The sequence below is a fragment of the Natrix helvetica genome (assembly GCF_964273705.1).
Source record: "Natrix helvetica genome assembly, chromosome: 12".
In the NCBI taxonomy this organism is placed as follows: Eukaryota; Metazoa; Chordata; class Lepidosauria; order Squamata; family Natricidae; genus Natrix; species Natrix helvetica.
The window spans coordinates 11,845,426-11,917,514 of record NC_138556.1 but is presented as its reverse complement, the minus strand read 5'-3'; the positions used below and the strand labels follow the sequence as shown (position 1 = coordinate 11,917,514).

Below are 72,089 nucleotides of genomic sequence, written 5' to 3'. Positions count from 1 at the left end.
TGCTATAGCCTATTGCAGCCTCTGCAAGCCCCCCATTTGCTGAAAGGAGGTAAATTGCTGGGAGGCAGAGGCCAAAGGATTGGGGTCGGTGGGTGGGTGAGGCTACATTCAGTGTATAAGACGCACCCACATTTTCACTCTCTTTTAGGGGGGGGGAAAGGTGCGTCTTATACTCCTACGGTAAGTGTTGAAATTTGTAAGTAGAGACCTAAAAGACTCACTTTCATTAGGACACATTTGGCCCACCGGTCTTCTGATTGGGGTCCCAGAGATGATGACAGAAGAAGCACGTCCATGGTATCCGACTGGCAGGTGCAACCTAGGAAAACATGAACTCATGCGTTAAAAGCACATCTCAGTTCTAATCTCTGGAGGGATACAGGCAGTCCTCCACTTACAACACTTCATTTAGTGACCGTCCGAAGTTGCATCGGCCCTGAAAAAAATGACTTAGGGCCATTTTTCACACTTACGACCCTTGCGGCATCCCCGTGGCCAAAATTTGGGCGCAATCGACTCGCATTTATGACAGTTGCAGAATACCAGGGTCATGCAATCCCCTTTTATGATGTTCAGACAAGGAAAGTCAATGGAAGAAGCCAGATTCACTTAACAACTGTGTTACTAACTTAATAACAGCAGTGGTTCGCTTAACAACTGTGGCAAGAAAAGTTGTACGCAAAATCAATTCTTGCCTTTGTTGTAGAACAATCTCTTGCCCAGATGATAATGGACTTCTCTTTGTTGCCCTTTCAAATTCAGTGGGGAGGGACTGCAGTTTAAAGGAAATATCCAAATTATAGAATGGAATAACAGAATTGGAAGGGACCTTGGAGGTCTTCTAGTCCAACCCCCTGCTTATGGAACAGCAGTGAAGATTTTAGAGGCTCTGTTGCTTTCAATGTTTTCTTCTTAAAGGATTTTGCTTCTTAAAGGATTTTGTTGCGAGTCACTCCATAATCATGAAGGAGGCAACATGCAAACTAACTACCCAGACTGATAACTATTGGATCCTGCAATAGATAACTAGATCAAGCTGCCCAATTTGCGGACCACAAAACCCTAAAATTTATTTATGTATTCATTCCTGGATTTATTTTTATGATCCACAAATTGGACAGCAAATTGCCACCCAGCTGACATTTTCAGAACAATAATTCAGCCTCCTATTCAATGAAGTCTGAATTATAATTGCATCAAGCTTGTTCCAATTTTTATTCTGGCCCCCAACCAAACGCCAACCCCCTCAAAAATTGCAGCACCTTGAATGCAGACAATAAATCACTGCAGATATTCACCCCAATCAAGCCAATAAATTAGGTCCCCCGTATCTTCTTGTTCAGCGAAAGAAGGACAGTTACTGACCAGTTGGGCATCAGCGCATTCTCCTTCCCTCTAAACATCATTCCAACGTTTGTCGCATGTTGGCGAGAAGAGTAGAAATCTGTGTAATCTCCTAGAAGGGAAAGAAATAATGAATGAATGATGGAATGAATGAATGAAGATGGATAGATACCCTGTTTCCCGGAAAATAAGCCCTCCCCGGATAAGAAGCCCAATCGAGATTTTGAGTGCATGTGCTAAAATAAGCCCTCCCCCGAAAATAAGCCCTCCATGGCAGCAGCCATGAGGTGACCACGCTTGCTGCCTCCTGCACCTCAAAAATAATAAGACCTACATGAAAATAAGGCCAAGCACTTATTTTGGGGGGAGGGTCAAAAGAAAATAAGACCCTGTTTTATTTTGGGGGAAACATGATAGATAGATAGATAGATAGATAGATAGATAGATAGATAGATAGATAGATAGATAGGTAGGTAGGTAGGTAGGTAGGTAGGTAGGTAGGTAGGTAGGTAGGTAGGTAGGTAGGTAGGCAGGCAGGCAGGCAGGCAGGCAGATACATGAGAGGTAGGTAGGTAGGTAGACAGGCAGGCAGGCAGACAGGCAGGCAGGCAGACAGATAGATAGTAGAGGTAGGTAAGTGGGTAGGTAAATAGGTAGGTAGGCAGGCAGGCAGAGATAAATACATGAGATAGGTAGGTAGATAGGCATACAGATAGAAAGATAGATGGATGGATGAATAGATAGATAGATAGATAGATAGATAGATAGATAGATAGATAGATAGATAGATAGATAGATAGATAGATAGATAGATGATAGATAGATAGTAGAGATAGGTAGGTAGGCAGACTGACAGATAAATACATGAGATAGGTAGATAGACAGGCAGACAGATAAATAGATGATAGATAGATAGATAGATAGATAGATAGATAGATAGATAGATAGATAGATACATACATACATACATACATACATACATCGATGATAGAGATAGGCAGGAAGGCAAAGGTTTGTGGAAAATAAGAAAGCTAGGATCCTATGGGACTTCCAGATACAGACAGACAGCAGGGAGATTTGGCCAATCAATCACTCAATTAATCCATGTCTTAAAATAAATATGAATCCCCCCCCCTTCTCCAATTACCGACATGTATTGGTAGTCCTTGACTTGCAAGAGTTTAGTGACTGTTCAAAGTTACAATAGCACTGAAAATAGTGACTTATGGCTGTTTTTCCGTTACAACCTTTGCAGCCTCCCCAGGGTCACGGGATCAAAATTCAGATGCTTGGCAAGTGGTTCATACTTATGACCGTTGCTGTGTCCCAAGGTCACGTGATCCCCTCGGGCGACCTTCTGACAAGCAAAGTCCATGGGGGACCCAGATCCCCTTAACAACCAGGTTACTTACTTATCAATCTCAGTGACTGACTTAACAAAGGCGGCAAGAAAAGTTATAAAATGGGGGCAAAACTCCCGGAAAAGATGTCTCACTTAATAGAAATTTTGGACTCAATTGTGTTTGTAAGTTGAGGATTACCTGTGTTTGCTTTTAAAGGAACTTTTGATAAAGACAATTCTTCTACTGCCCTCTGCTGTTCTTCAGTGGAACTTCTTGCTTATTCTTATATTTGTGTTTATGTTTGCATCTATGTCCAGCCCCACTTCCATTCCCCGCTCAGCCCAATTCTCTTCTGTTTGATTGATATTAAAGGTAAAGGTTCCCCTCGTACATATGTGCTAGTCGTTCCCGACTCTAGGGGGCAGTGCTCATCTCCAATACAAAGCCGAAGAGCCAGCGCTGTCCGAAGACGTCTCCATGGTCATGTGGCCGACATGACTAAATGGCGAAGGCGCACGGAACGCTGTGACCTTCCCACCAAAGGTGGTTTCTATTTCTCTACTTGCATTTTTACGTGCTTTCGAACTGCTAGGTTGGCAGAAGCTGGGACAAGTCACGGGAGCTCACTCTGTTATGCAGTGCTAGGGATTCGAACCGCCTTTTCTGATCGACAAGCTCAGCATCTTAGCCACTGAGCCACCGCATCCCTTTTTTAATTGATATTACTGACTTTAAAAGCTATGCAGGAAGACCCATCATTTTTGCCACCTTCAAATCTGGTCTTATTAACTCAGATCTGAGTAGTAGGTCTCTGGTACTGGACACAACACTCCAAGAGTTTTCCTGCAAGCCAAACGTTAACCCTGCAAGAATAAGACTAGGTTCAAGTCTTATTTTATGCCCAGGGAAGTAGTTTTTACCCTTTCTTTTATTAAAGGAGTTTGAATGGCAGATTTCAGAATCTGATCACTTTGCTCCTATGGCGTTACAAACTATCGAGAGGCTCTCTCTTCCAAGAACTTACCAATTTCAGCTGGGAGATGCATTATTGCAGATGCTTGAGATATAAATGCTCTGGGGAAGAAAGGAAAGGAAACAGGACAAATATTTTATTCTCAAGAAACAGCTCTTCTGAAATGTCCTTCACTCTCTACCACTAATGCAAGAATTTAGGCCAAGGGTGTCAAATTCACGGCCTGCAGGCTGGACGTGTTATCAGAGTCCATTGCAAAAATCAGATCCAGAAAGCACACACAGCTAACTGATTCAGCAGGATTCATTAACTTCTTTATGTAAATAATAACACATGAATAAATGTACAGTACCAACAGCAGATTCTTCCAACGTGGTAGAAAAGACAGACCAGTTTTCAGTTTCAATTCAGAGAGCAGACTAGATTAGTTCTCTTGCACAGACTTAGAGCTACATAGGTAAGCCACGCCCAGGCTCTGAGCTTCTCTGGCATGGCTCTCAGTCACCAAATAATTCCCATTGGCTGACCTGTTGCTATGTCCTATTACAGCTCATGAATATTCTGACAATGTGTCACGGGCTGGCCCCGTCCCCACCCAGTTTAGCGAAGGGGGGGGGGGGAAGTCTCGATATGTCACCCCCTGATTTGGAGCCACCAGGCTGAATGTCCTCAACGTTTCCTTGGCTTTTAAAGCATAAATATCTTCTTCCAAGAGAAGACAATGTTTGCAGCTCAGGGTTGAATTGTGGAGTCCTGGGTGCCCTCTGAGCTTGGTGGTTTTCTTGTAGTTAGTTACCAAACTAAGTAACAGCACGAATGCTAAAAGGCAAACCTCACTCCCTCTAGCATTGATAATGTTACCTAGTTGGGTAAGAAAACATCTGCAAAAAAACCAATCAAGCTCAGAGGGCACCCAGGACTCCACAGATCAATAGTTAATGTTCACATTTCCAAATCTCTCATTTATTGCTTAAATTATATTGCTCTTGTTGTTGTTAGTTGCGAAGTCATGTTCGACCCATCGCAGTCCCATGGACTTCAGGCCTTCCTGTCCTCTACCATCCTCTGGAGTCCATTTAAGTTCATGCCTATTGCTTCGGTGACTCCATCCAGCCACCTCCTTCTCTGTCGTCCCCTTCTTCTTTTGCCCTCAATCTTTCCCAGCATCAGGCTCTTCTCCAGTGAGTCCTTCCTTCTCATTAGGTGGCCAAAGGATTTGAGTTTCATCTTCAGGATCTGGCCTTCTATAGAGCGGTCAGGGTTAATCTCCTCTAGGACTGACTGGTTTGATCGCCTTGCAGTCCAAGGGACTCACGGGAGTCTTCCCCAGCACCAGAGTTCAAAGGCCTCATTCCTTGATGCTCAGCCTTCCTTATGGTCCAATTTTCACAGCCATGCATTGCAACTGGGAAAACCATAGCCTTGACTAGACCCACTTTTGTTGGCAGGGTGATTTCTCTGCTTTTTAGTATGCTGTCTAGATTTGCCATAGCTTTCCTCCCCAGGATCAAACGTCTTTAATTTCTGCTGTCCCCATCTGCGGTGATCTTGGAGCCCAGGAAAATAAAATCTGTCCCTACCTCCATTTCCTCCCCATCTACTTGCCATGAATTATATAGTGATGGGTAATACTTAATACATGTATAATTTATTGTGTTTTTTTCCTGACCTTATCAGATCTTTTTGCTTTTATATTTTTTTGCTTTTTATACTACAGTCCAGAAGAACTATGAGATAACACCAAGAAGTGACTTAGGCAGCTGCTTCCCTAATTCAGTGGAGTATAAGAAGGGGAAGGCAAAATAAAATCAAATTTGCAAGATTCTGTTATAATGATCAATCTCAATAAAAGCAGTTTAAGCCCTCCCACGGGGTTGATATCCTGGTCTACTTAGTAGGGCTGACATCATCATTGCAAATTTACTAATATTGTGCTAAGTAATAGAAGCTGCATATCTCCATCAAGGTAATCTTACTTACTCTTTACACACAGTCAGAAATCAAGTGGGTTGGTTAATGGCAAAAGTCAATAGTCAATAAGTCAATTGAACAGTGGATCAGATGGTTATCCTTGTCCAGTGAATTGCACACTCCAACTCCAATTGCACACTCCAACTAACTAACAAGCTATCTTTTTGATTCAAACATTTTGGAAACAATTGTCACTGCACTCCCACTAAATTGCACATCACTCATACGTTCACCAAATGGACACTCTAGTTCTCTATTGAAGTACCTTTTGCGCAACTCTGCGTTATCTCTGAGTGTTGGCTCTTTGTCAGAGAGAATCTTTTGCAGCCATGATCTGGCCTCGGTCCAAGCTTCCCAGCCCAATGCCATGAAAGCATTGAGAGTTGACTGCAACAAAGGTAAAAGGAGAGAAATCATGTCTTCCCAGGGCTCTGATATAGGATATGGACAGCAAGCCACTAAGAGGTCCCAGGTCCAGCCTGATGTGCAACCTGGAAGCCATTTGTCCACCCCAACACTAATGGAAAACCATGGTGGGCCACCTTGCTAGCCATGCATGCAGAATGTAGCTTAGGGACTCTTTGGGGAAGGCACACATTCCGTGGGCCCTGAGTCTTCATCTGAGTCAGTTCTCTCAAGAGCTTGATACTACATCAAACAGTCTTTAGAACAAAAGATAGGTGCCAGCGTTCTCTCCCACTCAAAAGAGAGTGACTCGGAGCTCTTTACCTGCATGGGCAGGAGAAAAGGATACCAAAATTTAATGTTTGGTTTCACTATAAAGAGCAGTCACTGGAATTCTTTTGTAAAGTCTTCATTAGCTTTTCTACAATGAACCCATGGATTGAAGCTTGTGTTTCTTAGAATACAGTCTTCCATTCTACCTTGTTCTCTTCTGTCAATAATTTACTAAGACTGCATTAATATTAGTCTTCTCTTCCTTCCTAGTATCTATCTCTTCCCACTTATGACTATAACCATGTTGCTTGTATCTCTCAATTTATATTGTTTTATTTGTTTCCTAGTACAATTTGATAGCTTATTAGTAACCTTGACTATCACTAAGTGTTGTATCTTTTTATATTTGATGAATTCTCCTTATGTACACTGAGAGCATAGGCACCAAGGAGAAATTCCTTGTGTGTCCAATCACACTTGGCCTATAAATAATTCTATTCTTCTATTCTATTCTATTCTATTCTATTCTATTATTCTACTCTATTATTCTACTCTACTCTACTCTACTCTACTCTACTCTACTCTACTCTACTCTACTCTACTCTACTCCACTCCACTCCACTCCACTCCACTCCACTCCACTCTACCCTACCTTACCCTACCCTATTCTATTTGTATCCTATCCTATCCTATCCTATCCTATTTTATTGTTGAGAAAAAACTGAAATTATCCCAATCACCGTTGCTCTCATCTTCCTTGGAGTCAAACATGGACTTGGTGACCATTTCACTGGCTTAACTCATAAGTACTTTGTTTTTTAAAGGGTGTCACCTAAGATTGCTAAATTGAGAATCTAAATATACAGAAGTGCACCATTGCCTACTAATGTTCTACTTAACTCTCTCCAATGCAATCATCTTTCAGATTATGAACATTAACTTCCAGATTCCTGGACAGCACCTTGACCTGGAGGCTTAGCATAAACGTTGAACTTACTCACGGAATCAAAGGATTGTAGAATTAAAAGGAATGGCAAGCATCTTGTCTGATCTTCTGCAATATGAAGGAAGACCCATCAATCCATCCTTAAGAGGTCCCCAGCCTCTTTGTTAAAACCTCTAGAAGGTGAATAGCCCACAACCTCGACAGGTGGACTCTTCTATGGATCTTCAAAATTAACCCTGGTACCAAAAATTTAAATTGCTTAATAGCTAACCACTGTGTTTCAACTACTATGGTTTTCAGAAGAAGCAATATGCCAGCGAGCCCGTAAAAATCTAAGAAACCCACTGTTAGTTAAATTTGAATGAAGATGACATTCTGTAAGATAGTTCTCCTTAAAAAAATTAAACCTCAATACCTGCTCAAAGACATGGTGTTGCTTGGAAAGGACAGGTCCATCAAACAGATGTTTAACAGCACTGAGGTCCAGCACCTGATCACCAATGGCTACTCCAACCCTGTGTTTGGGCTACAAGAGAAAGAGAAATATACACGAGAAGCAGAAGTTTCTCAGCTGCTATTCCGGCTGACCAAAGTAATCTTGATTATCCATAGCTCGTTGTTACATCCTCAAACCTTCACAGCTTCCACCTTAAACTGTCTACCGTGGACCTCCCCCCCATTCCTAAGAGGTCCGTAAAGAGGGTGGGCATAAGCGCACCAATGTGCCTACCAGGGGTGGATCCCAGCTGCTGCTGCTGCCGGTTTGCTGAGAGATGCCCCCCCCCCAAGTACTAAAAATATGCTTCTGCATATGCTCAGAAGCGAAAAACAAGATAGCAGCACCTATGGCACCACCGAGAGAATTGGTTTGGGGGTGTGGCAGGGCTGGGTCACTGCTGGTTCCAGCGACCCAGGCCGCCAAGTTACTACCTATTCGTTCGAACCGGTCTGAATTGGTAGAACCCACTTCTGGTGCCTACTGTCCCTGTCCTACTGTCCCCATTTATTTGTATTCATTTCCTTTGTCCATGTTTATAATATCTACTATTATGTACATGTTTGACAACTAATAAATAAGTAAGTAAGTAAGTAAAAAAGTAAATTGGGGGAGAAGGAGAGGGGGGCATTGAAAATCTCATTCTGTTTCTCTGCAGATGATTCCCATCAAAAATAAATACAGAGAAATACATGATTGGCTAGAGAAAGCAAACTGGAAAAGAAAGTAAGAAGAAGATACAGAACCCAGGCGATGCACTGTTACGGAAAAGGTGGGGGGGAAGAAGGGGAAAACAGAAAAGATTAAATACATAAGTATATATATAATAGAGAGATACAAAGAGGGGGGAAAATATAATTAGGATAGATTAGCGAAGGTAAGGGAACAAGAAAAGATATCAATTATATTTGGGTTTTGCCGAAACACCATCCCAAGGAAACATAAACTGAGACCTGAAAGAGACACCTATAATAATAGAAAAAAAAGAGAGAGAGGAGGAGAGAATGAAAGGAAGATGGGGCAAAGAAGAAAGAGGTAAGGAGATGAGGATGGTAGGGAGAGGAAGAGTAGGAGTAGAAGAAAGGGAAGGGAAGAAGGAAGGGAAAGGAGAGGAGGAAGGAGGAAAGGAGGGAAGGGAGGGAGGGAGAAAAGAAAGGGAAAAGAAGGTGGGGTTACAACAGGAGGAAGGGACGGTAAACAAAGCAACCCAAACTGTATACCTATATTATAACCTATAAAATGGAATAACAAATGTATAAGAGTGATAAATATAAAGAAGAAAAATAATTCTGTGAATGTATACTTAAAATGGTATGCAAGAGAATAAAAAAATAATAATGCTCTGGCAAAAATAAGAGAGAGAGAGAGAGAGAGAGAGAGAGAGAGAGAGAGAGAGAGAGAGAGAGAGAGAGAGAGAGAGAGAGAGAGAGAATAGATAGATAGAACTGGGGTCAGAGAGCATAAAACGTTTTTTTAAAAAATTGAAACATCTCATCCCTCGGATGCTTGTCCCTCTGTAGCTTCAGCAAACAGGAAAGTTAATGTATAACTTGGGGTGTAGAATTCAGTGGCTCTGGCCCTACTGATTTTGGTGGCCCTCCAAGAAGCTAAAATTCCCCCCATGTTAGCCCCTCACTGTAAGACTTTATGGCTGGCCAGTTGTTATCGTCAGAGAGGAATCGTAGATTTAATATTTACACAAATTAGGGTTCTCCTGGATTGGGGTCGGGTTCTCTGTTAAATGAGTCACATAGTTGTTAAGTGAATCTGGCTTCCCCATGGATTTCGCTTGCCGGAAGGTCGCAAAAGGGGATCGCATTGACCTCGGGACACTGCAACGGTCATAAATAGGAACCAGTTGCCAAGCATCCAAATGTAAATCCTGCAATCATGCAATGATCCCAAGGGTGGAAAATGGTCATAAGTCACTTTTTTCAGGGCTGTTGTAACATTGAACGGTCACGAAGCGGACTGTTGTAAGTCAAGGACTACCTGCATTTTATGAGCAAATTGGCCAAGCTTAGAAAGCAGTTAAGAGGAGGTGGAAAAGAGAGGTCAACCCTCTGCAGAAAAATTACGGCTGGAAACTATGAATTAACACTTTGAATGCAGGGGAAGGGGGAGAGACTGCAAGGAGGAGAGACTGAAGCATACCTTTCTGAAAAGCTCTCCATGACTCATAGTCATAGAATCATAGGGCTGGAAGAGACCCTCAGAGGTCTTCTAGTCCAACCCCCTGCTCAATATACCATCCCAGCCAAATGGTTGCCCAGTCTCTTTTTGAAAACCTCCAGTGATGGAGTGTTTTTTCTGGTGACACCAGTCAATCAAGGCAACCTGGTCTACCCAAATATGGGACGGAGCATAGTGCTTCCGTAAGTAGCCCAGGTTCGAATCCCAGAAGGGTATGGCTAGCTGACAAAAGCTAAATAGCTTCAAATAGATCCATACTAGTCTCCCTTCATTTCTTTGTTGGTAAATATAAATTCAGCACAAAAATTAGTATCTGTTGGGTGGATTTTTAAAGGTTATTTTCACAAGCGTTTTTCCCTTAAAATCAACAGCAGGGTTGATGAGCGTCTCCCCCCGATTGTTAAGACTTAGCAGTGTTGCAATTTCCGACAGCAAAGTGCCTGAATTGGATCCCTAGGACCCATCGGGATCAAGAGACACGAAAGGAAAACACGAGAGATGAACTCAAAAGCTTAAAAAAAAAGTAATTTGTTTGCTTACCTTGTCTCGTGTGGAAAAGATTCCATAGGGCAGGTTTTGAATGGGGAAATGGGAATTCTCGTCCACTTTAATAAAAGACATGCTGCTTTGATCTTTCAGGCACCACGGAGAGAAAGAGAGTTTTCCAGATGTTGCTTGGGTTGCTAAACCCCTGGTGGGCCCCTCCTTTTCTTCCATACGAAACAGCCAATCAGTCTCATTTCTTCTATCCCACCCTAACTGAATTTGCAGTCTACAAAACCAGGAAGTTAAACAGTGCCAGATTTGCACATGACGTAACAGCAGCTCCAGCTGTAGCCTCCCTCCCTCCCTCTTTCACTCAAATTCTTCCTAAATCCTTCCCCAGCAGATTCAGCCTAGAGAAATCAAAAAATGAGGATTTGTAACGGCTGAGAGATACATCCTACCTGTCAACGATTCCTTCAGCTTCAACCTCAATAATACACGGGCAAACAATCGATACAAACTCAAGGTAAACTGCTCCAAACTCAATTGCAGAAAATACGACTTCAGCAACAGAGAGGTCAATGCCTGGAATGCTCTACCAGACTCTGTTGTTACAGCCTCAAACCTTCACAGCTTCAAACTCAAAACTGTCTACTGTGGTCCTCACCCCATTCCTAAAAGGTCCGAAAAGAGGGTGTGCATAAGCACACCAGTGTGCCTACCGTCCCTGTCCTACTGTCCCCATTTTTTTGTACTCATTTCCTTTGTCCATGTTCATCTTTATACTTGCACATATTATCTTGTACACGTTTGACCAACTAAATAAAACAAATAAATAAAAAATAAGATAAAATAATCCAGCCCAGAGCTGCTAAGATTAGTGAGATGGGCAGCATAGGACTTCTAACAATAAATCCTTCCCTCCCTTTCAAACTGTCAATAAACTTTGTTGAAGGATCTTAACTTTTTGTAATGCTACAGTACAAAAAGTTTGAAACAGGCATGGCGCCTTTCAGATTTTTCTGATAGAAAAAAAAAATTCCTTTGAAGGTAAAATGTCGTCAGAGTTCTTGCAATCCATGTACTGACACCACATTCCTTTGAAACTATGGATGTTTTTTTAATGTCAATTAAGGCAAGCTCATTAACGTTTAATTGAGGGTTGAACGAAACACAAGCTGGACCTAGAGGATAAAAACTCCTGTAGATCAGGAACATTATTCTTTTTCTAGGCAAGACATCTGAGCCAGGAGTAGCCAATCAACTCCAGTTTTCTTGGGATGAAACTAATTTTCTAGATCAATTAACATTTGTATTCAGGAAAAAAAATGCAGAACAGAAAAAGTTTGGACATTCTAAGGACGACCTGGGCCAGCAAAAGCGAGAGAGTGACCCTGTTGCTTCTCTTGAACTTCTCAGTGGATTTCAACTTTAACCACAAGAGCCTTCTAAGTAGGTTCCAGGATTAGTAATGTGCTATATTCTACTAAGAGTAGAATGGAATAGAATGGAATGGAATGGAATGCGAACAGGAGAATAAAATAGAACAGAGAAGAACAGAGCCTGGAAGGGACCTTGGAGGTCTTCTAGTCCAGCCCTCTCAAGCAGGAAAATCCTATACCAGTGATGGCTAACCTTTTCGGCACCGAGTGCATATATGTGCCGGTAACCCAAAGACCAGCCGGTGTACATGTGCGCATTGGCCAACTGGTCTTTGAGTTACCAGCACATATATGCACACCGGCCAGCTGATCTTAGCATGCACCAGAGCACTGAAAACTCAAAGACCAGCTGGCTGGAGCATGCATGTCTGTTTTTTGGCTCTTTTGGGCCAGTTTGGGGGGTGTTTTTCAGGCTGTTTTTTTTCTGCGAGAGCGCCTAAAAGGGCCTGGAAACTGGCCCACAAAACAGTCTGTTTTGGGGGCATTTGTGGCTGTTTTCAGGCGGTGCACGCCGAAAACCAGAAGAGCAGCTGTCGACGGCATGCATGCCCAGAGGGTTTTGTGTGCCACCTCTGACACCCATGCCATAGATTCACCATCATGGCCCTATACCACTTCAGACAAATGGCTGCCCAGTCTTTTCTTAAAAACTTCCAGTGATGAAGCAGCCACCATTTCCGAAGGCAAGACATTCCACTGGTTAATTGTCCTCACTGTTAGGAAGTTTCTCCTTAAAGGTTCTTCTTCTACTTGGATACTCGTTCCCGGAAAGTGGGATACAACTATTATGCTTCCTGGTGATTGGGCTGGGTGTGTGTGTCCCCCTCAAGGCTCCATGTTGTTCTCAATGCTTGTATCGCTTTTTCGTCTAATGCAGGTGAAGTGGTTGACCTTCAGGGACAGTGCTTGGCAAAATATAGAATAGCAGAGGTGGAAGGGACCTTGGAGGTCTTCTAGTCCAACCCCCTGCCTAGGCAGAAAACCCTACACCACTTCAAATGGTTATCCAACATCTTCTTAAAAGACTTCCAGTGTTGGGGCATTCACAACTTCTGGAGGCAAGTTGTTCCACTGATTGTTCTGTCAGGCAATTTCTCCTTAGTTCTAAGTTGCTTCTCTTCTTGATTAGTTTCCACCTATTGCTTCTTGTTCTACCCTCGGGTGCTTTGGAGAATAGCTTGACTCCCTCTTCTTTGTGGCAACCTCTGAGATATTGGAACACGGCTATCATGTCCTTCTTTTCATTAAACTAGACATACCCAGTTCCAGCAACCGTTCTTCATGTTTTAGCCTCCTGTCCCTTAATCATCTTTGTTGCTCTTCTCTGCCCTCTTTCTAGAGTCTCCACATCTTTTTGACATTGTGGCGACCAAAACTGAATGTGGTGTAATGGACTGAATGATGGCTAGTAAAACAAGACTCAACCCACTCTTTCTAGAGGCTGCATCATTCCAGCTGAGTGATACAATACAATAGTAGAGTTGGAAGGGACCTTGGAAGTCTTCCAGTCCAACCCCGTCCAGGCAGGAAACCCTATACCGTTTCAGACAAATGGCTATCCAACATCTTCTTAAAAACTTCCAGTGCTGTGGCATTCACAACTTCTGGAGGCAACTTCTGTTCCACTGATTAATTGTTCTGTCAGGAAATTTATCTATCATCCTGGAGGGATGTTCTAAAAGCTTGAGTTTGTTCTTTGCTCCATCATTGTTACCAAAGGCCAGGTGACCTCGGGGGACATAGAATGAGCTTTGCCCGATTGTGTTTTCTAATCTCAAGAGCTCTTCAGCTATTGGACGGTTTAATATTTTAAACAAACAGTGCAAAGCCATTAATAAAACTTTTACAAACAAGACATGATTCAGCTCACCCAGCCTAACCTAAGCTAGAAACAAACCCACTATATGAAGACTTGCTGTGAGATGCAACTTTTTTTTTTGTACATGCAGATTCCTTTCTTTGTGGCATATTATACAGGATCCTCTCCGATTGGGCTGCTTAGAAATGTCGTCGATGAAAAGACAGCATTTTTACAACATATAACTGAATACACACAGAGAGACATACAGAGTCAATCCTACATCATTCTTGAATCCCTGTTAGTCAAAGGACTATAATTTCCTTACAAATATGCATTTCTAAAAATAGAACAAAACAGAAGTCCTTATGCAATTTGATTCCCTTTATTACAAACAAGTTCAAATTCAACAAAGCATTTATGGCCTGGGTCGATCATTACAGAATACAGGTAGTCCTCGACTTACGACAACTGAGCCACCAATTTCTGTTGTTAAGTGAGTTTGACCCCATTGTATGACCTTTCTTCACACAATTGAGTCGCTGCAGTTGATTAGAAGCACAGTTGTTAAGTGAACCTGGCTTCTTCCTTGTCTTGTTAGGTTGCAAAAGGGAAACATGATCTTGGGAAACAGCAACGGTCATAAACATGAATCAGTTGCCAAGCGGCTGAATTTTGATTACGAGACCCTGGAGATGCTGCAAAGGTCATAACTATGAAAAATAGCCATCCAATCACATTTCTCCGTGCTGTTGTAACGTTGAAGAGTCACTAAACAAACAGTTGCAAATTGAGGACTTCCTGTATAAAGAAAGCAGCACGCCTGATATTGCAGATCTATTCAAAAGGTTGTCAATAGAATATTGGAGCAAACTTGTTTTCATTCCAGAAGACACGCCTGGATTAAAATCACTAGATCAGGGTTCACCAATCTTTTGGACTTCAGGGACCACCAAATTCATAATTTTAAATCCAGCAGACCACTAATATGATTTAAAAAAAAAAAGATAAATAGCATTTAGCGTAATAATTTTTCTGTGGACCACCAAACTTTTCTCGCAGACCACCAGTTGGTGACTGCTGCACTACATGGCAAACTCTTCGGGGGAGAAAAGCTTGGAGAATATTCTCAAGTGCATCAGCTGTTCCACGGGGACTTTTCTTCACCAGAAATAAAATGCGCTGGAACTTCGGAACTTTCTCCCTCCGATGATGGCATTCAATGACTTCCAAACTCCAAAAACGGAGAATTCTGTCTTTGTATTTCATGCTTAAGACAGGGAAACCAAGAGGGATCCCTCTCCAGAGGTGGGACGTCTACAAAACCAGGGAAAGAGACTGAAGTCGGAATAAATCAAATCCGCACCTATCCCACGTGCTCTTTCAGTGCAGAAATGCAACTGTGGGGGGGAAAATGAATAAGGATACTACTGGGTAATCCTAAAGGAAGGGTTTTCCTCTGGTTAGTATTTCAACTCCTGCACCAACGTTGTAAAAGCAGGTTAAAGACAAACTCTGTCCAATGTCCTTCCTATTAACCACATTGTTTCAACCTATAGGTAGTTCTTGACTTACCACAACCAAGCCCCACATTTTTGTGGCTAAGAGAGATGACTGACTTTTGTCCCATTTTACCATCTTGCTTGCCACAGTTGTAAAGTGAGTCACCGCAGTTGCTAGCAACACGGTTAAGGGCATTGGACTTCCTCGTTGACTTTGTTTAGAAGGTCGCAAAAAGTTATCGTACGATTCTGGGACAAAGCCACCGTCATAAAGACGAATCAGTTGCCATGTGTCCGAATTCTGATCATGTGATCACGGGGATGTTACTACGGTCATAAGAGTAAAAAAAAAAGGATCACAAGTCACTTCTTTCCATGCCATTGTAACTCTGGTCACTAAACAAATAGCTATAAGTCGAGGACCACCTGTGTAAGTTTTTAATATGGTGAGAGTCTATTGGTTTCCAAGGGGAGGGCAGGTTATCATATCCATTCTAAATTCCTCTTCTTCTGTTCTTCTCTTGATAAAAAAGAAGTCAACTCATCTTGTTAAAAGGCTGAAGACCATTGCAGGTTAACTGGGGTCTTTCTGTCATCTGAACCCAGACTCACCTGTTTCAGTCCAATATTTCAATAGGCTCTCTTCAATCAATACCGACATTATCAATCAAATCGAAATCGCTTTTTCTAGAGTGCGATGACCTGCATCCAATTTCTCCTTCACACCCTTTTTCCAAATAGATAACATGCGCCTCTAACTTCTTACAAACAAACAAACAAACAAACAAACAACTCCCAAAAAGCACCAACTGCCTTCTCCTCCGTCCCAAATTTTTAAAAATTTTATTTTAATCAAAGTTAAAGACGTGGGTGAACATAAATACAATACATTTAAAAAGTTCTTCATTCTTTGTATTGGTGCACGTAAAAGAACCCAATAGCACAATTCCCGAGAAGATCTGCGAGCAGGCAAACTCTCAACATGCACGCTGGAGAAAAACGAAGAAAAATAAAATAATAAAATAAAAACAGAGAAGGGGAAAGGGAAAAAAAAACACCCAACAACTTAGAAAAGAATCTCGAAGAGCAAAAAAGTCACACACGCATTTAAAACCTCAGCACTCTCTTGACACGCTCCGAAAACGAACGATGCATACATAAATAGATAGCGGGTGCAAACAAGCTATTATGATAACGTGTGTATAAATTTTTGTTAAAGGAGGAGGGGAAACCAAGCAGCCTTAATGATTAAATACATTCAGTTATTGATTGCTAGTTGTGCCATACAAGGCATTACCAGAGAGGGGGGAAATAGAAGAGGGAAATTGTGCTGCAGAGAGACAGAGAGAGAGAAAGAGAGAGAGAAAGAGAGAGAGAGAGAGAGAGAGAGAAAGAGAGAGAGAGAGAAAGGAAAGCTATATACAAAATGAAAATGAAGTGTCTCGGGTTAATGCATGCACGTTTAATATGAGAAGTGGGGAAAGCACAGATGCCCTCCAACGTAACTTTGAAAAAAACCCTCTGCACTCAATTTTTTTTTTAAAAAAATGATGATAATACTTTTATAGCCGTAGTATCCATCAGTTTTCAAAGGCCCACCTTCCTAGTGGATCGGTTGTGTAGAGTTTATTGTCTTCATCTGTAGGAGCGAAAAACAAAGGGCCATAAAAGAAAGGATCGTTGTGTGCTAAAAGAAGTGTCTGTGTGTGTGTGTGTGTGTGTGGTGGGGGGATCCTATGATTCTGCATGACATGAATGATTTGGGACACTTGTCCTCTTGAAGTCTACAAGGGGTGGGCCAGAAAAATGAAAGGCTTATGTGTGTCGGGGCTTGTGAAAGGGGAAGGAAAAGGCTCAAGTCAATTTTCATCTGCAGATGGTCAAACATTTTAATATTCCAGCTACAGGAGCAGTTCAAATCTTCTGAATCTTTTCCCCAACAACTACGGGATTCTCTTTTCTGATCTTCTCAGCTGCATCAGCTTTGTAATTGTAAGAGCAACTGTGGACATCTGAGTAACGGTGTACAGCGCAGTAAACGTTTCCACACCGGCATTCAAACCCTGGAAAGGAAGAACAAAAAGTGAAATAGCAATAGCCCTTAGACTTACCGTATAAACTGCTTCACAGTGAGTGCTTTACAGCCCTCTCTAAGCGGTTTACAGAGTCAGCATCTTTCCCCCAACAATCCGGCTCCTCATTTTACCCACCTCAGAAGGATGGAAGGATGAGTCAACCTTGAGCTGTTCAGAATCGAACCCCTAGCTGTGGGCAGAATTAGCCTGCAATATTACATTCTAACCATTGCGCCACCATGGCTTCCTTCTTCTTGTTTCCCTTGCTTGCTTCTCTCCTTCCTTCCTTCCTTCCTTCCTTCCTTCCTTCCTTCCTTCCTTCCTTCCTTCCTTCCTTCCTTCCCAATTGCACTTAGACTTATATACCGCTTCACAGGGCTTTACAGCCCTCTCCAAGCGGTTTACAGAGTCAGCTTATTGCCCCCAACAATCGGGCTCCTCATTTTACCCACCTTGGAAAGATGGAAGGCTGAGTCAAACCTTGATTCAAACTGCCAAATTGCAGGCAGCTGGCAGTCAGCAGAAGTACTCTGCAGTACTGCACTCTAACCACTCCGCCGATTTTTTTGCGCGCCAAACGGGCAGTGATGCCGGGAGCAACCCACCCCTGGTTGCAAGTCGAGGTCTACCTGTAGTTTGCCACTGCCTCCTTCCTAGGCCTTGAGAAAGTAACTGGCCCAACCTAGATTACCCAGCTGGCTTTGCGCTTAAGGTAGTCTTGTGCCCTTAAGGATGAAATGTTAGCCAGAAGTCTCTGTCATTTAACATGGACCCTTTGGTGTTATACTAAGTGGAGGGGGGGGTTATATGGAGTATGTGGGGGTATAGTCAAAATAACATTCCTTTCTCAGAGAATCAAGGGCATCTTGCCCTGCACCTGGGAGTGGTGTGACTGGGAGGCCTCTCCAGTTGGGACGGTGCCTGATTGGGCCATGGGATGGACATGTGGGCGCTGGGCAGGGACTTGAACTTTCTTCTGGGTGGGGAAAACCTGGTACTTTCAGATTCGGGTTTTCCCAGATGTGCCAGTAGGACATTTCTAATAAAATGGAACTTTGAGGAAGCTCAAGCCTCGGAATCTTCTTTCGTTAGGGGTGTTGCTTCTCCCAAAAACTACATATTTAAAATATGCCTTCTCTTACTCCAGGGAACTCCGAAGCTACAAGTGGCAGATTGTATGTGGACACAATTGTGCTGGACACAATGGATAGTATTTAATGGATAATATTTAACCAAGGCCCTTACGATGGGCATGATTGTATTTCTGGAGTTCCAGAGATAAGAGGACCTAAAACAATGCATTATTGAAATGTTACTGTATAAGAAAGAGAGATCAATATCTCGGTCACAGATTAGACATATGGTCTAATGGGAGCCTTTACATTAAAACATATTTCCTGTGTGGTCAGAAGCCCCAAATTACACATAATACCTTTTATCTGAACCAAAGGGCATGGTTGAGAACTACATACAGAGATCTGAGTGGGGCAAATTTAGGAGTGACGTAAGTTGAAAAAAAATGGTTTTAGTTACACCATTTACTGCATTTTCTAATATATACTTTTATTATTGTTGTTCATTTACCAGTTTTTATTCTGATACAGCCTATTCGCTAATCAATCAATCAATCATTATGTGAAGAATAGAATAGAATAAAATGTAAAGTAGAATAGAATAAAAGAAGGAATAGAATAGAATGTAGAGTAGGAGTAGAGTAGAATAGAATAAGAAAAGGAATAGAATAGGAAAAGGAATAGAATATAGAGTAGTAGTAGAGTAGAATAGAATAAGAGAAAGAATAGAATAAAATAAGAGAAGGAATAGAATAGAATGTAGAGTAGAGTAGAGTAGAGTAGAGTAGAGTAGAGTAGAGTAGAGTAGAGTAGAGTAGAGTAGAGTAGAGTAGAATAGAATTCTTTATTGGCCAAGTGTGACTGGACACACAAGGAATTTGTCATTGGTGCATAAGCTCTCATTGTACATAAAAACTATGTGATAAATCATGATCATAGATCAATTATCTATTCTATTCTGTGAATTATCATCCCAGTTTTAGAACTCAGTTTAATTCAAACTTCCAAATGATGGAATCCAAGAGAACTCACCAGTAAGACCAACCTTCTTTCTGCACATAAAACAACGAGTTTTTTTCTGTTTGGGTTTGTCAAATGATTTGCCTTGTTCTTCCGAGGAAGGTTCTGCACTATCTGATGCTGAAGCTAAAGAGAAAAGATGGAAAAAGATCAGGACATTAGCCACAACATTGGAAGCCAACTCAGCACAGTTCAAATCCAAAGCCTTGGGAGTCTTGACTCCAAGAAATGGACCTTGGAACCTCTGCCCTTCAATCATAACCATCTAACTCCATTTTTCCTCTATGAACCATTCAACATCCTGTTTAGAACTGTAGAGCTGGGAAGAATCCCAAGGATCATCTAATCTAATCCGCTGTAATGTGCAAGAAAATCCATTAATATTTTTTTTTCATGTGAATGGAAGTTTCACGTAGTTTCTTCAGAATACACCCCAGAGACAAAAGGGCCTCCTGTTGGTCCAAGGACATTGTAAAAACAAGGTAATATTGAGAAAGAAGAATTGAAACAGAGACTTCACTCAACTTTTCAGATTACTGGTAAACAGCCCATCAAGGTTTGTGTGTGTGTGTGTGTTTTGCATTTGTGCTGATAAATAAATAAAGGGAGACTAGTATAGATCTATTTCAAGCTATTTAGCTCTCATCAGCTAGCCATACCCTTACTGGGATTCGAACTCGGGCTGTTTTTACATGTTAGGCAGTTGTATTAGCCTCTAAGCCACAAGCTGTCTTCCCTTATCAGCTGAGCCAAGGAAATGATTAAGTGTTATGTCATATAACACATGTTATGTTATATATTATTTATACATATACATACATATATACATACATACATACATACATATATATATAATCAGCACAAATGCAATATGTATGTATGTATGCATGCATGCATGCATGTATATATATATCACACACACACACACACACACACACACACACACATACCCTTGTTTTGCTACCCAAATCCCAAAAAGGAACCCAAATTCCAAGAAGGAACCCAAATTCAAACCAATAGTAAGCTGTGTGTAACCCACAAGTGAAGAAAACTGTAGGTATTTTCAGCACTCATTGCTGGCAAAAGTTGCTAAGCCATCCTCATAAAAAACATGTTACTCTCCTTCTCATCGCAAGGCTTTCTGAACACAGCACCCAGGTTTTTTGGGATAAAAGCCCATCTCCAAAAGCACTGCAGCTAAACGAAAGGACCAGGAACGAGTTGCTGCCAGTTCACCTCGCGTGTGCACAGTTGACTGTAAATTATTCTGTAAATTGTCTGCATGCACACATGAAAAAATTTCTAAAAAACATGCCGGCAGCGGCAGAAGCAACCGGTTCGGGGGCGTGGCCAGCCTGGGTCACAGCTGGTTCTGCGACCAAGGCCAAAATATGCCTACCGGTTCACCTGAAGCGGTGCGAACCGGTAGCAATCCACTTCTGGAAAGGACTCATATTTTGCATACAAGGGAATCTATCTATGACATTGCTAGAAAAAAACAATTATTCATTACCCTCGTTAGTTCATACTCTACCTTGCTATGCATGTGATACTCAAAGTAGCTGCTCAAAATAAAATATGAACCTTTTTAGGAGGTGAACTAACAACCGAAATTATTCGAACAAATTAGGAGGTCTAATTTTGGATTCCCCAAAATGCCCTCTGGAGGCGCTGTGGGCTTCAGACTTCTGACTGCTTCTTAAATTTTTGTCCCCTTCTTCTCTCTTTCTTGCAAGTGTTTAAGATGCTCATGTCGTCCCTTAAGGACTTCTTAACATCTGTCCACAGAATGAACCCTGCTCTCGCTTTGGAAGGATAAGAAAAGTCCAACCCAACCCAACTCTACCCAACCCCATCATGGCTTCACAAGGTGACCATCGTTATTTTCTCTGACTGCTCACATAAATGGAAAGGATTTCAAGAAAGGACTGTTCCAACATGGATTCGTACAGTTATACACAAGCCAACAATTCCAGAACAGCCAACATGGTATGCAAAAGAGCTAAGGAATAACCGAGAAGCTAAACTGGCATCTTGTTGACTGCTTAATTGGAAACCCTGTATCCAACAGCTAATTATACCAAGGATTATTAGTAAGCAACATACAGAACAAGCACGACCAGGTTTACACAGGATGGACCGATGCAATGTGTGGATCCAGACCGTAAATCATTCTACCAGGGAGGAAAGAGATATGAAAGCACCAAAGCAAGACAATGTTCCAGAGGAACTAATGCATGCAGAAAAATCCTATTGACTGGTTTCGATAGAATAGTCACCCAAAAATAACCATCTCAACACAAATGACCAGTGATGGCGAACCTTTACAGTACCGAGTGCTGAAAAGGGAGTGTGTGCGCCTTTGCTTCACGCACTCACCTGGGCCGCTACCTGGAAGAGGAGCTGCCCAGGGGGCACGCATGCAACGGAAAACGACTGGCATGCACATGCACACCGGTCAGCTAGTCTTCCGATTACTGGCATGCACGCACGTACAACTATCAGCTGCTCACGCCAGAAAATGGAAGACCAGCTCTTCCAGGTTCCAGGACTGCTGCATGCACAAAGGCCAGCTGATCGTCGCGCGCACGCATGCTAGAAACCCCAGAAGAGGAACGGACGATTCCACGCGTGCCAGGCAACATGGTTCCCCATGCCACGTTGGGCATGTGTGCCATAGATTCGCCATCATGGCAATAGACTAATGGAAGGCTCATAATCAGAGTCTGCAAGTTATGCAGGCATGCTACAGCAGCGGTCCCCAGCTCCTAAACCATGAACCAGCACCGGGCCGGACTGGGCCACACAAACAAGTGAAGAAGCTCCATTCACAGGATACAGGCATGTATCCGATCTGCAGAAAAACCTCTCCCCATGGAACCGGTCCCTGATGCCAAAAGGGTTGAGGGCCACTGTGATAAGAGTAACTTCTCGACTGACAAGAGAAAAACAAAAACTGATTTCATCAATGTATAAGACAGCTTCAGGTTAGACCAGGTAATGGCAAATAACAATCGTGACATTTGATATGTTAGCCAAGAGTCTGAAGAAAAGCTGTATAGAATGAGAGCAAAACAAGGGAAGGAGCATTAAAAACAAACAAACACACACACATAAAATAAACAGCTTATAACTGAGAAAGCTCTGTAAATCACATACTTAAACCTCCAGAAGGCTCACAATTTAATCACTAGCAACCTGAATTAAAAGGGGGTGGGATGATAAGACCTCTCCCTTGGATTTAGCAATATGGTGGAAGTGCCACGGCCTAAATGTCAAACACATGTCGTCACGGCAACATCACCTGACATATTGGGTCTTTTTCCCCCTTTGTTAAACTGGGCAGGGGGAGGGGGCAGCCGGTGAGTTTGACACCCCTGGCCTAAAGGATCTGCTATGGTTGCAAGATTCCTGCTCGAAATCTTGGATTTGACAGTCCAATTTGGATTGGACTGTGACTTAGATAAGCCCAAAGTCTTTCCTGGTTATTCCTTCCATGGTTTTATGAGTCTCTGCCTTGGTCCTCTGCTGGCTGACCCAACTGTGATATGGGGAATGGAAGATAGCTCTCCACAAAAACAAGATTAAATGAGCCACGGTGGCGCAGTGGCTAGAGTGCGGTACTGCAGGCTACTTCTGCCGACTGCCGGCTGCCTGCAATTTGGCAGTATAAATCTCACCAGGCTCAAGGTTGACTCAGCCTTCCATCCTTCTGAGGTCGGGAAAATGAGGACCCAGATTGTTGGAGGCAAGATGCTGACTCTGCAAACCGCTTAGAGAGGGCTGCAAAGCACTGGGAAGCGGGATATAAGTCTAAGCGCTGTTGCTAAATCTCCCAACGGCAGGCTAATACTTGGTTATGTTATCACACAGTTTTCCCTCCTTATGTGTTCATAAAATTAATGGCCCAAAGTACGTCTTCTATTATGACCAGAGGACACCATGGTTTTCTCTCACACGCGCATCGTCATACAACAATGCCACTGACAGCAAACTTCTTAGTTGACAATGAAAAGACTGTGTGGAAATAAGCGTCCATTTAAGGTCACGCTTATCGTTAATTCTGCCTGAAAACCCTTTTTGTTCTTTGCGAAACTGCATGGAGTTGAAAGGCTGCAAGTAGAAACATGAAAAAAGAGGAGATTAGAGGAGAATTATGACACGGGAAATACACAAGCAACGGTGCGGAAAAAGGAGGGAGGGAATTGGCACACGTACATTGGCACCCCATAGTTCAGGACAGACATTAGTAAACTACAGGTAGTCCTCGGCTTACGACCACAACGAATGCCCAAAATTTATGTGGCTAAGTGACCAATTTTGCCAAGTGAATTTTGCCCCATTTTGTGACTTTTCTTGCCACACTTGTTAAGGCAGGGTTGTCCAAACTTGAGAACTTTTAAGACTTGTGGACTTCAACTCCCTGGGGAATTCTGGGAGTTGGAGTCCACAAGTCTTAAAGTTCCCAAGTTTGGACACCCCTGTGTTAAGGGAATCACTGCAGTTGTTAAATTAGTAACACAGTTGCTTAAGTGAGTCTGGTTTCCCCATGGACTTTGCTTGACAGAAGGTCGCAAAAGGGGATAGCCCCCTGGGACCCATGCGACCGTCGTAAATGTGAGTCAGCTGTCAAGCATCCGAAGGTAAATCACCTGACCACGGGGATGCTGCAAGGGTCGTGAAGTGTGAAAAATGGCCGTCAGACACTTTCTTCCCAGTGCCGTTGCAACTTCAAACGGTCACTAAAGCGAACCGTTGTAAGTCGAGGACTACTTGTACAAAGGGCATGCACGAATCAAATGGCGGCAAGAGAGCACGTTAGGAAGAGACATCTGCAAGCAGAGAATGAGTCTGGCAAAAGAGCGTGGAAAAGAAAGGAAAAGAAGTGACAAAAGTATTTTACGTCTGGGTCTGATATCACTTGATAAGAATGGGCTCCAATTAGGTAAGTTTTACCCTTTCTGATTTTCTCCAATTGGCTCCGGAACAAATGGAGCAAATTTGCTTAACAAAACAAAATGCTTTCTGCATTGATGTCAGGAAATTCCATGTTCTCCATTCTCATGGTGAGATAGTCCTAAGCTCCATTTTATCAAATGTATCAACCAGGGCTTCCCAAAAAATGTGAAATCTGGAGCACAACTACTCTATCCAACCCCCAGATGGAATGGATATTTCAATCACAATTAGGCGAACAAATTCTTCAGCAGCTCTAGGATACGAGTGTGCAACCGAGGCCCTCTGGATTGATAAACCCCCTTCCAAAATGATGTTGTTTTTAATGGAAGGGAAGGGAAAATTGCGAACGGCGCAGGGAGTCCTCAAAGCAAAGATAACATTTCCTTTGAGCTCAGCCCAACTCCCGGTGGATGGGTGGATCGTCTATTTTTGTTATTTTGGCAATGATGCAGGAGGAGCACGACTGGAATAAGTATTGACTTCTTAATCATGCTGAGACGGCGCTGGTGGCTCAGTTTTTAAGATTTTGGACTTTTGTCGGCTGGAAAGCCGGCAGCCCGTGTTTGAGACCCAAGCACCACGCAATGGAGTAAGTTCCCGTCCTTGCCTCAGTTCCTGCCAAGCAGCTAGCAGTTCAAAAGCATGCAAATGTGAGTAGATAAATAGGTACCACTTCGGTGGGAAGGTAACAGTAACATCATGTTCCATGACATCATGCCTGGCCACATGACCCGTGGAAATGTCTTCAGACAGCGCAGGCTCAATGGCAGAAACAAAAATAAGCACTGCCCCCTTATACCGCGTTTCCCCGAAAATAAGACAGGGTCTGATTTTCTTTTGACACCCCCCCCCCTGAAATAAGCCCTTGGCCTTATTTTCGGGGAGGTCTTGTTATTTTTGAGGTGCAGAAGGCGGCGAGCGTGGTCACCTCATGGCGGCTGCTGTGTTGCAATATTTTCGGGAGAGGGCTTATTTTAGCGCATGCGCTCAAAAACCCGACTGGGCTTATTATCCGGGGAGGTCTTATTTTTGAGGAAACAGGGTAGTTGGTAACAACTAGCAAAATAAAACTCCTTTGCCATTTGTTTAACCTAGTCATGTCTCCAGCTTAGTGATTCTGTGCTGTGTCCCTTGCTGAAATACTAGTCACGTTCAACCCTGGATAAGTGTTTTTGGGAGATTAGCCAAGGTCAGTCAAATGTCGCTATCTATAGTACCCGTAACAGTAATTGTATTACATTTTAATGAAGTTTAAAAGTAAATTACATTTAGTTTTGGCCTGAACCTGTCTTATTTTTTGGAACAGGTCCTCCAGAATGCTTCTTGAAGGTCAACTCTGCTCATGGAAGCTCTTATCTGGTAAATTTTAAAAGCCACATTTAAACAGCAGTCCCGTTCTCAAGAATTCAGAGGAGGAATAACCTAGTGACCTTGTTTCAGGGGGGGGGTTAAACATTTTGGGTGGCCCCTTTCCCACGGGGGACGGGAGATGGACTTCAGGTACCATCTAAGTCAGGGATCTGCAACCTGTGGCTCTGGAGCCACTTGTGGCTCTTTCATCCCTCTGCTGCGGCTCTCTTGTCACTCAAAATATGCATCACAACTGCCAATGTATGACACCTGCCGGCATGCTATTTATTGAGCTTTTCAACCCAACTTTTTTTTCTGACTTCAAAATGTTTTTGTTGTATGCAGAAATTAAAAATGTGTTTTCTCTGTATCAATTCATTGATTTCATACATGCTATAGTTTTTTAAAAATACGTAGCATAAAGGTTAAAAAGAAAAACCCCGATCTATGCAGCGTTATCCTCATTTTACACGTCAAAGGGTTTTTTGTGGTTCCCGGCGTTTTATTTTCTGTGGGAAATGGGTCCAAATGGCTCTTGACTGTTTTAAGGTTGCCGAACCCTGATCCGGAGGGCAAGAGGGACATCCGTAGAGATAAGCCACTAATGGAGGTTTATTTTAGCCTTTGCTTTACGGAAAGAGCTCAACAAAATGCACCACTCCAAAATTAAGACTTTGCTGCTGGATTTGGTAATCGATGTGAACATCTGGAGGAGGGGGGTTGGAGGAGAAGGACACAAAAATGGGGCCCTGGAAGGACATTTCCAGACACACTTCAACCATTTTTGTGACAAATTAATGCAACCCAGCACACTGTTTGGGAAGCGTGGTTAGATAGCCTGCAAACTAAACAAGGAAACCCACTTACCTACTGTGGTTAGTGTTAAATCTGAATCACAGCTCTTCGTTTTGGCTCTTGAGCTCTCCTCCAGGAAATCGGGGCCATCTACATTATTGTCTAGGTTCACGTCATAATCGCATTCTGTTTCTGAGCCCCTGGTAGGGTCAGGTAAATCTGAGTTATCCATCGAAAATTCGTCTCCGGTACTGTCTATTGAAATTGTCTCGGCAAGCTCCACTGATGTTGGTTCTATTTATTCAACGGGACATGTATTTTAGGTAGGTGTTTTTGTGTTTTGTTTTCTTTAGATTAGTTTTTTTTAAAAAAAAACATGCGGCATGCACAGTTTTAAAAACAATTTTCTTTATTGTTAACCTCCCTAAAATAATTGGATTCAAGGTCTGTGAAACATAAAGTTAATGAGTTCTAGAGCGACATCAGATAAAAGAGCCGGCAAAATTGGTAGTAAGGATGGACTGTTTAGCAATGGGATGCAATTTTAGCCCTGCTGTGGTAGAAGGAAGATAATAACAGTATTTATAACAAAAGGAGGAGAAAAGTTCATCTGAAGATGTTACCCCTCCATGTAGTTCTATTTTTCCCTAACGCCCCACCCATCACTTCTTTAGATTAATTTCCCTTGCTTTGCCAAATACTGGCAAATTCAGAATTCTTGCAACACAAAACAAAATCCCATTGAAAGAATGCTTAACAGGGAAGTACAGGTGGCCTTCAACCTACGACCACAACAGAGCCCTGAATTTTCCATTGCTAAGCGAGACAGTTGTTAAGCGAACTTTCTCCCATTTTATGACTTTCTTGCCTTCGTTGTTAAGTGAATCGCTGCAGTTGCGATTAAGCTAGCAACGTGGTTGTTAAGTGAATCTGGCTTCCTCCAGATTGACTTTGCATGTCGGAAGGTCAACAAAGAGGATCACACAACCCCGGGATACTGCAACTGTCATATATACGAGTCAGTTGTCAACTGTTCACATTTTGATCCCATGACCATGGAGATACTGCAGCGGTTGAAAGTATTTTTTTAAAAACGGTCATAAGTACTTTTGCCAATGCTGTTGTAAGTTCTAAAGGTCACTACATGAAGGGTTGTAAGTTGAGGACTGTAGCAGAATGCCTCTGACTGACAGGAGAGGTGCTTTTAAGATCTGGAGTCCTCTTGGAAGATAAAACTGCATAAGATAACAAACCTGCATACTCAGCAAATCAAACTAGACTGAAACTGTTCACAAGCAAGGTATAGAATATAGAATGACGGAGTTGGAAGGGACCTTGGAGATCTTCTAGTCCAACCCCCTGCTCAGGCAGGAAACCCTACACCACTTCAGACAAATGGTTTCCCAATCTCTTCTTCAAAACTTCCAGTCTTGGAGCATTCACAACTTCTGGAGGCCAGTTTTTTCCACTGATTAATTATCCTCACTGCCAGGAAATTTCTCCTCAGTTCTAAGTTGCTTCTCTCCTTGATCAGTTTCCACCCATTGCTTCTTGACCTACCCTCAGGTGCTTTGCAGAATAGTTTGACTCCCTCTTCTTTGGGGCAACCCCTGAGATATTGGAACACTGTTATCATGTCTCTCCTAGTCTTTAATTTCATTAAACTAGACATACCTAGTTCCTGCAACCGTTCTTCATGTTTTAGCCTCCAGTCCCCTAATCGTCTTTGTTGCTCTTCTCTGCACTCTTTTTGTGAATGCCCCAACACTGGAAGTCTTTAGGAAGATGTTGGCTAGCCATTTGTCTGGAACGGTATAGGGTTTCCTGCCTAGGCAGGGGGTTGGACTAGAAGACCTCCAAGGTCCCTTCCAACTCTGCTATTGTATTGTATTGAGATGGAAAGTGGCTGTTTCCCTTTGATACCCCCAAATCCTCTTACTGTACATGAAAATCCTACCCAATGGGAAGGCAGAGAAGCTCCAAGCACTCCCTGTGTCACAAAACGTGCTGTTTTCCTAAATCAGTTTCCATGAATTACCAATATTGGAATGGAAAACAAAATTCTGTATCATCGGTTTACCTCTATTTCACATCTCATCATATCATGCTCATCATACTGTAGAACCGTGATGGCGAACCTATGCCACAGGTGGCACGCAAAGTACTCTCTGCAGGCACGCCAGCTTTTGCCCAGCTCAGCTCTATCACACATGCACGCGTGCCTCCCGCCAGCCAGCTGATTTTGGGGCGTATGCAGGAGACATGCATACATGTGCCCGGGGAGGAGGAGCGCGGAGCCCCACGTGCCCTTTTTTGGGTCCCAGGAGGCTGGGAGGCCTACTAGGCCCAAAATGGGGCACGGTGGCATGTGGCACGCAACAACAAAACATTTAGCCATCACTGCTATAGAAGAAATGTTTAGCTCGAGCCCTCAAATTTTAGATGAGACTCTAAGAGTTGCTACCATATAGTCAGATTACATTGTCAGAAGGGGAGGAAATGCAGTGTCTGTCTGTCTGTCTAATCTGTTACATTTATAACTTGGCTTTTACAGAGGAAAATTCAAGAACGAAGCCAAGAAAAAGCATTAGAGAAAGACACGTTCCAATAAAAACGCTTTAAGAGCATAAAAGTTATATAAAGCAAGAACTGAGAGAGATTTCTGCAAAAAGATGGCGATGACAGCATTTGTATGCAAAAAGTCAAATGACGAAAATAAAGGATAAAAAAAGTGACCTTTTAAAAAGTAAATAAATCTAAAGGACTTTAGCTTTCTGAAATAAAGGACTTTACTTTATAATGAAGGATATAGGGTCATCGTACTTCTAAGCCACCAGAAGACTGAAAGCTGAAGCCCCATCGATTCTAGGCCATTAACCCCTGACTAGAAGTAGTTGTCCAACTATTAACTTTGGCAAAATCTAAACATATATTGCTTTTGGTCACAAAGCCCCCCCAATTAATTAATTAATTAATTTTCTTTCTTTCTTTCTTTCTTTCTTTCTTTCTTTCTTTCTTTCTTTCTTTCTTTCTTTCTTTCTTTCTTCTTTCTTTCTATTTCTTTCTTTCTTTCTTTCTTTCCTTCTTTCTTTCTCTTTCTTTCTTTCCTCCCTCCCTCCCTTCCTTTCCTTCCACAAATAACTCAAGGCAGCGAACGTATCCAACACACCTTCCGCCTCCTATTTTCCCAACAATAACACAATCTCTTGTGAGATTAGCTGGACTGAGAGAGAATAACTGGCCCAAAGCAACTCAGCTGGCTTTCATGGCTAAGGCGAGACTAGAACTCACGGTTTCCACACTTGCTTAGACTCGTCCCTTAATCACTAGACCAAATGGGGTTCAAATCCTGCAATTTATTTTTTGTTCCTGTAACTCCATAGATAACCATCGTCACATTCTGCCAATAGAGAATTATTACTCGGGAGGGGGCACACACTAAAAACAACCCAGCTCCAATAATATTACCTTCTGGGATTAAAACCAGGAAGGATGCTCAAATGCTCTTTAGTACAGAGCAGCAATAATGCCACACCTTTGTGGCTTGGTGGCCTGGCTGGAGGGTGGGGGGGCTGGCTGGAGGGTAATAGCGTTACAGAGCGTTATTATGGCAATTCCAGAAGGAGATTCTGTCACGCCTGCAGCTGGTTCCTTTTGAGATCTTTGGCCTGCCACACTAATATTCTATCCTACTATGCTGTTTCATTAGTGGGGAATTGGGAGGGGAGATAGTAAGGAGTAGAATGTGATGTTGTCAAAATAAAACTTTCCTTTCTAGAAAGCCAAGGTCATCCTTTGTCTCTGCACCTCCACACCTGACCGGAACTGGGTGGGTGGAAGCTGCCAATCATGGCAGTGGAAGATTAGACCATGGGATGGGCTTGTGGGTGTGGAGGGGCAAGATCTTGAACTTTCAACTGGGTGGGGAAAACATGGAAGCTTTCAGATTCGCGTTTCCCCAGATGTGCCAACATGGCTCTCTTAATCAATGGGAACTTAGAGCAATGCTTTGCCTGGGACTCTGATTTACTTTTGGATGTTGTTTGGAACGCTGACACATTTCTTACCACAACTCTGAGTCAATCTGCAGTTCCGCACCTTCGTTCAGTTCTGTTGGTGGCAGATTTTGAACAAGCAGCTTTGCAGAATGATCTTAATTGCCACTTGTAAAGCAAGTGAACAAGCTTTTCCTTGTGTTGCCTTTGGGGCAAAAAGTGTGCGCGATTGAAAGAGGAAGAAAAGCACCCCCAACAATGAAAAGAGAAGCCAAAGGCATTCCGAGGCCCCCTTCGTACTAACCTTGTACGTCTTCTCCTTGAGGCTTATCCATGATGTCTGAACTTTCCACTTCGCATGTTGCCACAGATTCTGCTAAAAGGGACGATGGGCTGGAGACGGGGCTGGGAGAGAAGAAAAGGTTGCTTTAGAAAGGGTGACCATTTCCCACTACATAGGAAAAGGGTAAATAATGAGCCCTGGTGGCGCAGTGGTTACAGTGCGGTACTGCAGGGCTGCTTCTGCTGACTGCCAGCTGCCTGCAGTTTGGCAGTTCGAATCCCACCAGAATCAAGATTGACTCAGCCTTCCATCCTTCCGAGGTAGGTAAAACGAGGACCCAGATTGTTGGGGAAAATAGGCTGACTCTGTAAACCGCTTAGAGAGGGCTGTAAAGCACTGTGAAGCGGTATATAAGTCTAAGTGCTATTGCTAAGTGGGAAGGAAGGAAGGAAGGAAGGAAGGAAGGAAGGAAGGAAGGAAGGAAGGAAGGAAGGAAGGGCAGGCCATGATGGTGCAGTGGTTACAATGCAGCATTGCAGGCTAACTCTGCCGACTGCCAGCAGTTTGATCCTGAATGGCTCAAGGTTGACTCATCCTTCCATCCTTCTGAGGTAGGTAAAATGAGCACCCAGATTGTTGGGGGCAAGAGACTGACTCTGTAAACCGCTTAGAGTGGGCTGTAAAAGCACCGTGAAGCGGTATATAAGTCTGCTATTGCTCTAAACAATTCACAATGGCCAACTCAACCGTGGCCAACTTGTCATGGCCAACTTGCTACAGAACAACAGTTACACTAATATCAAAGAAATAGTGGAATAGAATCATCCAAGGAAGGATGCAAAAGGAGGGAGAGAATAAAATGTGAATGGCCACAATTAAAATATTTTTAAATTTACTTTTAAATAATTAAATAGAATTGTTAAATTGTCCCGTGGCAAGTTGGCCAAGGCGAGAGTGGGCTGCAGCAAGTTGCCCCATTTAGGAAAACAACCAGAGAAATCTACTAAGATCTATCATTTCAATGGTTTATTAAAAGTGTATGCAGGGGGAGTTGAGGTTATGCATCACAGAGATTGCAATTCAAACCCCTCCTCAACCGTGAAGTTCATCAAGCCAGCCAGGGTTTCAATCTGGCTTCCTTCACAAAAGGTGGCAGCTGTGATTGCCCCCTCCCCCCTTTTGCAGGATCGCTAGACAGAAGAATGGCAAGATCCTCAGAATGGGGCAGAAGGAAGAGAACACCATAAATGCTAAGCATGCAAGACAAATTAAATACGCCCCACTTGGCGCAGTGGTTGGAATGCAGTATTGCAGGCAAACTCTGCCCACAGCCAGGAGTTCGATCCTGACAAGCTCAAGGTTGAATCAACTTTCCATCCTTCCGAGGTGGGTAAAATGAAGACCCAGATTGTTGGGGGCAAGAGGCTGACTCTGAAACCACTTAGAGAGGGCTGTAAAAGCACTGCAGAGTGGTATGTAAGTCTAAGTGCTGTTGTTATTGCTACAGTACCTTTTGAAAGCTTATAAAGAAAGCTATCAACCATCAAGATTTTTAGGTGCACAGCTTCACCTGATCCTTCCCGGGATCAACAAAATGCTTGGGTGAAAATGTCCAGAGTTGCTGGGAGTTGGATGGTTTGTACAATTTGCTATATTTATTTATTAAAGAAGGAACAGATCTGGCTGCTTCCCCAGAGAGAGATTGTGCGTATTTTTTTTAATCCCTAGATTTATATCCCGCCTTTTATTTTCTACTGCTCAAGGAGGTGTACATAATACTTGCCCTTCCTTCCTCATTTCCCTATATCCTCCCTGTGAGTTGGGTTTGGTTGGCTGGTCTAAAGTTACCCAGCTGGATTTCATGCCTAAGGGAAGCCTAAAAATCAGTGTCTCCCAGTTTCTATCCAGCATCTTAATTCCTACACCAAACTGACTTTGCAAAGGAAATCATCCCGACTAAAGTTCAAAGCATTACACTGCCCAATTGCTTAGTCTTTATTAAACGTTATGGGCAGGTAGAGTAAGAACCACCTCACTCCTGCTTTAATAATACTCCTATGTTAATAATATTTACATGATGAGCCACGGCGGCGCAGTGCTTAGAGTGCAGTACTGCAGGCTACTTCTGCTGCCTGCCGGCTGCCTACAATTGGGCAGTTCAAATCTCACCAGGCTCAAGGTTGACTCATCCTTCCGTCCTTTCGAGGTGGGTAAAATGAGGACCCGGATTGTTGGGGGCAAGAGGCTGACTCTTTAAACAGCGAGGATTGTAAAGCAGTATATAAGTCTACGTGTTATTGCTACTGCTATGTCAAGCACTATGAAGTGGTATAGAAGGCTAAGTGCTATTGGAAGTTAACTCTGCCTACTGCCAGCAGTTCGATCCTGACCAGCTCAAGGTTGATTCAGCCTTCCATCCTTCTGAGATTAGCAAAATGAGGACCCAAATTGTTGGGAGCAAGAGGCTGACTCTGTAAAACCGCTCAGAGAGGGCAGTAAAGCACTGTAAAGTGGTATATAAGTCCAAGTGCTATTGCTAGGTAAAGCACTATGAAGCGGTATATAAGTCTAAGTGCTATTGCTAGATAAAGCACTATGAAGCGATATATAAGTCTAAGTGCTATTGCTATCTGATTTCTACAGCTATCCCTCTCAACAAGCGATTCTGGATAGCAGACATCCTAAAATTGTATAGACAAGCAGGAGTCTATCAGGACCAATTAGGAAGATCATCCTGGACCACGTAGTTTGCAGATCAGACCTTTCAACAAATTTCTAGTGGCACCACAGTAATATTACCTTAGCTGTGTAGCTGGTACAGGTGTAGAATCTAGAGTTGAAGGAACGTCCTGAATGCTGCCGTCAGTGCATTGAACTGGTAAAGATTCAGTTAGGCTGTTAACTGAAGTTGCTAGAAGAAGAGACACCCGTGTCAAAACAGCCTTTCATTATGTCAAGATTCTGCTCACTCCCATCATTACCTCTCTTCTTGGAGTTGGTGGAGTGGCTTGCAAAAGTTTCAAAATGTAAGTACCGTGTTTCCCCGAAAGTAAGACAAGGTCATATTTTCTTTTGATCCCCCCAAAATAACCACGGACTTATTTCCGGGGAGGTCTTATTACTTTTGAGATACAGGAGGCGGTGAGCATGGTCACCTCTTGGCTGCTGCTGGGTTGCAATATTTTCGGGGAGGGCTTATTTTCAAGGGAGGGTTTATTTTAGCGCGTGCGCTCGGCTTATTATCCGGGGAGGTCTTATTTTCAGGGAAACAGGGTAGGTTGGACAATGTTACCTGTTCCGAAGTCATCAAATTAAGATGCAGATATTATTTTTTTTGCAAGATAAATCTATTCCGATTAGCAGCAGGCCAACCTAGGCTGTGTTTCAAATCATGTCAAAACAGCTTCTCATTATGTCAGGATTCTGCTCACTGTCAACGTTACCTATCTCCTTGGAGGTTGGCGGAATGGCTTGCAAAGATTTCAAACTGTAGATTGGGCAGTGTTACCCATTCCAAAGTCATCAAATTAAGATGCCAATGATGTTTGGCAAGACAAATCTATTCTTATTAGCAGCAGGCCAACCTAGGCTGCATTTCAAAGAGGTACCCTGTTTCCCCGAAAATAAGACCCAAATGGAAATTAAACCCGAGCACGGTTTTTCAGGATGCTTGTAATATAAGCCCTACCCCCAAAATAAGCCCCAGTTAAGATCATCAGCCAGATGGATTCAATTAGTAACGTATTCCTCCCCCACAAAATAAGACCTAACCAGAAAAATAAGCCTCAATGCATCTTTTTGGAGCAAAAAGTAATATAAGACCCAGTCTTATTTTGGGGAAAACAAAATAGCTAGAAGGTGCAAGATTTCGTTCTTGTTTTTGTTGTTGTTTTAGCTTGGTGGGGGGAGAGAAGTTTCCTAAGGATGGGAAGGTAAGGACCCCCTGCAATTTGTCTTAAGCAAAAAGCAAAGCGCTGAAATACATCAGTATCTCTGCCATGCTAGAACTCCTATGCTGTGGTTACCTTAAGCAACAACCCAGAACCTGGCAAGTCAACTACCCTTGTAATGAGAACATCTGCAATTCTGTGTTGACTCCACTGCAGCTGTCAACTGAGTAGCGCCGGTTTTTTTCCTTTCCTCAAGTTATTTATGCCTCCCTTTCCCAGCTAAGTTGTGCAAGCTTCTGCTGACAGAGGCACATTGATCAGAGTTGGGTTAACGTAAACAAGCCACCGAAATCAGGCTTCAATTATACTGGAAAAGGCCGTGGTCATGTGATCTGTACAGAAGGCCACATTTAAAGCTGAATCATATCCTAAACGTAAGACTCTGGAGGGCCCACACAATTCATCACGGTTGCAGATTCTCTTCCTTCCCGCTTTCCATGGCTTCATGTGGTGCAGTGAAAACCCCAACCCAGTCCCAGGAAATTAGGTAGCTACGGATGGGTGAGACGGTGCCTTCCCTTCCTTTACAGAAGCCGAATCAGGTGCTTCGAGCCTGCTCACAGGGTAATCATGACAACAGACTGGTAGAAGAGACATCTAAAAACCTAAGAGGTCAACATGGGTGAGAATGGATTTGAATCTGGTTCTTTTGCTCCAATGCCAACACGTTAACCACTACAAGATAGTGGTTTTCATGGAGGCATGAGGATTGTTGTTGTTTCTTTAAAGGCATCTCTTTAACAGAATTGAATCCCACCAAACTCAATTCTAATAGGATTTTTACGTCACAACAGAAGGGGGAAACAATTCATTCTATCCATTGCCATCCATACATGTATCTACAGTAACTCTGTGATATCGTTCTGCATCAGTTCTTACCCTCGTTTTGATAGAGAGAAATGTCCCAAGGCAAAAGACATCTGGGCTACATCCTGATCCAAAGACATCACCTCCAGAATTCCACAGCTGATGGGGACAGTGCTGAGTTTTCATGGAAACTGAAGGCCACCCAGAATAAGGCATATAAGCGGGAACCAATTATTCTAGCCCCCTAATCAATTTGGTTGAACTTTTCCATCAAGGGAAGGCTGAGCATAAATTGGAGAGAGCCTTGAACCCTTAAAAACCTTTCCCTTCTTCTAGCCTCTAAGGACACCATCCCACTTTTGTCCAATGGTTGGTCTGTATTCCACTTTGCCCCCAGATTCTGCCTCTAGGAAGGAAACAACACATTAATTCAAAGGCCTTTGTTGTGTCACACTTACCTGATGGGCTAATTCTACCATTACTACCATTCTGCCGTTGAAGGTGTTCTTTGTAGCATACCGAACACATGCCATTTGTACGAGGGTTTCCATAAAATCCACATCCAGTAGAACATAGCATAGGCACTTGGCTATGATTAGTTTCTTGAGCCATAATATTTTCTCGTGACCTGAGAAACAAGGGATGAATGATTTCAGCAAGCACAGGTCAACTTCAGTCTTTTCAAACTGCTAAATAGGACTCCAAATAGCCCAACCCCATCCATATTCAACAAATTGCCCATATTTTCACACCAAGAGGTTAGAATGACATGTTCCTTCCTTGGAGACTGACAGAAAAGTTTATACAACCAGCCTTGGCATGGATTAATAAACCAGGGGTTTCTGCCTGCAACTCTTCACCTAGAGGTAGGAAAGTAAGGATCACAGGACAGAATAGAATAACAGAATTGGAAGAGACCATGGAGGCCTTCTAGTCCAACCCTCTGCCTAGGCAGGAAATCCTACACCACTTCAGACAAATGGCTATCCAACATCTTCTTAAAAACTTCCAGTGTTGGAGCATTCACAACTTCTGGAGGCAAGTAGTTCCACTGATTAATTGTTCTGTCAGGAAATTTCTCCTAAGTTGCTTCTCTCCTTGATTAGTTTCCACCCATTGCTTCTTGTCCTGCCCTCAGGTGCTTTGGAGAAAAGTTTGACTCCCTCTTCGTTGTGGCAGCCCCTGAGATATTGGAAGACTGCTATCATGTCTCCCCTAGTCCTTCTTTTTATTAAACTAGACATACCCAGTTCGTGCAACCGTTCTTCATGTTTTAGCCTCCAATCACCTAATCATCTTTGTTGCTCTTTTCTGCACTCTTTCTAGAGTCTCCGCATCTTTTTTACATCGTGGCAACCAAAACTGAATGCAGTATTCCAAGTGTGGCCTTACCAAGGCATTATAAAGTGGCATTAACACTTCACGTGATCTTGATTCTATCCCCGTTGATGCCGCCTAGGACTGTATTGGCTTTTTTGGCAGCTGCTGCACATGGCTGGCTCCTATTTAAATGGTTGTCCACTAGGACTCCAAGATCCCTCTCACAGTTACTACTATTGAGCAAGGTCCCACCTATACTCTGCTTGTGCATTTTGTTTTTCTTGCCTAAATGTAGAACCTTACTTGTTTCACCATTGATAGCTCCGAATCCCTTGTCTTACCATATCAAAACCATACCCTGAAGATCAACGTTCTGAAACTGGAGCAACTGGTGCAAAACCAGTAAGAGCCACAGAAGAAACGGGTTTCCATCTTACAAAATGTACCAAAACAGGAAGAAAGAGCCGAAAGAGAACGGCGTAACAAGAAAAACCAGATTCCGTACAGGTTCAACTAGATCTCGATTTCTCCTAGCTGGAGGATGAATCTTGGGACTCATCAATCAGACTAATGGCTCCAAAGACATTATCTGCACTCTCCGTGGCATTAAAAGATTATTTTCATTCAATTCTTTGAATTTAGCAGTAATGAAAAGTCAATCAAGAAACAGCTTCAAATAACTGAAGAACGACTTGAGGTTGTTAGATTGCAAAAGTATTCAGGATTTGTTTGTTATCGTTAAGGAAAAGCAGCCTTTGGTGGGATGGAGGTAGAGAAGTTACTTCAAAGTTCTGATGGCTGTCATCTGCTCAGAAGCTGTTTTGTCCAACTGAAAAAAAGTGACTTATGACCATTTTTCACACTTATGGCCATTGCAGCATCCCCACAGTCATGGGATCAAAATTTAGATACTTTGCAACTGACTCATATTTTATGATGGTTGCAGTGTTCTAGCAGTGAATACAATAGAGTAGGGTAGGTTAGGGTAGGGTAGGGTAGAGTAGAGTAGAGTAGAATCATAAGGTGCAACACTTAATTATATTCACAGGGTACAAAAAAGCAATCAGGAAACAATCAATATCAATATAAATCATAAGGATACAAGCAACAAATTTACAATCCTGCAGTCATAAGTGGGAGGAGATGGGGGATAGGTGTTGGGTCTGATCCCCTTTTGCAACCTTCTGACAAGTGAAGTGACCCCTTAATCCTCGGGTAAAACCTGCGTAAAAATCCTTCTTCAGAACTGAAGAAGCTTCCTGCATGAGAAGTGAAATGTCTTCCAGGAAAAACGAAGTCCAGTTGCCTTTTGAAAAAGCACCTTTGGGACAACCTGGATGACTGAGAATCTCCACAGACCTTAATCTGGACATTTTTAACCTAGGGCAGTGTTGGCAAACCTGTTCAGCACCAACTGCCGAAACGGGAGAGTGCCCGCGCATGCACGGGGGAGCACCGGAAACTGGAAGAGCAGTTCCCCGATGTGCATGCGGCGCAGGGAAGCTGAGCTTCTGGTTTCCAGCGTGCGCATGCATGCTGGTCAGCTGGTCTTCTGGTTTTGGCACTTGCTGGCGCGAATACCAACTGGCTGGGGCCGGAACCCAGAAGAGCAACGGCCGATGGCTGGCGTGCCCGGAGAGATGGCTCTGTGTGCCACTTCTGCAGGCGTGCTATAGCTTCACGGACCTAGGGACTGCCTGGGAGTTAGTAAAATCTGAAAGAAATGAAAAGCCACTTCCATATTAGTAGCAGGAACATGTCCATGCAGTGACCAAGAGTTGATTAAAAAAATTATCCTTAAAATTTGAGGTGGGGCGGGAAAGTTGGTGAATATCCAGGGAAGTATGATATGGCTCACAATTTTGGATAGCACTTGCCTTCTTATCACCTCTGTGATATAATTCTAAGATATCCAAAAGTTGCAACCACATCCTTTAAAAAAAAAAACAAAAACCTTTACCAATTAAGAAAGCAGGGTGTTTCAATGTTCAATTGATCTGCATCCTCACCTCTACAGTATTCTAGAGAGCAAAACAAGGATGTGTGAAGGTCTCAAAAGTCCAACAGCTAGAAGTTCTTTCATTTTCACATTCTCATTTAACAAGAGTGAGAAAAACGCTTCCTGACATGGAAGTATTTGTGGAGAAGGATGCTGGGGAGGAAAACTGACAGCTATTTGAGTTTACGGCTAGATTAAAATAATGCTTATCAATTAATAAATTAATGGAGAAACAAGCAAACAAACAAGAGACCAAATAACCCCCCTATTACCAAGTCAACTGCATAAATCACAATTTGTTTTTAACAGATGGTTCTCATTAACACGTTTTCAAGCAAACACAAGATTAACATACAACGAAAACAAACACGAACAGTTTGCCATACACAAAAACAAAAGGAGAAAAGAAAAGAATGACCCAAGAAGATACGTTAAAAGCAAACGAAAAACTGCAACGGCAACTTTATCCCACGTTCCCCTGACCTCGTTAAGATTAATAAAAACAAAGCTGTTAGATACTTGCTCTAACTATAGTGGTTTCCACCAAGTTCCTCTGTTCCAGCGGGAACAGGGGTTTAATCCTATTGGTCGAAGGGTCTGACAGCTCTTTATAAAAGGTTGTTCTCACTTGTACTTAATAAAGAGCTGTTGTTACCGTTAAGCCTGTGTGTGCCTATCCATTACCCAATCTAACAAAAGCCAAGCTTTCAATATGGACCAAGCCCAAGGAAAAAGATGTGATTTTTTTTCTTCTGATTAAATGAATCTATAATTTTCTCCAAAAACAAAACAAAACCCATGCTTAAAAAAATCGCTTAGTCATCATGATTAAAAATTAGCTTGTTTCAAGTCAACCTAAGTTCAAGCTTCATGCTAGCTGAGTAGACTTATTTCTATAAGGGTAAGAGCTGCTAACTCACTTCTACAGAGGAATTATTGAGTCTGTCATCTTCACCTCCAAAACTGTCTGGTTTGGCTCTGCAGCCCAACAAGACAGACACGGATTTCAATGGATAATTACAACTGCAGAAAAAACAATGCCTACCAACCTGCCTTCCGTGGAGGACCGAGTCAAAAAGGGGGCTGTGAAAATATCTACAGACCCCTCATATCCTGTACGTAAATTGTTTCAACTTCTACCCTCAAAACAATGCTATAGGGCACTGCACGCCTGACCAACTAGGCACAAGGAGTGTTTTTCCCCCGAACGCCATCACTCTGCTAAACAACTAATTCAGTGGTGAAATGTAAAAAAAAATTGCCATCGGTTTTCTGGGCATGGCTTGGTAGGCGGGTCATGTGACAGGGTGGACGTGGCCAACTTTAAAAAAAATTTAAAGCATTTTTTATTATCTATTCGCTCGAACCGGTAGTAAAAAATGCTTTAAGAAGTGGTGGTGGGGGGGGGGGAGGTTTAGTTGTGGCATGTGATCGTGGGAACCTTTTTTTTTTTTTCACTTTTTAAAAATATTTTTTACCTACAGTTTGGGCAAATAAGTAGCAAAAAAAATTCTTTAAAAACTGGGGGGAAAGGTCCCCATGATCGCACGGCACAGCTGATTGTCATGGAACCTTCACCCCCCCCTCACCCCACTTTTTAAAGCATTTTTTCCCCTGCCTATTCGCTCAAACCGGCAAGAAAAAAGTGCTTTAAAAAGAGGGGTTGAGGGGGTAGAGTTTAATAATAATAATAATAAGTTTGAATTTATTAGCCGCTCCCTTTCCAAGTAGGACTCGGGGCGGCGTACAATGGAGCATATAAAACATAAAGAATATACAAAAACACATAGACATACATACAAAACATACATACACATACACGGACACGGACTCGGAGGAGGTAACAAATTACATCATATAGACAGTTAAAAATCAACATTAAAATACCCCAATTGTAAGAACCCAATATGCAATTAAAATTTAACGTTTAAAATACAATTTAAAAAACAGTTAGGAAAACAGTTTCTGATGATCGTGTCGATCAGCTGTGAGCCACACGATCGTCGGAAGCTTCCCTTCCCCCCACTTTTTAAAGTGCTTTTTCCCTGCCAGTTTGGGGGAATGGGCAGGAAAAATACGCTTAAAAATTGGGGAAAAAGCTTCCGACGATCGCGCGGCTCAGCTCCCCGGGAGCTTTTTTTTTACTACCGGTTTGCAAAACCAACGACAATCGTCCCTACGTGCAAACCGGTAGCATTTCACCCCTGAATTAATTCCCACAACACTGTCATATTACATACTAAGACTGTATAACTATTATTCTTCTCTTCCTTCCCAGTATCTCTCTCTTCCCACATGACTATAACCATGTTGCTTGTATCTTTAAAACTGATATTGTTTTGTTTGTTTCCTAGTATAATTTAATTGCTTATCAGTAACCTATTTTAATTTTTTTTTATGTACTCTGAGGACATATGTACCAAAGACAAATCCCTTGTGTGTCCAATCACACTTGGCCAATAAAGAAATCTATAAATTAGCCTTTAATATCAGCATTTAAAGCACAGTATAAAAAATCCAAGGATGAACAATTATTTAAATCGTGCAATATGGATTTACTCCAAGATCAATCATCCGGTAAACAGCATCCAACCAATACTTAATTGCAGATATTGGCAAGGCTTGGGCTGATGCATGGACTACTTAATGATGAAGAAAGATAGCACCTCTATAAATAAAAACAAAATTAAGATAAGCAGGGGAGAGGAAGTTCTACAATAACTTGGTGACATCAAGAAAGACGCCGTCCAACTAGGTCAAAGGTTTCGCATGAGTTGGCAAAACGTCAAATTAGTCAGCGGCAGAAAGAAAGAAAGAAAGAAACGGCAAGATGCCACGTCAGACTAAAAGGAAGCAGAGAAGTTACTACTGTAGTAAAAGGGACAGTAGGAACAGAAGCGAGGGGGGGGGGGGAATCGCTTCCCGATACCGTAAAAACTGGAAAAATGTAAAACTTGTTTGGCACACTGTGGTTAAGGAATAATTTCATTCCATTTTTTAAAGGGGCAAACTAGTTTTGTAACCTAGAACTTCAGTTTTAGTTTTGGATTCATCCAGTTATCAAATAACACTTTGCATAAGAATGTGTTCTACAGAAGCACGGGAATGCAATTCAGTGCAATTTTACGCTTCAAAAATTAGGCTTTCCAGAAACATTTGGGTTTAATTCTGAGAGGTGCAATCGCAATACTACTTGCCAAGGTTGGAGTCTAAGGCGCAAAAATATCCTGCTGAATTCAGTTTATTAGTATTTTTTCCCCATATTCTCTAGAAGATACACCTACAGATACAGCTCATATGTTGATTTTTCTTCAGCGTATCTTATTTCATTTAATTATTTCTTTTTCCTGCCTTTATTACTTTATAGATAACTCAAGGCAATGAACTTATATACTCCCTTCTCCTAATTTCCCCACAACGACGACAACCCTGCAAAGTGGATTCGGCTGAAAAAGTGTGAATGGCTCAAAGTCACCCAACTATATTTCATGCAAAGGCAGGACTAGAACTCACAGACAAGGCAGCTATAGATGATATAATTAGACAGACAGAAAAGACAGATGATTAACAGATAGCTATATTGATTAGAGAGGCAGATGATAATAAGATAGATAGGTAGGTAGGTAGGTAGGTAGGTAGGTAGGTAGGTAGGTAGACAGACAGACAGACAGACAGACAGACATAAATGATTAACAGATAGCTATATTGAGTAGAGAGGCAGATGATAATAAGATAGATAGATAGATAGATAGATAGATAGATAGATAGATGGGTGGGTGGGTGGGTGGGTGGGTGGGTGGGTGGGTGGGTGGGTGGGTGGGTGGGTGGGTGGGTGGGTGGGTAGGTAGGTAGGTAGGTAGGTAGATAGATAGATAGATAGATAGATAGATAGATAGATAGATAGATAGATAGACAGACAGACAGACAGACATAAATGATTAACAGATAGCTATATTGATTAGAGAGGCAGATGATAATAAGATAGATAGATAGATAGATAGATAGATAGATAGATAGATAGATAGATAGATAGATAGATAGATGATAGATAGATGGGTGGGTGGGTGGGTGGGTGGGTGGGTGGGTGGGTGGGTAGGTAGGTAGGTAGGTAGGTAGATAGATAGATAGATAGATAGATAGATAGATAGACAGACAGACATAAATGATTAACAGATAGCTATATTGATTAGAGAGGCAGATGATAATAAGATAGATAGATAGATAGATAGATAGATAGATAGATAGATAGATAGATAGATAGATGATAGGTAGACAGACAGACAGACAGACAGGTAGATATAAATGATTAACAGATAGCTATATTGATTAGAGACAGATGATGGTAGATGATTGCTAGATATCCAGATAGACAAATAGTTATAGATGATACAAAGTAGACAGATGAGATATAGATAATTAACAGATACACTATATTGCCAAAAGTATTCGCTCACAACTGATTCTGATTATATGGATGGGTGAGTGAATACTTTTGGCAATATAGTGTAGCTATAGATATTGATTAGAGAGACAGATAAGAGAGAGAGAGAGAGAGAGAGAGAGAGAGATACAGAGACACAGATAGTACTCTAGGAAAGCTTTAGAAACCTGTATTTTGGGAAAGGCATTGGGCTAGGGGCAACTAACAACAACAAGACATCACGTTGTTCTAGCAAAAGGAACTGTGCGTTTAGCCTGGCCGTTTGTTTTGGCAAAGTACAGCCACGCTCCAAGGGGCCTGGTCGTTCTCCTAGCAACTCCAAGAATCCCTGCGCTTTGATCTGCAAACAAAGTTCAAGATTTCAAACGTTCAGCAAAGGCGGTCCAACACTAGCTTAGGAAGCCAAAGGGAGTGGAGGAAGAATCTGCTCCTTCTTTTTTTGCAATACCCCAGTCAAAGAGACGTTTGCTTCTGCATTTCTAAACATGCAAAATTCTGGAAAAACAAGATAAGCAAGGTCTGCCGATACGAGAAGCAAACGAAACCGCACTGCCACCTTTCTCCATCCACACACTGTAAGAAAAAAAGGGGGCTGCTCACAATGAATTTTGAAAAACTGAATGCGTTAAAAGCAGGTTTGGGGTTCTTAACAGATGAAGAAGCTGGATCATGTTACTACTGGTTTTAGTAACAACATGGACTTCTAGCAGAATTTTAAGGCTACCGAACAGGATGTTTCCGAAGGAACGGTGGAGTCTAGCTCTTGTTTTATTTCGTACAGGCTGTTTATGAAACTTTTATCACATGCTGTGATAAGGTTTGGGGAGGACAGCTATAAAAAGCCAGAAAGGTAAAGGTTCCCCTCGCACATATGTGCTAGTTGTTCCCAATTCTAGGAGGCAGGGCTCATCTCCATTACAAAGCCAAAGAGCCAGCGTTGTCCAAAGACGTCTCCGTGGTCATGTGGCCGGCATGACTAAACGCCAAAGGCGCACAGAACGCTGTAACCTTCCCAGCAAAGGTGGTTCCTATTTTTCTACTTGCACTTTTACATGCTTTCGAACGGCTAGGTTGGCAGAAGCTGGGACAAGTAACGGGAGCTCACTCTGTTACACGGCACTATGGATTCGAACCGCTGAACTGCCAACCTTTCTGGATCAACAAGCTCAGCATCTTAGCTACTGAGCCACCCTTTATAAAAAGCTATAATCACCTTCAATTTAGCAGACATGCAGCTCTCCCTGGCAAATTCCAATAACAAAGTTCGGAAAGCCTCATCCTGAAACTTTGGGGTTCCTTAATAAGAATTTAAAACGTGGTCCTTTGATGAGCAAACTTTGAAAAAAAACCTCAGTGGCAGACCTTGGGCTAACCTCTCTCGATGTAATAATTTCAACGGAGGGCACTGTGACCTCCCACTCATCCACGGGCAGTACTCTTGCACGTTCTGATTTGCAACTGCCTTACTCGTTGCTCTGCTTGCTGATAGCAGCGTTTTTGCAATTCTTCGAACACCATCCCCAGCAGTCTCTACAGGCAAAGCAAGACTCTCAAACCATTATTTCCTCCTCCTGCCATGACCATCGCGATGATCCCCTTTTCACAAGCTGGAAAGCGAAGCTGCAAAAAAGTCAGTAGTTGATTTAAGGACAGCTCGGTACAACGCAGAGCCACTGGGATTTAAGCAGAAATGGAACTGTGCTCTACACTCAGTCCCAATGGATGTCTGTTGTTTCAGCAAAACAAATCATCATTACCACATCTGCCATGTGATGCAGTGGTAAGAATGCAGTTATTGCAGGCTAACTCTGACCACAGTCCGGAGTTCGATCCTGATGGGCTCAAGGTTGACTCAGCCTTCCATCTTTCCAAGATGGGTAAAATGAGGACCCAGATTGTTGGGGGCAATAGGCTGACTCTGTAAACTGCTTAGAGAGAGGTGTAAAGCACTGTGAAGCGGTATATAAGTCTAAGCGCTATTGCTATTTGGAACTGATCTGTTTTCCTCACTCAAAGTCTTTAACATTTTTAAAAGAAAAGAGCATTTCATTGATAAAAGATTGTCCTTGACTCCGAAGGCTACCTGCATATGGATGTGTGGTTTTTCTTAGTAATCATTCAGATTACAATACAATACAATACTAGAGTTGGAAGGGACCTTGGAGGTCTTCTAGTCCAACCCCCTGCCTAGGCAGGAAACCCTATACCGTTTCAGACAGATGGCTATCCAACATCTTCTTAAAGACTTCCAGTGTTGGGGCATTCACAACTTCTGGAGGCAACTTCTGTTCCACTGATTAATTGTTCTAACTGTCAGGAAGTTTCTCCTCAGTTCTAAGTTGCTTCTCTCCTTGATTAGTTTCCACCCATTGCTTCTTGTTCTACCCTCAGGTGCCTTGGAGAATAGTTTGATTCCCTCTTCTTTGTGGCAACCCCTGAGATATTGGGACACTGCTATCATGTCTCCCCTAGTCCTTCTTTCTCTTAGGATTAGGAGAGGTTACGGCCTCCTTCCAGAAAGTTTTTTTTTCAACCATCCCTTTAAGCCTCCAATTCTGGAATTTCCTGGTCTCCTATTTAAATGCCAGCCAGATCTGACCCTACTTAGCTTTCTTCAAACCGGACAAGGTCAGCTAAAACTACAGTGCTTCAACAAACAGCACTGTCTTTACTTTTATGGAGTTTGTCAATCATCCAGGTCACGGTTGTCCCAAAGGCGCTTTTTCAAAAGGCAACTGGATTTTCTTATTTTTCCTTAAGGACCTTTCACTCCTCATCCAGGAAGCTTCTTCCATTCTAAAGTCAGAACTTAAGCAGCTTCTCGGATGAGAAGTGAAACATCTTCAAGGACAAAGAAACTCCAGTTGCCTTTTTAAAAAAGCACCTGTGAGACACTGTCTTTATAAGTTTTAGGGGCCAATAGCGGAAAGCAGAGGTCCAAATTTTTAAAACTCTCCTTTCTTAACGGATTCTACGTTTTTACAGGTTTAGCATTGCGTTCTTTTATGCTCTTGGACTATTTTATTTTGCTATTGCAAGCCTCCCAAGGACCATCTGTCAATATTTAGAAAACTGCTGTCAGCTGCTTGGGGCCCTTGGGATGTAGCAGGATATGAAATTTCAATAAAAGAAACATCTTAGCTCTTGGAGGACTTATTTGTCTGTGAGATTACGTCTGCATACTGCCTTAATTTGTTTAACTAATGTACACAAGAGGGTATCCTTGGTGCAGGGCTTGTGTAATTTTGGATCAACTCTCACAATACCTCCACAGCAAAAAAATAAATAAAAAAAATCCTTTAATTTGTAGACCGGTTTTAGCCAAAAACAAACTCCTACTTTCTGGCATAGGCGAACTGCAATGATACCCTGGGAATTTCAATTAGCTGTTGATTTCTACAATACTGGGCTTAGGAGAGCCACTCTATTTTCCCAGGATATAACAATGAAAGCACATGCCATAATCAGCATGCTCGCTTTTTAAACAGCCCCAAGGCTCTTTGTTGTATTTTTTTTTTTTTTTTTTGCCACAGACAGATAAGGTGACCCCTCTGGAAACTGGCCTCAACATAATTAATGTCTAACGATGAATATGAATAAATATATATATTTATTCACGTGCCACGTTGTCGATTCTATTGCAATGCCAAGATAAAAAAGTACGGGTAATCCTCGACGTACGACCACAAATTGATGCCGAATATTGGTTGCTAAGGGAGACATTTGCTAAGTGACTTTTGCCCCGTTTTACAACGTCTCACTTTTCTGCGTGAACAACTGCAGTTGCTAAGTGAGTGACATGGTTCTTAAGCGAATCTGGCTGTAGGACCTGGAAGCCATCTTTTTGCCTTTGGGACTGCAGGCCTGCCACATTTTCTTACTGTGGGAAATGGGAGGGGGGGGGAATTATATGATGTATGGGAGATATATACCATATTTTTCGGAGTATAAGACGCACATTTTCCTCTCAAAAGAGAGGCTGAAAAATTGGGTGCGTCTTATACACTGAATACAGAACTTTTTGCCTCCCGAAACCCCGCTCCCTTCACCAAAATCGCCGTGCATAGTCTTTAGGAGGCTTGTAGAGTGCTCCTGGGGGCTGGGGAGGGCAGAAATGAGCAAAAAACGGGCTGTTTTTTGCTCGTTTTTGCCCCCACCCCCCAGGAGCACCCTACAAGCCTCCTAAAGGCTATCTAAGCCCTTTAAAAAAAAAAAGAGCCCATTTTTGGGAAGTTTACAGAGTGCAAAAACTTTTTTTTTAAATTTGCCTCTTCAAAACCTTGGTGAGTCTTATACTCCGGAAAATACGGTAGTCTAAATAACATTCCTTTCTCAGAGAGTCAAGGACGTCTTGCCCTGCAGCTGTGATGAGCTGATTGGGAGGCATCTCCAGTTTTGGATGGTGCCTGATTGGACCACGCGATGGACATGTGGGTGCAGGGGGAAGGGGCTTGGGCTTTCGTTTGGGTGGTGAATTCCTGGAAGCTTTCAGATTTGGGTTTTCCCAGATGTGCCAATAGGACATCTCTAATAAAATGGAACTTTGAGGAAACTCAAGCCTCTGAGTCTTCTTTCGTTGGGGGGTGTTTCTGGCTTCCCCATTGACTTTGCCCGTCAGGAGGTCACAAAAGAGGATCACAGGAGCCCGGGACACTGCAACTGTCATAAATATGAGTCAGTTGCCAAGTGTCTAACTGTTGATCATGTGATGGCCTTGGGGATACGTAAGGGTCGTAAGTGTGAAAAACAGTGATGTCACATTTTCAGTGCCGTTAAATTCACTAAATTAACTGTTAACAGCCATTAACTTTGAATGCTCACTAAATGAACTCTTGTACGTCGAGGACTACTTGTATCCAGTTTTGGATAAAAATACATGCAGTTTTGGTGATCATATTATAAAAACCATGTTGAGATTCTGGAAAGAGTGCAGAGAAAAGCAACAAAGACGATTAGGGGATTGGAGGCTAAAACATATGAAGAACGGTTGCAGGAACTGGGCATGTCTAGTTTAATAGAAAGAAGGACTAGGGGAGACATGATAGCAGTGTTCCAATATCTCAGGGGTTGCCACAAAGAAGAGGGAGTCAAACTATTCTCCAAAGCACCTGAGGGCAGGACAAGAAGCAATGGGTGGAAACTAATCAAGGAGAGAAGCAACTTAGGAGAAATTTCCTGACAGTTAGAACAATTAATCAGTGGAACAACTTGCCTCCAGAAGTTGTAAACACTGGAAGTTTTAAAGAAGAGTATGGACAACCATTTGTCTGAAATGGTATAGGGTTTTCTGCTTGAGCACGTGGTTGAACTAGAAGACCTCCAAGGTCCCTTCCAACTCTGTTACTCTCTTCTGTTATTCTGAGTACAAGATAAGCTTTGTGATATGTATTGGACTACAGGAAATGATCAGGGTTACAAATCAGAAACTTGACAGCTTCCCTCCACTTTGAATAATTCAAAGTTTGGGAAAATTGAACAGAGGGCACACAAGGGCAGCTTGTTTTAAAGCGCTCTACTAAAAAGGAAGCAACGGACTTGTTGAGATTGTTTCCCTGCCGCTACTAACTATTTTGTAGTTATTAAAGGAATTGGAATGTGATCAGGTCTGACCAAAGTGGAACATAAGATTGCATCAGGATTTTATTAGTTTCACAGATGGAGGGCTGGAACAAGCCCCAGAAACTGAACTGATGTTAGCTTGTCCAGTTTCTACATGTGTGTTTTAAATTGTACATATTTCATATTTAGAACATCAAAAAAATGACAAGCTTCATACACTATTCTAAAGGTAAAAGTTCTCCTCGCACATATGTACTAGTCATTCCCAACTCTAGGGGGCGGTGCTCATCTCCGTTTCAAAGCCGAAGAGCCAGCGCTGTCCGAAGACGTCTCTGTGGTCATGTGGCGGGCATGACTCAACACCGAAGGTGCATGGAACACTGTTCCCTTCCCACCAAAGGTAGTCCCTATTTTTCTACTTGCATTTTTACATGATTTCGAACTTCTAGGTTGTCAGAAGCTGGGACAAGTCACGGAAGCTCACTCCGTTACACGGTGATAGGGATTCGAACTGCCTAACTGCCAATCTTTCAATCGACAAGAAGCTCAGCGTCTTATCCATTGAGCCACCGTGTCCCTATTCTAAGCTACCATTTAATTGTGGTTTACCAGATAAACAAATCGAACTGGGTTCACTTATTTCTGAACAACACACAATTCGGTTTGATGAACGGCTAAGCCATAAGCTAGGGTTTGAAAACCACAATGGCTAAATTCAAGCACATGAGTGCTTTTTTTTTTTGAACCCTGTGTAAGCAATCTTCATTTTGCATACATGCCTCTGAATGGCTGGAGTAAGATAGCAAAGCCTATTTGCATTTTTCTTCTCCAATTCTTAAACTGTTTGGAGGGGTCTAAATTACTCTTGAAAACTTGGAGCAGTAAAGTCATTTGAATTTCTCTTCTTCAGCAAATAAAAACCCAACGATAAATGCATTATACTGTGTTTGCTTATTCTATTTTTGTTCAACTTTTTCTCCTTCCTCAACTGTCCATCTATAAATGTGATGAATTTGCCATCATATATACTTTTTAAAAAAGGACTTGTCAGACTTCTTGCACAGGTAAAGGCTCCTGCATTAACAGAGGGATAGAATCAAGATCACAGGAAGGGTTAATATCACTTTATAATGCCTTGGTAAGGCCACACTTGGAATATTGCATCCAGTTTTGGTCGCCACGATATAAAAAAAGATGTTGAGACTCTAGAAAGAGTCCAGAGAAGAGCGAGAAAGATAATTAGGGGACTGCAGGCTAAAACATAGGAAGAACGGTTGCAGGAACTGGGTAGGCCTAGTTTAATGAAAAGAAGGACTAGGGGTGACATGATAGCAGTGTCCCAATATCTAAGAGGCTGTCATAAAGAAGAGGGAGTCAAACTATTCTCCAAAGCACCCGAGGATGGGGCAAGAAGCAATGGATGGAAACTAATCAAGGAGAGGAGCAACTTAGAACTAAGGAGAAATTTCCTGACAGAGAGAACAATTCACCAGTGGAACAACTTGCCTCCAGAAGTTGTGGGTGCTCCAATACTAGAAGTTTTAAAGAAGAGATTGGACATTTTTTTTGTCTGAAATGGTATACGGTCTCCTGCCTGAGCAGGTGGGGTCGGACTAGAAGACCTCCAAAGCCCCTTCCAACTTTGTTATTCTGCTTTGTAAGTGGCTTGCCAAGTGAGAAGAGGAAGGGTCTGTGAACACAGAAGCTGCCCAATACTATTCTTAGATTCCACCTGTCCTTCCATTCTTCAAAAGGACCCAAATCAACATCGGTGAGTCCCTTCTTCCTTCTTCTCTCAGCTCTATAGCCACCACTAATAAGATTAGGATGAGAGCAATAACAACTGGCTCAAAGAGCTTCAATGACGAGAGGAAAGGATTAACTCTGACTCCTTCACCTCATCCTACGTATTACAGTTTGTCCTCAACTTACTTGGGACCACAATTTCTGTTGCTAAGCAAGGAGGTTGTGAAGTGAGTCACGCCTAATTTTACAATCCTTTTCAGACCCCAGGATGCGGCATCCATTGTAAATACACTCCATGCCAAGTATCCCAATTCCAATTACGCAGGGAAGCTTCAAGAGTCGATAAGTGTGAGGAACCAGTCCTAAGTAATTTGTTTCATGCCACTGTAACTTTGAACAGTCGCTAAATGGATGGCTGTAGGATGAGGACTACCTGTACATCTCTGAAGAGATGAATAAGCAAAGCCAAGTATCATTATATTAGATGGAAGGGGGGAGGGGGTTGGGCGACAACTCCTTTATTAATGAAATACAACTTCAGGAACTTTTAAGATGTGAGCTCACTGTAACAGCATTGCCAAAAAGGCATTAAGAGTTGTTAACCTTATTTTGCGAAGCTTCTTCTCCGGTAACATTGAATTGTTAACTAGGGCATACAAAACCTTTGCCAGACCAATTCTCGAATACAGCTCGTCTGCCTGGAATCCACAGTCTATATCGGACATTAACGCAATTGAGCAAGTCCAGAGGTATTTCACGAGAAGAGAACTCCACTCCTCTGCTCACAATAGAATTCCCTATGCCACCAGGCTTGAAATTTCGGGCTTGGACAATCTGGAACTGCGCCGCCCGCGATCCAACCTAAGCATAGTACACAAAATTGTCTGCTACAACATCCTACCTGTCAACGACTTCTTCAGCTTCAACCTCAATAATACACGGGTAAACAATCGATACAAACTCAAAGTAAACTGCTCCAAACTCGATTGCAGAAAATACTACTTCAGCAACAGAGTGGTCAACGCCTGGAATGCTCTACCTGACTCTGTTGTTACAGCCTCAAACCCCCCCACAGCTTCAACCTCAAACTGTCTACTATGGACCTCACCCCATTCCTAAGAGATCTTTAAAGGGGGCACGCATAAGCGCACCATTGTGCCTACCGTCTCTCTTACTGTCCCCACTTATCTGCATCTACTGCCTTTGTTCATGTATCTGTTCATGCTTACATCTGTTACCTTGTACATGTTTGACAAACAAACAAATAAAACTCCCAGAATTCCCCAGCCGTGTAAAAAAATTAAGATAACAGCAAATTGAAATCCACTTTTAAAAAAATAATAATAATATTCAACTGTAAGACATCTGCTTTCCCTGCAAACAACATGTACAACTGGCATGAAGCCCAGTTGAAGGGTTTATCACTTCATCTAATGCTTACAAGAATGAGATCTTTGCTAATGTAGATCCTACCGAGAGAATCCACCCTAAGAATGTCCTGGGGGAAGGTGGGGGGGGAGCAAAGTACCCCTACGTGCAACTTCACGCATTCGCCAACTGCTGAAGCGTACCGTTATTATTATTATTGTTGTTACCGCTTGGCATCCCCACCGCTAAAACCTGAACTGTTCAAACATGTGCGTTAAAACATACAGAGAAATTCCTTATCAGAACACACAAAAGAACCATTTCACCCAGGGCATCGGAGATTTGAAACGTTGATTCCAAAAAAAAGAGAGAAAGGTATGCTGGAATGGAAGAAGTCAGCCAATTTCTATTCTGTCCAATTTGTTGGATAAAGTCAACAACGCCTGGAGGGAAATTTTCGAGCATTGCTGCTTGCTTATCTAGCCAGGCCTCGCTTTTGCAGAGAGGGCAACTCCAAAGCCGTACATAGCAGAGGCTTTTTTCTTCCCGTCCGATCTGTCAAATCATAGGTAAAGGATCCCCTCGCACATATGTGCTAGTCGTTCCCGATACTAGAGGGCGGTGCTCATCTCCATTTCAAAGCCGAAGAGCCAGTGCTGTCCGAAGATGTCTCCGTGGTCATGTGGCCGGCATGACTAAACGCCAAAGGCGCACGGAACGCTGTTACCTTCCCACCAAAGATGGTCTCTATTTTTTCTACTTTCATTTTTTTATGTGCTTTCGAACTGCTAGGTTGGCAGAAGCTGGGACAAGTAACGGGAGCTCACTCCATTACGCGGCGCTAGGGATTCGAACCGCCGAACGGTCAACCTTTTTTAAAATACATTTTTTATTTTCAAACAAACACAAATACACAAAACATATAACATAAAAACCTCTTCAACTGCATACAGTGTGTCGATTGGTTGCAAGGTATTTCTGCATCCTTTCCATAGTCATCCCTTGAGCTTCATCAAAATTCACATATTGTCAATCAAATATCTTTGTATACATTATTATTATACTTCATTTGTTTGATTATCACTATTGTTTCTCCATTTTAAACAAGATATTCTAAATATGTATCCATTTATATTATAATGATTCATTATATCATCTTCAATATACCCAATAATAAAGAATTTTTTATATCCTATTCTAAATCATTCTATTATTTTAGCATTGAAAACATTCTCTAATAATTTTCAATTCCATGATTTTTCCATTATTAGTATCACCAATCTAATATACATGTATACAAATTGTTATCATTGTTAAACATCCATTAAGCATAGCTATTATTACATCCTTTTTATATGAAACATATTAAATTTGAAGTAAATTTATATTATGGCATTTCATTACATCATCCTGAAATCATCCAATGATATTACATCTTTATATTCTATTCTATATATAATTATTTATTTTATAAAAAAGTTTTTCAACATCATCCTCACTTACAGTTTGCATAACATTTCATATTATCAATCTAGTATATATAAATGCTTTATTATCATTATTAATCATTTATTTGACTATAGCTATTATTACTTTGTCTTTATACATAGTCCTCAAAATTTAACGACATTTAAGTAAATTTTATCGTGACATTTCATTTCATCCTGAACTGCCGACCTTTCTGATGGATAAGCTCAGTCTTAGCCACTGAGCCACCGCGTCCTTTGTCAAATCATAAATCACTTGAATTAAAGGAATATTGTTGGGATCTTCCACTGACTTCACTGGGAGGCCTCTTAAGAGAGTGGAAAGCACCGGCCTAAGGCCCCACCCTCTTCAGATTTGATTGTCAACATGTCCCGTTGCCATCAACACTACTACTTCCTTACCTTGGGGTAGGCAACTGAAGGACAGCTGGTCCTTTTTATGGCCTCCAGATACCGTCCCAGATATTTCAAAAAAAAAACATTTGCTCCGAACAGCTGACATCTCCCTTCCTTGCCCAAATCCCTGACTTTTATCCCAGAGAAGTCAAGGCTGATGCAAGCTGAAATATAGGCCGTTCCGTGAAAACGTGACAACACATTTGTTCCCGGATGAAAAAAGCCGGCAACTTCCTTCTCACACGGAGGCAGATCCTCTTACACATTGCCCGTCGCTTCCAAAACAGGCAGCTTTACTCAAAGAGTACAGGTAGTCCTCGACTTAACGGTGACAACTGTTGCTAAACAAAGCGGTCGTTGAGGGAGTTTTGCCCCATGTGGCAGCTCTCTTTTTTTTTTTAGCCACGGTGAAGCAAATCGCAACCGTTGTTCAGTGAATCGTGCGGTCATTAAGTGACTCTGGCTCTGCCCACCCCTCCCATGGATTTGACCCGTCGGAAGCCAGCTGGAAAGATGACCAATGGTTATCATGTGACCCCTAGGAAAATGCCATAAATATAGGCTTGGAATTTGACCGCATGAACCGCTAAGCGTAAAAACCAATCGAAAAGTCACTTTTGGGGGAACTTTGAAGGGTCGCTAAACGAAATGGTTATAAGTCGAGGACTACCTATAAGGGACAGGTAATTTCCAAGCAAAAGATACAGTATTTATCATCCGACTTAAGCCCGGCCACCAAGCTGCACATCTCCACCGCTCAAGTAAGACACTATATATTCTTTTTTCCCCTCCTGCAATTTCCTGCTATTCTCATCGAGCCCCCACCCCAACCCACAGGTTTCAAAGCCAACACCCCAAATGATACACCTGAAGGAAGGGAGGTCTCCTCTTCCATCTCCGTTAAAGAAATCAGTCGTGAAAGGAGAACTGACCCCAGCCCAGCTGGGTTCACGACTTCGGCTGTTTAGAAACCCCAAAGGCAGTCCACAAATTCTGTTATTTCAACTCTCCAGGTTTGTTTTGGTTTTTTTTTACCCAAAAGATTTCCCAGGCCAGCTGAAACAACAAACAACAACAGCCCCTAGGAAGAGTTTTGCTTTACAACAGTCGACTCCTCTGGAAAGAAAGCCCCCGTCCCACCCAATCCCACCCCACCCCAAAACAACAACCCCACCAGATCCCCCCAAAAGTGGAAAGCTTTAAAATGCACAGATCCGAGAGCTGCCCTGTCATCCCAACACAGACCTATTAGTTTTGCAGCACTGCAAAACTCACTCTCTCCTCTCCCTGAATCAACTTTTTCTTTCTCTCTCTCTCTCTCTCTCTCTTTAAGGAAGTTTCCCTACGGGAAAACAAAGTTTGTTTCTGGGCACCTGATTTCCTGTTCCAAAAGATCCCTTTTGTTCGGCTTCTCCCCCTATTAATTTTCACAGCCTGCCAAAGCAACGGAAAAGCGACAAAGCTACGGGGCAGCCAGAAACGCATGGGTCCCCGCGAGTGGAAAACAAACAAGCAATCGAACGACAACAACAACATAAAAAAGAACCAAGCCTACCCACCAATTCTGCACAATTTTTTTTTTCCTGTTTGCTTCACCCCAGATTAACTTCACTGGAAGCTGTACTCCAGTGCAGCCTATCCTTTTGCAACAAGCTCCACCTTTCTGCAACATGACTGGCCAAACTGGGAAAACTCCACCCTGTTTGCAAAGCTTATAATCCTAATTGGTAAAGGCTAATATCTATTATTTAAAGAACTTTTTCCTTGCTAGCAAGATAGGTTCAGCAGGTTAAGGCAATGCTGAGCAGGCTGGTTTCTTAAAGAGACAGCGCAGCAAACTAGCAGGGCAAAAGGAAAAAAAAAAAGGGCAACTTTTATAGGGAAACGGCTGTTCAAAACACACAACGCGCAACACCCATAGGCAAAGCAGGCCAGGCGGAGAGGTAAACGAAAGGAAAAAAGACAAGTTAGTGATGGTTTTGGGGGAAACTTTCGTGTAGTTGTAAGGCGCTCGTCAAAGGTGAAGTCACCTGAAATAAAACATGTGTGATTTGAAGTCAGCCTGTTATGTTGAAGCTGGTTGTTAGGCAAAAACTTTGCAAATTGCAAAAAACAAACACACCATGCAAGGCAATTGATTTGCCGCCTCTGCTCTTGTTTATTTTAAAAGACAAGATCAACTTTTCCCCATTTGCAAAATTGTGAAGCGCCACCCACGCTGTATTCAACGTCTCTGCCCTGGGGGGGGAGGGGGGGAGAGGGTGTCAACCAGCAAGGTGATTGTTCCCTTCCACTAAAAAAATACACTATTTCAAGTTGTTATTTTCCATACAGCTGACAGAGAGTAAAAAACAATACAGTCCATCAGGATCTCACATAGATCTATCCGGTTGTAAAACAAGCACATTTTACCACTTTCCTTGTCGCCGTTGATAAGTGAATCACTGCAGCCGTTAAGTGAGTACCACAGCTGTTAAGTGAATCTGGCTTCCCCGGTCACTTCGCTGGGCAGGCGGTCGCAAAAGTGTATCAAATGACCCCAGGACACTGCAACTTGTCATAATTAAGAGTCAGTTGCTAAGTGTCTGAATTTTGATCGCTTGCAATGGTTTTTAAGTGTGATCACGGTCATAAGTCACTTTTTTCTGTAATGTTGTCACTTCAAGCGGTCATTAAATGGACTGTTGTAAGCCGAGGACAACCTATAGCTGTAATGGCGAACCTATGGCATGCGGGCCACAGGTGAGTCATCGCCCCAGCTTGTGCACGCTTTCGGCACGCAACAACAAAAAGGCGAAGCTCAAATACTTTGGCCACCTAATGAGAAGGAAGGACTCCCTGGAGAAGAGCCAAATGCTGAGAAAGATGGAGGGCAAAGAAGAAGGGGACAACAGAGAATGAGGTGGCTGTATGGAGTCATCGAAGCAGTCGGCGTGAGCTTAAATGGACTCCAGAGGATGGTAGAGGACAGGAAGGCCTGGAGGAACATTGTCCATGGGGCCGCGATGGATCGGACATGACTTCGCAACTAACAACAGCAACACCAACAAAAATAATTGGGTGTTTTTTTTCCACTTGTGAACCTGAATCGGGGAGCTCCAGGGTGAAATTTCAACTTAATCGTGGAGACCACTGAGTGATCTTAACCCAGTCCCATTTGGCAGACTGACTAACCTCCCAAGATTGTTGTAAGGAAGAAACAGGTAGGAATTATACCAACAAACATCACAGAGAAAAGAAGTGTTCTTATTTAAAGGAATATATTCTTAAGAAATAACCATTCATAAGACAAGCAAAGCCAAAACTTAAGGATTAGTTCACAGCATTTTAAAACCACTTGGATGTTTTCCACTTCGGGATACTTTACAATTCTTTTAAAAGCATCGTATTCTAGACTATTAAAAGCATTGTATTCTATTAAAAAGTTACTTCCCGAGAAAGGTGTGAAAACAAAATAAACCGCCTTTTAACCTCAGTGCTGTTTTTCATTTCATATTTTAGTAAAAAAAAAAAATCTACAAATGTACAGCAATATTCTAATTGGCTCCACAAGCAGCCTCCTTTTTCAAAATAACCAAAAGAAAAAAAAAAGCCTTATTTGTGCAGCTTTGAGAAGTATCGACTTTTGTTTGCATCTTCAGTTTGAAGAGAACTCCTAAATGTTACTACATCATCAACACATTAAAAAGGAATCAGATAACAAAAGAATAACAGCTTCCTTAATGGACCTCAATGTCTGCTTTTATTGCTTAGGACATAATGAAGGGACATGAATCGCATCCAAAGATTTTGGGGGGGAAATGCCTAAGAAACAAAATTAAGCCTGGGAGTTTGGCAGCAAAAAATTGGGAGAAAGACCTCCAAAAAAAGAGACAATTTGAGTTAGAAAGTTCCATTTGACAGCATGAGAAGGTAAACATTTAAATGGGTTAAATTTCTTCAGTGATGGTGTCTTAACATGCTAGATCGTATTTCAATGAAGATATGGCATATCATGGCATCCGGCCCTCTCAATTCCTGGCAAATAGATGGGGAAGTGAAAGATTTTATTTTCCTGGGCTCCAAGATCACCGCAGATGGGAACTGCAGCCAAGAAATTAAAAGACGCTTGCTCCTGGGGAGGAAAGTTATGGCAAACTTAGACAGCATACTAAAAAGCAGAAACATCACCCTGCCAACAAAAGTATGTATAGCCAAGGCGATGGTTTTCCCCGTTGCAATGGATGGCTGTGAAAGTTGGACCATAAGAATGGCTGAGAGCCAAAGAATTGAGTCCTTTGAACTCTGGTGCTGGAGAAGACTCCTGCGAGTCCCTTGGACTGCAAGGGGATCCAACCGGTCAGTCCTAGAGGAGATCAACCCTGAATGCTCTTTAGAAGGCCAGATCCTGAAGATGAAACTTAAATCCTTTGCCCGCCTAATGAGAAGGAAGGACTCCCTGGAGAAGAGTCTGATGCTGGCAAAAGAAGAAGGGGACAGAAGAAGATAAGGTGGCTGGATGGAGTCATTGAAGCAGTCAGTGTGAGCTTAAAAGGACTCCAGAGGACGGTAGAGGACAGGAAGGCCTGGAGGAACGTCGTCCATGGAGTCACGATGGGTCGGACACGACTTTGCAACTAACAACAACAAATGAAGATACTGCATTTATCTGAAAATAATCCAATTTCCCTTACACATAATCTACCTTTAAACATTCATCTTAAATTGACCGAAACTCCAGTAATGCAAGTATATTTTGTTTTTGTTTTTCCCCCCCATTGGCCTCCACTGCCATGAGTTTGTGTTAAATTCAGGGTCATCTCTTCAGAAACGGCCATTATATTCTTCATAGGAAAACATGACTGGTCTTTCAGGAAATTTTGCCATACTGTAGACTAAAAATATCCAGAAATCTGACATTCATTGCACAATTCCAGTAGCCAAAGATTTCTGACGTTGTAAATTAAGGACAGTTTATTTATTCAAATGTCTTCTTTTATGCATTTGCCAATTTTGTTCTTACTGTTCTGGGAACAATAATTTGGCTCCATCCATCCCTCTTTTTCAGTGAACTCCTTTCTTTTCAACTGCATTAAAAAAAAAAAAACTTAAGTGTGCAAATTAAAGTAGAAGGGGGAACTCTTCCTCTCCGCAAACCCCACTTCCTTCAAGCATTGACGATGTTACCTAGTTGGGTAATGAAACATCTACATGAAAACAAACAAGCTCAAGAGAGCATCAAGAGCCCTACAGTTTTCTTCCTCCTCTTTCTCCACTCCACAAACCCCACTCCCTCCTAGCACTGATGATGTTACCTAGTTGGATAATAAAACGTCTGCAAGAAAACGAACAATCTCAGAGAGCACCCAAGACCCCTTGCAGGCTAGCTCCTCTGCTATGGAGAAACACCAGACTGTTTGGCACCACAATTCTTAAGTTTGTTTTTCAAAGCATCAACTAAAACTCTTGTCGGTTAACAGAAATCTAACTGGGCAAAGGAATGAGTCTGTTTGCTCTTTAACTTCATTAGCCAGTGGATTCAGAGAACTATGACAAGCAGCAACAGCAGCTGCCTTCTCCCAAATTGTGACACAGATATCTTTATTCCCTTCCTCGGCTGCCGCTTGAGAATCTCTCCTGTTGCTCCAGTCAGCTGCTCCTTTGCTCGGAGCAAAGAATGAAGATGCCCCAAGTGGTTTTGGCAGCTGAATGATCAAGGAAGGGACGTTTCCAAAACTGACCACTGGTACTGTACAGATGAAGGAAAAAGGAGATTTAAGAAGGCCGTGCCAAAATCTGGCTGGTAAATAAGAGCAGACTGACATCCTGGCCGGAGTGCAAATGGAATAGACAGTTTTCTACACTTAAATTTATGGGGAATAAAACTGCTATAACTGCATCGGAAAAGGTAGCTCCTTTTTCTGCACAAATAAAACAACCAGCCACAAGGGCAGAGCTGACAAAAACTGCAGCATCAAGGCAAAAGGAGGGTGTATCTCTACTGTTTTTAAAAGACCACTTTAAGCAATGTAACTTTAAAAAAAGCAGTTAATGGCAAACATCATAGAATATAGAATAACAAGGTTGGAAGGGTTCTTGGAGGTCATCTTGTCCAACCCCCTACTCAAGCAGGAGATCCCATAACCATTCTGGACAAATGGTTGTCCAATCTCTCCTTGAAAGACTCCAACGATGGAGCACCCACAACTTCTGGAGGCAAACAAAGCAAAATAACAGAGTTGGAAAGGACCTTGGAGGTCTTCTAGTCCAATCCCGTGCTCAAGTAGGAAACCCTAGAGATGGCTAAATGTTTTGTCCAAACCCTAACCCCACACCCACAATGCAATGTGCGCACAACACACACACCCCGTGCCCCCCTGCGCATGCACATGTGACTCCTCCGAGCCCCGTTTTGGGCCTGAAGGCCACCTTCAGCCTCCTGGAACCAAAAATGGGTCGCAGGAGGGGGGCGCTGCACCCCTACCCACACCCTTGGGACTAGCAGGCCTCCCTGAAGCCCTCTGGGACCAAAAAAGGGCACACCGCACTCCCTGCACATGCAAGCTTACCCCCCCCCCATGCATGCACATGCATCTCCACATGTGCCCCACTCCCGCGCATGACTGGTAGAAATCAGCTAGCCGGCAGGAGGTGCGCTGGCACGAGCAATGGAGAAGAACCTTCTTGCGTGCCTGCAGAGAGAGTTCCGCATACCACCTGTAGCACTTTTTCCCAAAAGGTTTCCACAATTTTGGCCACTACTGTATGTACCATCTGCTCTGAATATTTGTTATACACTTTTAGCCTTACAGATGTTCATTTTTAAAAGCTTGTTTCTATCAGTGCTGTCTGCGTGACCATAATGAAGGATTGATTTGAAGCAAGGTTTAAGATGATTAGATCAGATCTCCACCTCAGAGTCAGTTTCACCAACATTTGGGCTGTTGCAAATATTAACTTGTCTTATAGAGGAATCTGACAGGAGAAAATATCCTGAATTAGATTTAGAGTCAAATTTACAGCTGCTCTTTGGTCATTATGGGGATGCAAGGAAAAATATACATTATAGCTATGCAATGCATAGATTACATTCTTAGCTTTCAAGGAACACAGTCATTTTAAATGGCATTCATAAAGTCCTTACAAGTCCAAGATTATTTTTTTCGGCACCACAACTTAATAAAGTGATTTTCTTTTCTTTCAATCTCACAGACTAAGGTGAGGAGAATGTTTTAAAAACAAAGCTAGACAGGTCTCAGTGCCACATCAGTGTTCTCAATCCTTGGGCATCATGAAATTTCAAACTATTTTATCCAACACAGCAGCCTGAAAGTAAGAGAGATGATATCCAATACCGTTCAAATATAACACTCAAGAAACTCAAAACGATTCCAAATATCTCTTGATCTGTAAAAACAACACTTGTTAGATTGGGGAACGTTCTGCTGAACTGCAACCATTTCAATCAATTTAAAAAATTCAAGGCAAGAAATATCAATCATCTCGTAAACACAGATCTAGCATGACATATATCATTTAACAGAATAGCAGAGTTGGAAGGGACCTTGGAGGTCTTCTAGTCCAACCCCCTGCACAAGCAGAAGACCCAATACTATTTCAGACAAATGGCTGTCCAATCTCTTCTTAAAAACCGCCAGTGTTGTAGCACCCGCAACCTCTGGTGGTAAGCTGTTCCACTGATTAATTGTTCCGTCCGGAAATTTCTCTCTAGTTCTACCTTCGTTCGCACCTTGATTGGTTTCCATCCGTTGCTTCTTGCCCTGCCTTCTTCAGATGCTTTGGAGAACAGGTTGACCCCCTCTTCTTTGTGGCAGCCCCATAGATATTGGGACCTGAGAGATGCCAGGTCAATCCTACTTACTTCTACTTTGCTAGCAGTATTAAAAGCTGAATTTTAACCCTAAGAGACAATTACTTGCTTTAAAAAAATCAAATTCATATACTGAATGAATTCTAAGCAGTTTCAATTCAGTAGAGTATTTCATTGTTTTAAATATACAAACTGAAACAGTTATTATTATGCTCCAGGTTATCATACCATGAGTACTGTAGATATGATCAACCAACCAAAAACAAATCAGAATTATTTAGGCATAAACAAAGTTTAGAGGAAAACAGCTGTAACCTATTCCCAACTTCCCATTTCCTCTTCTCAAACGGGTGTCTTACCCAGGAAGAAAAATGAACGGAAGGCAAACATTTACCTGCTTTTTCAACAAACAACAGCGTTAAAGAAATAAAAAATCCAGAAATGAAACCATGCACCTCCTATGCTGTTCCCTTTGGCTTCCAACTTGCTAGTTTTCGTCACCGAGAAAGCAGATATAACAAGCAAGATCATGGTGACCCATAAAATAGAATAAAAATAAAATTGCTTCCCCAAGATGCACAAACCCAGCTATCAAATAACAAAGCAGCTTATTAAGCCGCTTCAGAATAACAATAATAATAATAAAAAAATCTCATTACATTGTTACTTTGTCAACAACTGATGTCAAAATCCAGCTGATTGTTTTAATTAAGTGACGGTTCATCTACTACTGATGTGGCATCTCAACATGAGATTTTTTGAAGTGTTCCTTTTCCATAAACGTGTGTTCCTTTGCCAAGCTAAGAGATGGCAAAAATCCAGGTAAACATCTCTTTAAAAACACCCCAGTAGAGCAATATGAACATCTTACAATGCCTCCTGACACGAATAACCTGAGAATAGTATTGAAAGATAATCCTTTCAAAAAAAAATATCCCCTGAAAATACAATTAAGTGTGGATCACACTTGGACTACACATTAGACAAATAGCTTCCTGTAAAGGTAAAGGTTCCCCTCACACATATGTGCTAGTCGTTCCCGACTCTAAGGGGCGGTGCTATTCTCCGTTTCAAAGCTGAAGAGCCAGCGCTGTCCGAAGACGTCTCTCTCCATGGCCATGACTAAACGTCGAAGGCGGACGGAATGCTGTTCCCTTCCCACCAAAGGTGGTTCCTATTTTTCTAGTTGCATTTTTACGTGCTTTCGAACTGCTGGGTTGGCAGAAGCTGGGACAAGTAATGGGAGCTCACCCCCATTATGCAGCACTAGGGATTTGAACCGGTGATCTTTCTGATCGACGAGCTCAGCGTCTTAGTCACTGAGCCACTGCATCCCTATTGTGCTCAGTAGCATAACCCAATTATGTGCACCAGCCATGCCAGGGTCTTCAGCAAACCGCTTGTGGTACTTTTGTGTTGTGTTATCTCTAGCAAGTTAAAGGGAATGACGTATCCTCTCCTCCTTCTACTCTCCCACTGGGCCTTTCAGCATTTTGAGAGCTAAAAGAGGGCAAACGAAAGAAGTGTGGCAATCCCAATCGAAAAGCAACTTTTCCAGGCCTCCCATAATTTAAGACTGTCACTCGGGACAAAGAATCTGATCTAAGTTTGGATGTTCCAATTAAGATCCCGCTGCAGAAATAGAGAGAGACAAGAGCAAATGCTTACATGGGAAATTAAGAGATTTCTTAATATGCCAAACGTGGATTTGAGTCCACAGGAGTCCCAAATCCAGATGCTTCTAGTCCTATTAACCGTGACATCCAAAAATCACAATCACACCTTCTTTTTAAAAAATGGTGAATGAAACTTAAAATGGTTAGCATTTTTAAATTACCAGGAACGCGGTGGCTAAGACGCAGAGCTTGTTGATCAGAAAGGTCGGCAGTTTGGAGGTTCGAATCCCTAGTGCCGCGTAACGGAGGGAGCTCCCTTTACTTGTCCCAGCTTCTGCCAACCTAGCAGTTCGAAAGCACGTTAAAAATGCAAGTAGAAAAATAGGAACCACCTTTGGTGGGAAGGTAACAGTGTTCTGTCCGCTGTCAGCATTTAGTCATGCCGGTCACATGACCACGGAGACGTCTTCAGACAGCACTGGTTCTTCGGCTTTCAAACAGAGATGAGCACCGTCCCCTAGAGTTGGGAACAACTAGCACATATGTGCAAGGGGAACCTTTACCTTTATTTCTCAATTGTTAACTCATGTAAAAGTTTGTCTTATACCACTTGTCTGAAATGGTATAGGGTTTCCTGCCTGAGCTGGGGATTGGACTAGAAGATCTCCAAGGTCCCTTCCAACTTGATATTCTGTTAAGACTACCAACAAAGGAGATGCCTTGATTAATAGGCGCCATAAAACTGGATGCAATTCTTCATAACTATAGAGAGACTTTTTCCATACAAGAAAAAGTCCCAAGACTGAAATGATGATGTTTTATATGGATTTGTTTATAAAGAGATGGGGTGTGGGATTAAAGAGAATATTGGTCGCAAATTAAGAGGTGATAAATTACAAAAATGGTTTGAGATGAAGTTCGGAAGTCGCTTTTTAAAATACTTCTTTCTTCTTTACTGTATTGTCTGAAGCCCACAAAGTTGTGAAATAACCAATGCATATAGCACTTTAGGAGCAATTCCGAACAAGTGGCTGTAGGAGAACATGAGGACATGTCTGTAATTCTTTTTTAAAAAATGCATGTTTTATTGGGATTCTGGAAGACTTCTATATGCTTCAACGCACCTTTCCAGAATAAAATCTATATACCCAGACTTTCAGCCTGAGGACAAAATAGCAAACAATAACCATTTTTGACACTAAAATGGCAATGCTCAAAGTACAAATGTATCGATGCTTTGTTGAAAAGACACAATTGGCTACTTTGCACAAGCTATACATTATACTTCGACACTCACAATGGCTGGATTCATACAATATGCTAAGCCTAAATCAAACTCATTACAAGCTTAGTGCAGTGTGTGAATTGACACATTGTCTGCTGCTAACACTGGGACTGTTAAGTCCCACAGAGAAAAAACAACAAATATAGACTTTTGCATATTACCTGATGGCCTACAAATGCTTATGTAAATATAAACTAGCGTGTTTCTAAGGTACCTCAAAATCTTATTGTCGCAAAAGACTATCATAAACACCTTCAACAGCATAGTCAAAAATAAATTTCTCAAGGTAGGATTCAAAAAATAACACAGACATAATTCTTTCCATGAAGTCTGCAGTCCCAAACATACCTAAAAATAAATACATAAAAAATAAAAAATAAAATAAAAAAGGAATCAGAATAGAGCTGGAAGGGACCTTGGTCTTCCAGTCCAGCCCCCTGCCCAAGCAGGAGAGCCTATAACATTTTAGACAAGTGACTGTCCAGTCTCTTCTTAAAAATCTCCAAAAATGAAGCACCCACAACTTCCGAAGGCAGAACCATTACACTGGTTAATTGTCCTCAATGTTAGGAAGTTTCTCCTTAATTCCAGGTTGCTTCTTTCCTTGATTAGTTTCCATCCATTGTTTCTGGTCCTGCCTTCTGGTGCTTCGTTTCAAAGCCGAAGAGCCAGCGCTGTCCGAAGATGTCTCTGTGGTCATGTGGCCGGCATGACTAAACGCCAAAGGCGCACGGAACGCTGTTCCCTTCCCACCAAAGGTGGTGTACTTGCACTTTTACATACTTTTCCACTTGCACTTTTACATATTTTCGAACTGCTAAGTCGGCAGAAGCTGGGACAAGTAACGGGAGCTCGCTCCGTTACGCGGCGCTAGGGATTCAAACCGCCGAACTGCCGGCCTTTCTGATCGGCAAGCTGAGCGTCTTAGCCACTGAAGAGGCCCCTGAGGTTGAACGTAGCCAACTTCCATGGCCTCTCCCAGTTCTAGATTTCTGTGAAAGAGGACAAACCGATACTACAGCAGGGCCTAAAAAGTTGCCCTTAGGAATCACACGCCCTGCCTGGACAGCTGAAGTTGCTCGTTGCAAACAAAACTCTCCATCACATCCATGGCTAAGTGCTTCACGGATGTTAGTCACCTGATTGACTCATCTGCTCCCAGGGCAGGGCACCTGAGGACAACAACAACTTATTTAAGATTCAGTTCACTTCCGTCACCTTGTTTATTAGTTAGGGACCGAGTGTTGCATCCTCTGTCCCTTCCATGATCACATCTGAATTATTGCCCTTTAAAAAAACACAACCTCTTCTTTCCTTCTCCACTTTTGTAACAAGGGATGGCCACTTTCGGAAGGCTGAAAGGAGTAGCCAAGGATGGCAACCTTCTTGCCTCTTCATCAGGCTGCTGGCTGCCATCCTTTGCTTCTTTTCAACCTTGATGGAAGCAACCGTCCCTTACTATAGAGACACCTGCAGCCTCAATTCTGTTTGCAGACCCCTTTGAAAACAATGAGGCTATTTCTCATACAAACACAAAAACTGAAAGGCCAATTTTAAAAGGGCTAAGGAACTTGGGAAAAAAAATAAAGGGGGGGAAAACAACCCTATATCCTTGGATCCATTATCACTTTGTTTCAGGATTCTGGAGGGAGGAACCTGGTCCTTGTTCCCAAACTTACAGGTTCCCAAACTTACACTTACAGGTCCACTTACACCTTTGCTGGGTCTAAGGTCAAACAAAACCCTAATGTTGTTGTTAGTTGCGAAGTCGTGCCCAACCCATCGCGACCCCATGGACAATGTTCCTCCAAGCCTTCCTGTCCTCTACCATCCTCTGGAGTCCATTTAAGCTCACGCCGACTGCTTCGATGACTCCATCCAACCACCTCATCCTCTTCCGTCCCCTTCTTCTTTGGCCCTCAATCGTTCCCAGCATGAGGCTCTTCTCCAGGGAGTTCTTCCTTCTCATTAGGTGGCCAAAGGATTTGAGTTTCCTCTTCAGGATCTGGCCTTCTAAAGAGCAGTCAGGGTTGATATCCTTTAGGACTGACCAGTTTGCTTGCCTTGCAGTCCAAGGGACTCGCAGGAGTCTTCTCCAGCACCATCGTTCAAAGGCCTCCATTCTTTGGCGCTCAGCCTTCCTTATGGTTCAACTTTCACACCATACATTGCAACTGGGAAAACCATAGCCTAATGCGTTAACCCTAAACGCGGGTACGTTAAAAGCATACCTCTAATGCTGCCCCAATGAAATCAAGTTTGACACCCCTGGTCTAAGGGAATCTCTCTGTGAACATTACCCTGTACTCTCCCTTTTCCCTTTTCCCAATCCACCTGAAGCATCCTTTACAGGTGTGTGTGTGTGATGCTCTTACGTCTCTCCAAACACGCATGCTATTTTTCTGGTTGCAAAAGAGGGAAAAAAATTGGTTCTGGTTCACCATGGCCCTCGTTTGGGTTTTCCCCATCTTCAAAGTTCAGAGATGTCCCTTCTCAGCCCTGGAGGAAGCTATTATGGAATGGGAAGAGTTCGCTTCTCTGCACGATTACTCATTTCAACCTTCAATTTCCCTGTCTTTTCTTCCAGCTTCTTTAAAGCTTTATTTATCAGTCCTGAACTCCAACCATAACTTCGTCCAGGAAAACCGAAGCAAAACCAACTCATCCCACGGAGTGGGTGAATTTCACAGGTGCAACTCCACCCCTCTCTCTCTCTCCTTCCCACTTCCTCCAGACTCCGGTTTTGATCAGGAAAAACAAAAGAAGACCTCACTTGGCCTTAAAGTTTAAAAAGTGACCTTGGCACCAGCCCTCCTTTCTCCCTCCCACTCCCTCGGCTTTTCCTTCCAAGAAACAACCAATTTCGTTGTATTTATTTTGTACAATAACAATAAAGGATATATACATATATACAACTTATATCCCCTTATCTTCTTCCTTGCCTGTACCCTGACATCTCAGTAGGCAATTGATTTCTCTCCTTGCACAAGTTTCCAAAGGTCAACAACTCACAAAACTTCCTCAAAGGTCGACAACACACAAAACTTCCTCAAGGCGAAGAGTCAGCTTTACTATGTCACAAGCTGTATTTACCACACCTTAACATTAAACCCAACTGGGCCTTGGTTTCAATCAATCAATCAGAATAGAACTGGAAGGGACCTTGGAGGTCTTCTAGTCCAACCCTCCCCCCCCTGCTCAAGCAGGAGACCCTACACCACTTCAGACAAGAGGTTGGTCAGTCTCTTCTTTAAACCCTCTGGTGATGGGAGCACCCACAACTTCCGAAGGGGCTTCGCACATCCCAATTAAACCAATCCCAACCGATTCTTGCTCCCTTCTGAATGCACAAAACCGCAATAACACACCAAGGGCCTTTAGCAGCTACAAATAGTTTACTGCAATGTTAGAAAGTTTTCCTCCTTCCCCAGCCCAAACCGTTTCACTCACTCTTGCTTGCGCCGAAAACACCATCTCTAGCCAAGTGGCTCAGCAGGATTTTAGGCGGATCCTAATAAGATGCTCCCCACCTCCAGATTTCATTGCATTTATGGGGTCCAAGAGGGGAAGGAGAGCCTGGGCTTCCCCCCCCCCCCTTAGGTGTGTGTGTGTCTGTCCCTTTTCTCCGGAGAGGGCAATGCAGACCACCGCCCCCACCCACCCACCCACCCAAACCTTCCTTACTCTCTGCAAGGAAGGGGGAAGAGAGTTGGGAAAATGTTTGGGCATGCACGTGTAGGAGAAACCGCGAATGTCGGCTTGTTTAAGGTCGTGCATGCAAGGGGGAGGGTAGAGGGGCGTGCGGGAGGAGGGGCGTGTTGGAAAGTGCGGGCTGTGAAGAGGAGAAAGTGAAAGGACATGGGGGGAAAAGGGGGGGTTCCCAAGGCCCTTCTTGGAACGAACCGGTGGGGTGGGGGGGCAAAGACAAGGAAACTAGCAAGGAAGACCTCGCTCCGCGCAGGCGCTCTCCGCTCACCTGACGATGCCGCCGCGGAGGGAGGGAGGGAAGGAGGTAGGAAGGGCTTGGTGGTCTCGCGCCGCGCAAGCCGCCGCTCTTCTCCGCGTCTCCGCTCCAACTGCTCCCCCCGCCGCGCAGCTCTTCCTATTTCCCTTCCTGCCCTCCTCAAGCCCCGCCCCTCCCGAAAGAAACAACGCGGGCGGGCGCTGATTGGCGGGAGTCGGGCGGGCGGGCGAAAGCGGACACGTGCTGCCCGGGAGAAGGCGGCGCCGTCGCCTCCTGGTCTCCCTTCTCTTTTTCTTTTCTTTTCTTTTCCTTTCCTTTCTTCTCTTTTCATTTCCTTTCTTCCTTCTTCCCTTCCTTTCCTTTCCTTCTATTTTTTTCCTTCTATCTTTCTTTCCTTTCTTTTCCTTCTATCTTTCCTTCCCTTCCCTTCTATCTTTCCTTTCCTTCTATCTTCCCTTCCCTTCTATCTTTGCTTCCCTTCTTTCCTTTTCTTTCCTTCTATCTTTCCTTTCCTTCTATCTTCCCTTCCCTTCTACCTTCCCTTCCCTTCCTTTCTTTTCCTTCTATCTTCCCTTCCTTTCCTTTCTTTTCTTCTATCTTCCCTTTCCTTCTATCTTTCCTTCTATCTTCCCTTCCCTTCTATCTTCCCTTTTCTTTCCTTCTATCTTCCCTTCTTTTCCTTTCCTTCTATCTTTTCTTTTCTTTATTTTGCAAAAAAGGGGGTTGTGAGGATGCGAGGGTGAGCTTCTGGAGGGGTAGAAGGGTGGGAAGGATCAGGTGTCCATGCAGACTTGCTGAAGGAAAAAGGATGCTGCAGGGACGTTGCAAGGGTGGGAAAGCTGTGCAACACCCACCCTGCAAGGTAGCCCAGGGGGTTGGGGGACCCGTGTGCTTCGGATGAATTGGGCTGTGACCACCAGCATCTGCTCTGATCCAAACGATGGGAGTTGTATTCCTAACCAAGCTGGGAATGGGCGGAGCATTGCAGACGGAGAGAAGGAAGCTGGGATGGGACTGAATAAGCCACTTCTGGCTGGGAACTGAAGCTGAAAAGAAGAAGAGAGGGTGACTTGAATGAACGTGTGAATCCTTGCAGCTTCTTGTAAGCCCAGAAAGTGTTTCCCACACAGAGGCTTTAATGAAGCACAGTCTGCTTCATGCTTTTGATCTTAGCCAATTCCGAGTGAAAGTTGGACCCTAAGGAAAGCTGAGCACCAAAGAATTGAGGCCTTTGACCTCTGGTGCTGGAGAAGACTCCTGCGAGAAGGACTGACTGGAGAAGAGCCTCATGCTGGGAACGATTGAGGGCAAAAGAAGAAGGGGATGACAGAGAATGAGGTGGCTGGATGGAGTCACTGAAGCAGTAGGCGTGAGCTTAAATGGACTCCAGAGGATGGTAGAGGACAGGAGGGCCTGGAAGAACGTTGTCCATGGGGTCGTGATAGGTCGGACACGACTTCGCAGCTAACAACAAAGGATAGGAAGGTCACCGCAATGCACAAAGAAAGCTATTCCTCACGGTTTACAAATCACACATGGCTTGGTTCACACAATACAGCCAGCCGGAATGAAAAGTTAAATGCTTTTGCAGACTAAGTTGGTCAAAGTTACTCTCTGCTTGCCGAGTTGTTGTTTTTAGGATGCCTCATTTATCGGCAAACTAAACATTCTGAACTCAGGTTGGCAGTTGTACAATTAAGGCGACTGAACACTTAGGAATATTGATGGTGTTTTTGCCTTTTATATAACCCCAGTGATCGAGCATTTAAGCTCCCTTCCTAGGTGATGGCACTTGCTGGAGAACTGCAAATCCTTCAGATGCTTGCCTTTAAGCATTCGGATTTGATTCAGTTCGTGATGCCTTTTAACTTGCTGCCGAACAAGTCCTTGGATTTGATGAGGCCTTCTGAATAGAGATGTACAGGATTAGAGGATAATCCCTTGAAAATTACTATTTATGATTGTGGTTTAATAGTTGGCCACCCCCTTGTAAACAAGCCACTCTTTTTATTCTTCACAGAGGTGTTTTACATGCCTCAAACACAAGACCAGGGTTGTCAAACTCGCGGCCCACAAGCTGGCCATGCCCCCCCCAGTTTAGTGAAGGGGGGAAGTTGCAATACGTCATGTGACGGCGTGTCGTTGAGCGTTTGATACTCCTAGTGTAGAGATAGTTCCAGAGGTGGTATTCAGCAGGTTCTGACCAGTTCTGGAGAACCGTTAGCGGAAATTATGCATCGTTCAGAGAACCGGCAAATACCACCTCTGGCTGGCCTCGCCCCCATCTATTCTCTGCCTCCCGAGTCTCACTTGATCAGGAGGGAATGAGGATTTTGCAGTATCCTTCCCCTGTCATGCCCACCAAGCCATGCCCACCAAGCCACGCCACGCTCATCAAACCACGCCCGCAGAACCGGTAGTAAAAAATGTGGAATCCCATCACTGTACAGTTCCATGTGCAACAGCATTTCTCCCTACAAGTATATCTAGTCTTCACCTTACAACAGTCCATTAGTGACCAAAGTTACAACAGCACTGAGAAAAGTGACTTAGAACCATTTTCCATGCTTATGACCATTGCAGAATTCCCATGATCACATGATTTATATTCAGATGCCTGACAACTGACTCTTATTTATGACGGCTGTAATGTCCCAGGATCATGTGACTCCCCTTTTGTCACCTTCTGACAAGCAAACTCGACGGGGAAGCCAGATTCACTTAATGACCTGGTTTTTTTTTTTAACAACTGCAGTCATTCACTTAACAAATGGGGCAAGAAAAGTTGTACGCTGGGGCGAAACTCGGTTAACAAATTTCTCACGTAGCAACATAAACGTTGGGCTCAATTGTGGTCATAAGTTGAGGACTACCTGATTCCTCGTTCAGTAGCCACAACTGAAGCCAGCCATTTGGTCATTAAAGAAAGAAAAACCGCAACTGTGCTTATGGCCTTATTTCAGCTTCTCTTTGGTTTAGAGACCTGCAAAGGTGGTGAGTGCAAAAATTGGTCGCACAATTACTTTCTTTCATGACCTTTGTAATGAAGCATGAAGAGTTGCTAAACGAGGACTTCCTGTAGACAAAATCAGTAGGGTTGCTCAAATTTTCAATGGCTGAGATTTTGAAGTGACATTCTCAAGCAGAGAAGGCCAACTTGACTGGCTTTATGTAATGATTTTCCCCTATGTTAAATTGAGTCTCAGGTCTTTAATCATTGCTGGCTTTTGTAGAAGTCATCAAACACAAACGGTGCCGAAGAAACAGGAATTCTTACAGCATCGCTTTCAAAAATTGCCCTATATATATGCTATTTTATCAGCCTGATCACTCTCTGCATACATTAGTAATAGTTGTTGCATAGGATTTTCACGTGGCTTTTGAAGGCTAGGTCACCTGCCCACATTAAACAAGAGGAAAACAGAGGCTAGCCTTCTAAAACGGGGGATACTGTGCATTGCGTTTATTTATTATTTATTAAATTTATACATTGCCCATCTCGCTGTCAAGCAACTCTTTTTTTGTTTATGAAATATTTTGTATTGTTTTATATCATACATTTCCTTTCTATGTTGAGCAGTGCGTTCTCTAGGCGTCCAAGGTGTTAACATACAAACAT

General features: G+C 42.7%; 2 protein-coding genes across 8 annotated transcripts in view; both read right to left on the bottom strand.

Annotated features, from left to right (window-relative positions):
* FAH (fumarylacetoacetate hydrolase) overlaps window positions 1-10,673 on the bottom strand; it is a 16,546-nt gene extending 5,873 nt beyond the window's left edge. Inside the window, exons 1-6 of the mRNA XM_081964739.1 lie at window positions 10,485-10,673; window positions 7,671-7,781; window positions 5,897-6,018; window positions 3,712-3,761; window positions 1,366-1,456; window positions 222-319 (exon numbers count right to left, since the gene is read on the bottom strand). Coding sequence (XP_081820865.1) covers window positions 222-319; window positions 1,366-1,456; window positions 3,712-3,761; window positions 5,897-6,018; window positions 7,671-7,781; window positions 10,485-10,661 — 649 coding nt within the window. The 5' untranslated portion in view covers window positions 10,662-10,673. The remainder of the gene's footprint in view (window positions 1-221; window positions 320-1,365; window positions 1,457-3,711; window positions 3,762-5,896; window positions 6,019-7,670; window positions 7,782-10,484) is intronic.
* Window positions 10,674-15,996: 5,323 nt separating this feature from the next.
* On the bottom strand, window positions 15,997-68,642 carry ZFAND6 (zinc finger AN1-type containing 6). 7 transcript variants are annotated; one of them, XM_081964742.1, is made up of 7 exons: window positions 68,483-68,642; window positions 35,938-36,107; window positions 33,522-33,633; window positions 30,744-30,844; window positions 26,517-26,738; window positions 19,353-19,466; window positions 15,997-17,235 (listed from the first exon to the last, which is right to left on the bottom strand). In XM_081964742.1, the coding sequence occupies exons 2-7, from the start codon at window positions 36,089-36,091 to the stop codon at window positions 17,087-17,089; spliced, it is 852 nt and encodes a 283-aa protein (XP_081820868.1). In that variant the 5' UTR covers window positions 36,092-36,107; window positions 68,483-68,642; the 3' UTR covers window positions 15,997-17,086. The 7 variants fall into 7 exon arrangements, with proteins under 7 accessions (XP_081820868.1, XP_081820872.1, XP_081820870.1 ...); XM_081964746.1 differs by having other exon boundaries at window positions 26,521-26,738; XM_081964744.1 differs by lacking the exon at window positions 68,483-68,642 and adding an exon at window positions 67,957-68,134.
* Window positions 68,643-72,089: the final 3,447 nt, after the last annotated feature.

Coding starts and splice junctions, on each gene's coding strand:
- ZFAND6 (XM_081964742.1), bottom strand. CDS start 36,091: ATGGCTCAAGAAACTAATCATAGCCAAGTGCCTATGCTATGTTCTACT. Junction 33,634..35,937: donor TGGTAGAATTAGCCCATCAG/GTAAGTGTGACA, acceptor CTCTTCTTCTAG/CAACTTCAGTTAACAGCCTA. Junction 26,739..30,743: donor TCAAGGAGAAGACGTACAAG/GTTAGTACGAAG, acceptor TTGAATAAATAG/AACCAACATCAGTGGAGCTT.